Genomic DNA, 53,400 nt, shown 5'->3' with positions numbered 1-53,400 from the left:
GTTTCTAAGAAATTTAATGTTTTTACATAAATAATGAAGAAGAAATGACTTTTCCAAAGTTCCTGTCATTTATGCCATGGATTGGACTCTTCTATGAAAGCAGTTTCATTGATGGATGGGGATAATTAGCTTAACTTCAAGTAAAAGATTAGAGAGCAAATTGTGAACATAACTGTGCTTTTTTACACTCAAATGACATTAATCAGATAGTTTTGGATCTCTAGAAATATATATTAGAACACATAAGTTCTATATTGAAATACCCAAGTTCGGAATCCTTCGGGTGACTTATTTTTCATCAACTAGAAATAATATTAAAATTGCAAAGATTTATTATGATTTATATTATTTGTCCTAATGGCAAAAATGAATTCAAATACATTTATTAAAGTATAATATACACAGGAATCCTATTATTCTACTACTCAGTGATTTATCACAAAGAGGACACCTGCTTGGAGCTACCACACAGTCCAAGAAAATGAAATAAAAATAACAATCTGGAAATCCCTCTCCTGAAGATCTGCTCCCTAACCACTGCCCATCTGTCTTGCCAAAGCAGTCACCTGGTTTTTAGCAGCCCCAATTAGTGTTGTCTGTTTCATAAATGGATGCATGGAGAGCCATTCAGTAGGAATGGTTTTGTGTGTGGCTTCTTTGGCCTAGCATTACATTTGTGACACTCCTTCAGGTGGTTTTATGAAGCAGTTCTTTTTTTTTTTTTTTTTTTTTTTAAGACCAAGTTTCGCTCTGTCGGCCAGGCTGGAGTGCAGTGGTGCGATCTCGGCTCACTGCAAGCTCTGCCTCCCAGGTTCACGCCATTCTCCTGCCTCAGCCTCCCGAGTAGCTGGGACTACAGGCGCCTGCCACCATGCCCAGCTAATTTTTTTGTATTTGTAGCAGAGATGAGGTTTCACTGTGTTAGCCAGAATGGTCTCAATATCCTGACCTAGTGATCCATCCGCCTTGGCCTCCCAAAGTGCTGGCATTACAGGCATGAGCCACCGTGCCTGGCCCAAGCAGTTCATTTCTTTTCCCTGCTCGGTGGTGCTCTGTATGAATATGGCACATCTATCAATTCTACTGTTGATGGACATTGGTTTGTTTTCATTTTGGGACTACTAGCAATAAAGCCACTATGAATATTCTTGTAATTTCTTTTGGTACACATGTATAGATATTTTAGTTAAGCACAGCCCTATAAATAAAATAGCTTGGTCATAGTAACTGCATATGTTCAAATGCAATGCATGTCACTAAAAATTTCAGCTAGGAGGGAAAGCTCAAGACCTCTATTGTACAACACGTTGACTACAGTTAATAACAATGTGGTAATACTTGAAATTGTTGAGACAGCAGATTTTAAATGTTCTCACCACACAAAAAAATATAAGTATCTGAGGTAACTGATATGCTAGGTAGCTTGATTTAGCCATTCTACAATGTATGTCTGTGGCTATACATATACACAGATTTAGCTATTCTACAGTGTGCGTCTGTGTGTGTGTGTGTGTGTGTGTGTATGTGTGTAAAATGTGGTATAGCACAAATACATACAATTTATCAGTTAAATTTAAATTCCAAAGATCTTTTTGACTAATATATAACCCAACCACAAGTTTGAAAGTTCTAATTAGATGTCCTTTCCAACACTTGATTTTGTCAGTCTTCCTTTTATATATTCTGGTTAGTGGATAATGTTATTTTGTTTTTATTTATTTTGGTCATCTGATTATTAAAGGGCCTGATACCACTTTCATAAATGTTTATTGAAAATGTATATAATCAGGCTGGGCACGGTGGCTCATGCTTGTAATCCCAGTACTTTAGGAGTCCGAGGTGGGCGGATCTCTTGAGGTCCAGAGTTCGAGACCAGCCTGGGTAACATGATGAAACCCCGTCTCTACTAAAACCAGCCTGGGTAACATGATGAAACCCCGTCTCTACTAAAAATACAAAAAAATTAGCTTGCCATGGTGGCAGGCGCCTGTAATCCCAGCTACTCGGGAGGCTGAGGCAGGAGAATCGCTTGAACCCGGGAGGCAGAGGTTGCAGTGAGCCGATTGTGCCATTGCACTCCAGCCTGTGCTTCAAGAGCGAAACTCCGTCTCAAAAAAACAACAAAAAAAGAAAATGTATATAATCATATTTTCAGGGGTCTATGCAATTTTTTATACTTTTTCCGATGTGGTATCAATCTTTCTAAATGATCTTCGAGAAGTTTTTAAAAATAAATTCTTGACATAAATTTTTGGGATTTTGTCAGTTAAAGGTGCAAATATCTTCCCTTTAAGAAAGCGCTTGGCTGCGTGCGGTGGCTCACGCCTGTAATCCCAGCATTTTGGGAGGCCGAGGCGGGCTGATCACGAGGTCAGATCGAGACCATCGTGGCTAACACGGTGAAACCCCGTCTCTACTAAAAATACAAAAAAAAATTTAGCCAGGCGTGGTGGCAGGCGCCTGTAGTCCCAGCTACAGGCTGAGACAGGAGACAGGAGAGGAGGCTGAGACAGGAGAATGGCTTCAGGAGAATGACGTGAGCCCGGGAGGCGGAGCGTGCAGTGAGCCGAGATCGCGCCAGGGCACTCCAGCCTGGGTGATAGAGCCAGACTCAGCCTCAAAAAAAAAAAAAAAAAAAAGAAAAGGAAAGGAAAAAAGAACGAGCTTATTAGGCCGGACACGGTGGCTCACGCCTGTAATCCTAGCGCTTTGGGAGGCCAAGGCTGGCGGATCACCAGGGCAGGAGATTGAGACCATCCTGGCTAACATGGTGAAACCCTATCTCTACTAAAAATATAAAAAATCGGCCGGGCGCGGTAGCTCACGCCTGTAATCTCAGCACTTTGGGAGGCAGAGGTGGGCGGATCACGAGGTCAGGAGATCGAGACCATCGTGGCTAACACGGTGAAACCCCGTCTCTACTAAAAATACAAACAATTAGCCGGGCGTGGTGGCGGGCGCCTGTAGTCCCAGCTACTCGGGAGGCTGAGGCAGGAGAATGGCATGAACCCGGGAGGCGGAGCTGGCAGTGAGCGGAGATTGTGCCACTGCACTCCAGCCTGGGCGACAGAGCGAGACTCCGTCTCAAAAAAAAATCAGCCAAGCGTGGTGGTGGGCACCTGTAATCTCAGCTACTAGGGAGGCTGAGGCAGGAGAATCGCTTGAACCCAGGAGTTGGAGGTTGCAGTTAGCCGAGATGGCGCCACTGCACTCCAGCCTGCACTACAGAGTGAGACTCTGTCTCAAAAAATAATAATAATAATAAAACAAAATAAAAAGAGCTTATTAATGGATAATCATTGGAGACGTTAAGTTTTAGGTAAGATAGAAAAAAGGGTCTTTTAACATAGTTGTATTATATATATTTTTGCCTTGTATTTTCATGTTACAGAATGGGTCTAACTTTGGGTCAATATATGTGTTCACTTACTTTTTTTTAAATTTGGAAGTAACCTGAAATTTACACAAAGACTGCAATAGAATTAAAAAGGATAGCCAGGTTCCTCTTAGACTGACACACAGTTAACGTTTAATCCTGCTTGTTTTATCATTTGCTCTTTCTATATACAAATTTTTCTTGAATCATTTCAGAATAAATTCCATACATTACTCTTCTTTACCTCTAAATACTTCAATATGCATTTCTCAATAATGAGGATATTATTTTTACTTTACACAACCATGATATAGTTATCAACTGCAGTAAATTTAACATCAATACATTACTTTTATCTATTCTATTGCTTGTATTCCAGTTTTGAAAAATTGAACCAGTAATGTCTTTAGGAGATTTTCTCTCACACAAGACCTAGTCAAAGATCCTGTATTGTATTTGGTTGTTATGATGCTTTAGTCTCTTTTAATTTGGAACAGTTATTCAGCTTTTCCTTGTCTTGTGTGACATTAATGTTTTTGAAGAATGCAGTCCTTTTAATAGTCCTCATTTTGGAGTTTGTCAAATATTTCCTCATGATTAGATTCCAATTATGCATTCCCAGCCAGAATAGTACACACATTATGTTGTGTCCTTCTCATGGTATCACATCTGAGGCACACAATGTCCATGTGCCGCTTATTCATTATATTAATTTTGATCATGAAATCAAAGTTTTTTCCAGTTCTTCCCCTATATAATTATTTTTTGCCTTGCAATTGCTAATCATAACAAGCAATCTCTGGAAAAGACACTTCAATTCTATGCAAATATCCTGTTCCTCATCAAAATTTCCCCTTAGATTTAGCATCCATTGATTATTCTTGCTTGAATCAGTCTTTACTGTTATGGCTACAAAATGATGGTTTTCCAGCTCCAGCATTCCCTTTGCATTTACCCATTGGCATAGGGTATTCTGCGGTAAGCAAGGGTCCTCTGTTATCATTCATTCATTTACTTATTATCAATGTGAACTCATGGACTACTACTTTTCAATGGTTTACAATTCATCATTTTCTTGTTTTGCTGCTCAAATTGTTCCGGATTTAGTCAGTGAGGACTGCTTCCTGTGTCTTTGTGACCTACCCTCATCATTTTTTTGAGTACTAATTTTTTTTTTCTTCTGGAATAAGATGTTCTAGGATCTTCTTGGAGTTTCCTTCCCTCAGACCTGCAATCAGCCATTTTTCTGAGGAGCCTTAGTTCCTTTTAGCAGAGAACGATATCAGAAACCAAGATCTGGGCTCATTGCAACTGAGGTGTCATTGTTTTTAGCCCGTTTCAGTAGACAGAGCTAGGAAATGTGTGTGCTAAGAAGGTATAAAAGGGATGTGTGGCTGCAGGAGGTCATTTTATGTGTGTTTGTGAGTTTTGCTCATCTGCTAAGTTGCCTGTCTAATGTAGAGAGTTCTGATTATCCACATCCCAGTTAATTTCTTTGGTTAGCAAATTTGTGATTAATATGAGTGGCTGGGAGGCTGTATGAAAACAATAGTGGCAACGAAACTGTGCAGAAAAGTTAACATAGCAAGCCCGAGCCTGCTATCTTTAGAAAGACTTGCCTACAAGGTTGGCCATAGGCGGGCATCTGGGAAGTATAACTTTGGGATCGTTCCCACTAATTCCAGAATTAAAGTGGATCACTGCTCCTAAACTGTCTGTAAAAACAATGCAGCTTATGCTGAACACCTCCTTTCCTTCTGGAAGTCTGGAGTTTTGGTACATGCTAGACAGAGAGTGCTTATGTGACTAGCACCCAGTACAGACCTTGGGATTTGAATCTCTACTGAGCTTCCCTGATAGATCACATTTCACACATCCTGTCACAACTCCTTGCTGGGGGAAATGAGCAAGTCTTGTGTGACTTCACTGGGAGAGGACTCGGGGAAGCTTGTTCCTTGTTTCCTCCAGACCTTGAGGCCCCATGAGCCTTTTCTCTTTACTGGTTTTGCTGTGTGTCCTTTCACTGTAATAAACCACAGCCAAGAAAATGACAACATGCTGAGTCCTGGGAATCCTTCTAGTGAATCATTGGACCTGGGGGTGGTCTTGGGAATCCCTAAACATGTAAAAAGAAAATGTGATGTTTTTGTTTATCAAAAGAAAACAGGACTATTTATGGTGGTGGCTGCCCTATACCATCTCGGTTCCCTAAATCACTACTGATGAGCAAAGACTCCCTGCCAGGCTACAAAGGACAGGTGGCACAAGTTAGCATTAAGAACTGGCACCCTGGTGAGAGGTCCATGCTTTTTGTATACTAGAGCCTGGCATCAAAGAATAGAAAATTATCATCAAAATATAACTCAGCAATCTGCAACAAAGCCCTTTCACATATATAATTTCATGTAACCTTCAAAGAAACTCTATGAAATCAATGTTGGAAATACTTTCTTAGTTTTTTTTTTTTTTTTTTTTTGAGATGGAATCTCACTGTGTCACCCAGGCTGGAGTGCAGTGGCACCATCTCGGCTCACTGCAAGCTCCGCCTCCCAGGTTCACATCATTCTCCTGCCTCAGCCTCCTGAGTAACTGGGACTACAGGCGCCTGCCACCACACCCAGCTAATTTTTTTGTATTTTTAGTAGAGACGAGGTTTCACCGTGTTGCCAGGATGGTCTCAATCTCCTGACCTCGTGATCCGCCCGCCTCGGCCTCCCAAAGTGCTGGGATTACAGGCATGAGCTACAGCACCCAACTTTCTTAGGTTTTAGGCTTCTGTCAATGTTATCACTGTTTGATCTTTGAAAAACTGCTCTTTTGGGGGGAATAGATGGGGAGCAGGAGGCCAGATTGTCTTATTCATGCTGAAGTTAACTTCCAATAGCAGTGTTTGTTTTACCTGCACAGCATCTTTGGATTTATTTTAGGGAAGCACCCCTTTCCCACCCACAGTGCAAATTGCATCAATGGGATGGACTCCACCCTCTCTTCCTCCAGGGTTTTACATAGACTCAAGCCTGGTCGATGAAAGGACCCCATTTCCAGGGTGGTATTATAGAAGGTTCAGTGATCAGCATGACTCAAGCAAAGTGGAAAAGCAGCCTCAGGGATTTTGCTGGAGCTATTTGGAAAGCGGTACTTTCCTTGGAATTGTGAATGCCAAGAACTATAATATAACTTCCAAGTGCCAGTAGGCTATTTGTCGCTGCAAGAGACTAAGGAAAGCACAGCCAACAGAGAGGAAGCCAGAGCAGAGATGGAGGCGGACAGTCCTTCATCTATTAATAGCAAAGCGTGAATCTCTAGTTTGACTACACGGATTGCCCCAGATATGTGAACTTTGCTGACATGATGATTATGTGTTTCATGAATTGGTGGGAGTGGGAGGGAGGTGAAGCATGCACCATGTTTTTGTATAGTCCACTCAATCTAAGGGATTTATAAACAGAGGTTACATCATGAAAAAAATAAAAAACAATTCAGTGAAAACAGCTAATTTTTTGAGGGTATCAGTGGAAACTACACAGTAGGACCAGATGCCACATTATATATATTACTACAGCAGAATAGCCTTCTGCCTTGTCAATAAAACTTATGGAGAGGGACAGCTCACATGGCTGTGGGTCCCAAGACTGCCTAGTTGGGGCCCAGGAAGAATTACACAAGGAAGGGAAGAAAGTAGGCTTCCAACTTGAGTCATCTTCTGATAAACACATTTTATTTTTTTTGAGATGGAGTCTTGGTCTGTTGCCAGGCTGGAGCGCAGTGACTCGATCTCAGCTCACTGCAACCTGCACATCCTGGGTTCAAGCGATTCTCCTGCCTCAGCCTCCCTAGTAGCTGAGACTACAGGTGCACACCACCATGCCCAGCTAATTTTTGTATTTTTAGTAGAGACGGGGTTTCACCATGTTGGCCAGGATGGTCTCGACCTCTTGACCTCATGATCCGCCCACCTCAGCTTCCCAAAGTGCTGTGATTACAGGCGTGAGCCACTGTGCCCAGCCGATAAACACATATTTTTAAAAGTGAGAACACATCTAAGAAAATAAAAACTATGACAGATTTTCAATAGATAATTGATCTAGTTAATTGCCAATCAACTTGAATGTTTAGTATTCTTACATTATCACTTTTATACTTTTGGGTGATATTACATTGTCTTCCCCCAAACCAGATATAATTGAAAACTTACACAAAATCAGATTTTTATGACATTTTACCTAATTTTTTTTTTTTTTTTTTTGAGATGGCGTTTCGCTCTTGTTGCCCAGGCTGGAGTGCAATGGCACTATCTTGGCTCACTGCAACCTCTGCCTCCCGGGTTCAAGTGATTCTCCTGACTCAGCCTCCCGAGTAGCTGGGATTACAAGCATGCGCCACCATGCCTGGCTAATTTTGTATTTTTAGTAGAGATGGGGTTTCTCCATGTTAGTCAGGCTGGTCTCGAGCTCCCGACCTCAGGTGATCTGCCTCCCTCAGCCTCCCAAAGTGCTGGGATTACAGGCTTGAGCCACCACACCTGGCCCATTTTGCCTAATTTTAACTGTGCTTTTTATTCGAAGTTATTCCCTCCCTTTCACCCCAATTAGCCCTATTGAGTAGTGCCTAAACCTGGCCTGGGGACTCAGTACTACTTGTTAGAAACTATCTTCCTCTACTCCTTAACCTTCTTGCAGATACTTGGGCTGCTGAAGGTATCTCCCATCCCATCTGTCCAGAAGCTGTGAAGCCAGATGAACAGCTAGAAATGGGATTGGTTTCCTGAATGATATGGAGATATTTTTTGGTTGGTCCTTCATTACATCTTAAAATACGCTTTAAAAAAGGAAGAATTTAAAAGTAATTTACAAGAGTTTCTGACAATACATATACAAACATCTTTATTGACAAGTGAGCCAATAAGGGCACATTTAGTTTACAGATAACCAAAAACATTTGAAATGCATAACATTAAAATTTCCAAGATTCATGTTGCAGTACAAACATGTGGCAGGTTAAACATCAGGCATAAAAAGGACAAATACTGAAACGCAAAGGGCCAGAGATCCCAAGTCCCTTAGCACTATTTAAAATGCTATTCAACTGCAAACTTCAGCCTCTGGAAACATCCCAGATAGCTACTGGTTAAGTGATACGAACTAGGAAAAAAGAAGGTTCTGGAAGGTCTCAAGGAGGCTGTGCAGAAAACAGCACCAGATGGAAGCAAGAGCAGAAAGAAGTCAAGTCCCATCTTTATGATAAGCCAGAGAACAGGATGGTCACAGTTCTTCATGGGTAAACGAAAGCTGTGGAAGACACAGCCACCCTTAAGTAACTTCTACTGATGGATGCTCCGGCACTTCTCTATGTAGAGGAGAGAAAGAGAGCACCAAGCAGGAGTGGGGGACTCTATATTTATTGTCTGCCAGTTCTTTTATATGCATTGTCTTGTTTAATCCTTATGACAACCTCATGAGAAGCCAATGATTTATTCCCTTTGTTGAAACCTAATACAGATAAAGAAACTGAGACTCAGAGCAGGGAGTTTTTCAAGGTCACATGACTGCTTAGTCGGGGTGGCAGAATTCCAACTCAACTTTGGAAAGCCCATGTTGGTCTTCTTTCCTTAGTCAAATTTTGGTCCTCAAATGAATTTCTTTTCACTCAAGAATTTGGCAAGTTTCAATAACTTGAATTCTCCTGACAATACATAGTAACATCCTAGAGGTAGGAGTATTTTGATGCATCATTTCCCATCTCTTTTATTTTTCTGACCCCAATTATCTCTCAGTAAGTTCAACTTTTCCATTCCACCTAGTTTCTCTGACTGGTTTAAACCCTTTATCCCACTTCCTGATGAATGCTCTAGAACAGGGGCCAAGCAAATATTTTCTGTAAAGAGCCAAATAGTAAATATTTAGGCTTTCAGGGACATACAATCTACTATGGGCTACATCCCCACCAAAGTCATATAATGAAACTTAAGGCTGGGCGTGGTGGCTCACGCTTGTAATCCCAGCACTTTGGGAGGCCGAGGCGGGCGAATCACAAGGTCAGGAGATCGAGGCCACGGTGAAACCCCGTCTCTACTAAAAAAAATACAAAAAATTAGCCGGGCATGGTGGCAGGCGCCTGTAGTCCCAGCTACTCAGAGAGGCTGAGGCAGGAGAATGGCGTGAACCTGGGAGGCGGAGCTTGCAGTGAGCCGAGATTGCACCACTGCACTCCAGCCTGGGCGACAGAGTGAGACTCTGTCTCAAAAAAAAAAAAAAAAAAAAAAAAAAACTTAACTGATGGTATTACGAAATGGGGCCTTTTGGAGGTGATTAGGTCATGAGCTCTCATGAATGGGATTAGTGCCCTTATAAGGGGCTAAAGATACCAGAGCTCTCCCCTTCTACCATGTGAAGACACAGTGAAAGATGCTTTCTATTAACCAAGATGCAGACCTTCCCTAAATCTGTTGACACCTTGATCTTGGACTTCTCAGCCTCCAAAACTGTGAGAAGTAAGTTTCTGTTGTTTATGAGCTGCTCTGTTTGTGATATTAAAGCCCAAAGGCACAACCTCTGCTGCAGCTACTCAGTTCTGACACTGGACACAAAAGCAGTCAAGGACAACATGTAAATGAGTAAATGTGGCTGAGTTCCAACAAAATTTTCCTCTGAGAAGCAGGTGGTGGGCCAGAGTTGGTCCATGAGTCCAGGCCACAGTTTGTCAATTCCTGCTCTAAACCATTAGTACTAAAGACTAAGATGATAAAAGAGGTGAGTTCCTTTTCCTGTGCCTTTTTTTTTTTTTTTTTTTTTGAGAAATGATATGGTTTAGATCTGTATCCCCACCCAAATATCATGTTGAATAGTAATCCCCAATGTTGGATGTGGGGCCTGGTGCAAGGTGACTGGACCATGTGGGTAGTTTCTCATGAATGATTTAGCACCATCCCCCTAGTGCTGTCTCGTGATAGAGTTCTCATGAGATTTGGTTGTATAAAAAGTGTGTAGCACCTCCCCTCTCTCTCTTCCTCCTGCTCCAGCCCTGTGAAGATACCTGCTCTGGCTTTGCCTTTTGCCATGAGTAAAAGCTCCCTGAGACCTCCCCAGTCATACTTCCTGTACAGCCCATAGAACCATGAGCCAATTAAACCTTTTTTCTTTATAAGTTACTCAGTCTCAGGCATTTCTTTATAGCAGTGTGAGATTGAACTAATACAGATGACAACAAAAAGTAGGTAAATATGAAGGCAGAGAAATGGCAACTTCTTCATGAGGGGAAGATGCTTATCCTCAAGCAAGTCAGTTGAGGACTATCCTGTGAGTTATTTTCCGTACCTGTTTTCCACTCATACAGGGAAGTATGCCTTGGTGTCTCACAGTTGTTTCAGTTCTTCTTTACTGGGACCCTAAATATAATAACACACTGAACCACTCAACTTCTCAGACCCTCAATATCCCTGGGGCTTTTTCTCAAATGGACACAGCATAGCTTACAGAAAGCTGAATAATGTAGTCAAAGGAAGTCTCCCTGACTCTTTGATTATAGAAAACCAAGGATTCATTCAGTGCCAAGGATAAGAAAGGAGGGACTTGATCAAAAAGATTTTGACCCATTTACTACTTCATATAAACTCCCAGGGAAATGGAAAATGAAAGAAGGTCTCCGCAGTAGAGGGACACCAATGATATAAATCAATGATGACACCAGGCGCAGTGGCTCATGCCTGTAATCCCAGCACTTTGGGAGGCCGAGGCGGGCAGATCACTTGGTCAGGAGATCAAGACCATCCTGGCTAACATGATGAAACCCCGTCTCTACTAAAAATACAAACAAAATTAGCCAGGCATAGTGGCGGGCGCCTGAAGTCCCAGCTACCCAGAAGGCTGAGGCAGGAGAATGGCATGAACCCAGGAGGCAGAGGTTGCAGTGAGCCAAGATCACGCCACTGCACTCCAGCCAGGGCAACAGAGCAAGACTCCATCTCAAAAAACAAAAAACAAAATCAATGATGAACATAATCCATGTGAACATAACTTAGAATTGTCTGTAAATATTATACATCCTAGTTATGGTCATCAAATTAGACAGCAGCTTGTTGAGGGAGGAAGGGAATTCTAAGGACTTTCAACTCAGCCTTTTTGGTTTTTATGGCTAATATAAAAGAAATGACACTCTACAGGAATTACACCATATGTGTATCTAGATCTTTACTTGGGACTCAAAGAGTAATAAATAACAACATTGTGTCTTCCTGATGATAAGGATGTAAGCCCTCAGCCTAACCTACCTGATAAGAATTTCCTTGCAAAGCGAGAGGCTTACAACAAAGCTCTGACATAACCAAGAAAGGGGAAAACTGGATTTCACAATGTTTGTACTGCTACCCACTCTCGGGGACTTCTTGAATTTCCACAAATAGCTGTTTGGGAGGTTGGAGATTAAAATTTTGAAATCGCTGGCTAGATTTTGTAATTATCAAATTAACGGACATAAGGAACCTGCCTATGGCTCAGAACTATGTATTACACAAATGAAATTAGATGCATACAGAATTGGTCCTCACATGCATATTATGGATGAGCCTTCCACCTAAACACTCAAGTATTTAATATAGTGACAAAACCAACTTACATTTCTTCACATTCAGTAATTTTTCAGGGTTGCTCTTCAGTGTGAATTCTTTGATGTCTGATGAGAGATGAACTGCACTTAAAGCTTTTCCCACACTCATTACATCTAAAGGGTTTCTCTCCGGTATGAGTTCTCTGATGTTGAATAAGAGCTGATGAATGAATGAAGGCTTTTCCACACTCGCTACATTTGTACGGTTTCTTTCCAATATGAATTCTTTGATGTTTAGCAAAATTGGAGCTCCGGCTGAAGGTTTTCCCACATTCATTACACTCATAGGGTTTCTCTCCAGTATGAATTCTCTGATGTTGAACAAGATGTGTGCTCTGACTAAAAGTTTTTCCACATTCACTGCATTCATATGGCTTTTCTCCAGTATGAACTCTCTGATGCTTAGTTAGGGATGAGCAATGGCTAAAGGCTTTCCCACATTCTTGACATTTATAAGGTTTCTCTCCAGTATGAGTTCTTTGATGTTTAATGAGTGCTGATGAATGAATAAAAGCTTTATCACATTCATTACATTCATAAGGCTTCACTCCAGTATGAATCAACTGATGCTGCACAAGATGTGTACTTCGATTAAAACCTTTCCCACATTCATTGCATTCATAAGGTCTCTCTCCAATGTGAATTCTCTGATGTGTTGCAAGGGATGAGCTTTCTGTGAAGGTTTTCTTGCATTCACTGCATTCAAAGAGAATTCTAGTATGAGTTCTCTGGTGTTTAGTTAAATTAGCTCTATGGCTAAAAGATTTCCCACATTCATTGCAGGTATAGGGTTTCTCTCCAGTATGGACTCTCTGGTGTCGAATAAGCACTGAATGGTAGGTGAAGAGTTCACCACAATCATTACATTTATGAGGTTTTTTCTCTTTATAAGTTCTCTGCTTTTTCATTAAGTTTGATTTTTGTTTCAAGCTTTTTTCAAGTGTATGGAAGGCATAAGATCCTTTAGGAACTCTGTCTTCGGTGATAAGGACAGATTTCTGATTGAAGCTTTTCCAGTATACATCATGCTCATGGCCTGTTTCCTCAGAGAGTGGATTCATGTGAGTGAACATTTCTCTCAAATGTCTCTCCTGATTTCCTTGCTGATTCTCTAACCAATTTTCACATTCAAGGGCTGCTTCCAAGTTGGAGTCATAGACACTATTCCGTGTCAGTCTGTCTGTTATTGCAACTTTGCATGATTCTGCTTTGGAAAAATCTTGCACTGAAGTTGAATCCTTGCTCTGTGGTCTAGTCTCCACGTCTGAAAGACATTGGAAATGCAAATTTCCTTCGTTTTCTGTGCTCAACAAAAAGGCAGTTCTGTAATAGGTAAGAGTTAATGAAAGTGAAAAGCATGCCTTCAAGGAGCAAGTGGATTTGACTCTTTCAGATGATTTGCAAAGAGAAACAAATGGAGGGAAACAAATGCTCAGAATATGTGGAGAAAATGAGTACATCCTATCCAGGAGTGTCAGAAAAGGGGAAAGGTGACAAGAAATATAAGAGTAGAGATGCTGATGAAGCAATATATCCACAGATGAGCAGACAATGAGTACACAGATCAGGATGGGAAGAAATAACTTTTTATAGAATACCTACTTGTAATACATTTCTAGGCACACAACCATCTTAGTGTAGAGTACAGTTATGGCTTCTAAATTTTCACTATTCCAATCCTACTCACATCCAAATATGTATTCCATTGCCAGTTTAATCTTCCTAACAATGCTTTTATAACATTTTGCTGATCAAAAACTCCTATGATCTCCCAAAGGCATAATGACAAGTATATGAAATGATATATGCACAAGGCTATTTGTTGAAACACTAACTGAGGTAGCAAAAGACTGATAACATCTCACATATCCTACTATACAGAAATGACTGAACATATAGTGGATACATACAATGGAGTACTATGCAACTCCTTAAAAAATGACAAAGATCTTCACATATTGCTTTAAGGTGCCCACCAAGATATATTAAGTTTAAAAAGCAAAAGCAAGATATAAATAAGCATGCACAGTTTGCTACTTTTTTACAAAGAAAAAAAGGGGTACAAATACATATACTATTTGCTTACATTTTAAAAAACAACAACAAATAAAGGATAAATGGAAAACTAATAAAAATTTGTACCTATAGGGAAAACATCAGAACAAGGGAGAGAAGGCCGAGATGGAAGCTTAATCTCTCTAGATATACCTAATATAAATATAGTAGAATTTTTATATCCAATATAAAGCTAATTTATATAGAGACAAAATATTTTAAGCAGTGTAGTTCAAAGAAATAAACAGAGGAGTAAAATAGAAGAGCAAATACAGAAATAAAGTATATGTAAGAATTAAAGATAATATGAAGGTGGTATTTCAGTCAGTGAACAAAACATAGATTTGTTTTTCCAATGATGCCATGGCAACTGATTAACTATTAGAAGAAAATTAAGTTAGATGAGTCACTCATTTCATACACTCAAATAAATTATATTCATTCATCTATCTATTCATCTTCTAACCATTTTATTCAACAAATATTTATAGAATATCTTCCATGTGCTAGGCTCTGAACTAGTCACTGGGAAAAAACAGTCACTATACATGTAGAGAAAGAAAAAATTTAATCTAACATTCACAAGCAAACTCTGAATTGTAGTTCTGCCACTTACTAGCTGTGTGATACTGGGTTAGTTATTTAAGCTCTTTACTTCGGTTTCCTTAGTAAGAGGGGGCAGTAACAGTACCCATCTGGCAAGGAATGATAGCAATACCTACCATAATAAGCATTAAATGCAAATATCTATGAAGCACTTAAAATTCTGACACAGCATTAAGTGCCACATTAAGTGCTTGTTAAATAAATAAAACATAAATTGATATAAGGCTTGTATAAGTAGGTAGAGGTAAAGATCCTCAAGTATGGTTCATGAACCCCTGGGAAACTGTAAGTTCAAAACTGCTTTCAAAATAACATTTAGATGTTATTTGCCTTTTTCATTGTGTCAACATTTTCAATGATGTTGTAAAAGTAATGGTAAACTGCTTACAACTTCACACAAATCAACATGATACTAAACTTACTAGTAGTCCTTGTATTCTTCCCCATCATGTACTCTTGGTTTAAAAAAAAAAAAAGGCCAGTTTTATTTAAAAATGTCTAAGGAAGCATAAACATTAATTTCATTGAATTTTAACCCCTGAAGTGCCTTTTTAATATTCAGGGTTAATGAAATAGGAAATATTCATAAGACAATTCTGTTTATACCAAACAACAATGGTCGTCTTGAGGAAATACACCATGCAATCATTTGAGAGTTGTGAGCCGAACCAGCCACTTGTTTCACAGACCACCATTTTACCTGAAAGGATGACTGAATGGCAAACTATGTTATCTAACTTGGGTATCTGGCAGACAGTTTCTCAAAAATGAACAAAGTGAACCTGTCGTATCAAGGACAACAATGAGTTGTTTATAAAATCTGAGCTTTCAGGCAGAAATTACAAGTTTTGGAAAACTTCTATTTACCACCAAGGGCTTGATGGCTTCCTAAAACTTAAAGGCTTTTCTGATAAGGTCAGTTGTGATACTAAAAGTTATAATATTAAAAAATGTTGCACAATATAAAGTGCCAACAAAAAAGATTTGCATAACTTAGTGAACCAATATTGTCCAAAAGATTGATAGATTTTCAATATATGAAAAATTCATGGATGTGGTTTCAGATTCTACATTGTACCTAATCTTTCCGAAAGTACCACTTGTTCAGTTATGGAGCTGTTTCAAAGAAGAATAGCCATAATTACCTGAAAAGACTATAAAGTACTCCTTCCTTTTCCAACTTATATCTGTGTGATGCTGGATTTTCTCCATGCAAGGCAACCAAAACAACATGTCATATCAAGTTGCATTCAGAAGCAGTTGTATGAATATAGCTACTTTCTATTATGCCATACATTAAAGAGATTGGCAAAAGTGTAAAACAATGCCATACTTCTTAATAATATTTTTTGATTAAAGAAAATAGATGTTTTTTCATAAAAAAATACACTGTGCTAACACATAACAGGTTTATAATTTTTTATATGTATTTTTCTTTTAAGAGATGGGGTAACAGTTTATTGCTCAGGCTGGTCTCTAACTGCTGGGCTCAATCGACCCACCCACCTTGGCCTCCCAAGGCACTGGGATTACAAGTGTGGACCACCACACCCGGCCAATTATTTTTAAATGAATTAGCTAACAGCTTAAAATTTTTGTTTTAACTTGTAGTATAGTAACTATTGGTAGATATAACCCCCATAAATGAAACATCTTTAGGGTCTTTAATAATTTTTATAGTTATAGTAGGTCCTTTGATGCCAAAGCATTAAGAACTGCTACACTAGAGCACAGAGATGGAAGAAGAGTAGCTGTGAAATGAGGTTGGGATAACGAGTAAAAGCCAGATTTCACAAGATTTTGTAGACCTCCAGGATTTTGTCTGTTACCCTGAAGGCAGTAAGAAGCCATTCAAATGTTTCAAGCAGAGTGATGACAAGATCAGATTTGATTATGAAAATATCAGTCTCACTACAATGTTGAGAATTAAGTATATGGGGGCAAAGGCAGAATCAGAAAGATTATCACAGTAATCTAGGAAAACAAAAAATATATAAAGGAAAATTAACAGTGAAGAAATACTTAGAATATAATTAGGTAAATACAGTGATGAATTGGATAAAGGAGAGAGGGGGAGATGTAAAGACTGTGCATAGATTTCCGCCACGTACAATTTGATGACAATAAGTACCATTAAAACAATTACTGGAAAAGGATGCTGTTGGGGAGATGGGAAATTTAGACTTATTTTAGACATTCAGTTTTAAACATGTTGTATTGAAGTATCGTTGACATAAGCAAACAAAGGAATCAAATAGTTAAGATGTTGAGAACAGCCCTGAGGAGAGCTCTAGGATGGGAATACCAATTTGGGACTCATCTTGATAGAAGGTAACTGGTTGTGGGAATGATGAGACTAATGAAGTAGTAAGTAGAGGCTGCAAACAGTTGATCAGTTGGCCAAATTGGACCTTAGACACATTTTCTTTGGGCCATACTGTTTATACAAACTTTTAAAACTAGTTACACACAGTTAAAAATAGGGAGATTATGGCTGGGCGCAGTGGCTCACGCCTGTAATCCCAGCACTTTGGGAGGCCAAGGCAGGCAGATCACGAGGTCAGGAAATTGAGATCATCCTGGCTAACACGGTGAAACCCCATTTCTACTAAAAATACAAAAAAATTAACCAGGTGTGGTGGCAGGCACCTGTAGTCCCAGCTACTCAGGAGGCTGAGGCAGGAGAATGGTGTGAACCCGGGAGGCAGAGCTTCCAGTGAGCCGAGATGGCACCACTGCGCTCCAGCCTGGGTGGAAGAGCGAGATTCCATCTCAAAAAAAAAAAAAAAAAAAAAAAAGGAGATTACAGATAAATGCAAATTTAGGGTTTCTCTCTTGAAAAAAACTAGAAGCATACTGAACGACAACCACCATTTAGAGCAGGGATTGGCAACTACAGCCTGCTGCCTACTTTGCTAAATAAATTTTTACTGGAACATACCCATTCATGTATGTATTTTCTAGGGCTGCTTTCATACTACTGTGGCAGATTGAATGGCTGCAGAGAGACCATGTCCCACAAAGCCTAATTATTTAGTATCTAGCCATTTACATAAAAAGCTTGCCAGCCCTTGAGCTAGAGCTACTCCTTTCAGTTGAGGCCTGTACTCCTCTGGTTCACCAGTTTCCACCTTGCTTGCTTAACTCAGTGATATTACCTCCTGGCCCATGTAAGTACTCAAGTTTATGACTCCAGGTATACAAAAGGAAGGGAGATTAAAATCAAATTTTGAGCAATTAGAATATTTAATTGTTCAAAAAAGAAGTCTAAGAAGATACACTCAGAGAAGTAAGAAGCAATTCCAAATGGATTAAGAATCTAAAGAAAAAATTAAAGAATATACTAGGAAACAGAGGCAAATATATATATAACCTTGGGTTACTGAAAAACGTTTTAAGCAGCACTGAAAAGGCAGAAAAAAAAAGATTGTAAAAAATTAAACTTGTACATCAAAATGCATAGCAAAACTGAAAGTCAAAAACTAGAAAAAATATCTGTAATATAACAAAAGGTAAAAACCTCATATATAAGGACCTCTTAACAGATCACTATGAAAACTGCAATACCCCAAAAAAGGGAGATGGGTGGTGAATGGGTAAGTCACAGAAACTGATAGCTCTCTGAGGTGAAACAAACATATCCATAATCACAGGGAAAGATTTTAAAACTCTTTCAATATTCAAAAGTATAATTTTTTAAAAAATAAGAATATCCAGGAAGGATTTTCTTTATGAGCTATACATAATACTAAGTATAGTAATTAAAACAGTATGGTATTGGACATAGACAGACAAGTAAACCAGAGAGACAAGAAACAGAACTAAGTATGCAGGGGAACTGGGTTTACCACAGCTAGCATTACAAATCAGTAACATAAGATTATTCCATGAACAATGCTGGACTTACTGGCTTTCAGCATGGAAAAAGACAAAATGAGTTTTCCCATTTCATCATATACAAAAATAAATACCTGTAAGACAAAATTGAACATTTTGGAATAAAATAATCTTTCTGACACTGGGATAAAGTAGATAGACAATTCACAAAAAGCAATACTTAAAAAAAGTCTGTTATTAAAAATGTTTAATTCTATATGCCTAACACACCAGAAAATAAAATAAGCCAAAGATTAGAAGAACCAATTTCTTCTCACTGACTTGCAATGCTACTTCTGTCATAGATTAGTACCTAAAATATATGAAGAACTCCACCAAATCAAGAGAAAAGATATAAACAGCCCAATCTCAAAAAACAGGCAAAGGGTATCAACAGGTAACTCACAAGAAGAAACTTGAATAGCCAACAAACATGAAATGCTCAAACTTGTATTTATCACTCAGAGAAATGAAAATTTTAAAACATCATTTTGCATCCATCAGATTGACAAAAATTAACAAGTCTGATAACTCAACTGTTGGCAGTTCCTAGTAAAGCTAACCATGTGATGATTTAAGACCTACTAATTCTTCTTCCAGTTATCTCCCTAAACCAGCTCTCAAGATGAGCATAAGGAATCAAAAAAAGGGTGATCACTGCAACTGTTACCAATGGCAAAAAAATAAACTGTTCAGTTTATTCATACAGTGGACTTATTACTCCATAGTAGTTAAAATGCATAAACATAATTCATATATATTAACATAGATTAATATCAAAATACAATGTGAACTTTAAAAAATCAGACCACATAACAAAAAGTGTAACAATAAAACACACATATTGTTTTATATACATATGTATATGTCTCTGTGTATACACACACATACACAAACACCGAAATGATTCACACCAATTTCAAGATATAATGGTTACTTCTAGAGGAGAAAGAGAATAAAAGGGTTTCTTTTTTTTGTTTTTTGAGACAGAGTCTCCCTCTGTTGCCCAGGCTGGAGTGCAATGGCACGATCTCGGCTCACTGCAACCTGTGCCTCCTGGGTTCAAGCAATTCTCCTGCCTCAGCCTCCCAAGTAGCTGGGATTACAGGTGCCTGTCACCATGCCCAGCTAATTTTTTTGTATTTTTAGTAGAGACAGGGTTTCACCATGTTGGCCAGGCTCGTCTCAAACTCCTGACCTCAGGTGATCCACCCACCTTGGCCTCCCAAAGTGCTGGGATTACAGGCGTGAGCCACCACACCCGGCTGAGAATAAAAAGGCTTTAACTGAATATATGATATTTTTTATTTCTTAAAAAATAAAAGATATCACACACCTGAAAAGGATGGCTAAAATGAAAACAAGCAATATTAAGTGTTGACAAGCATGTGGAACAACTAGAACGCACATACTCTGCTGCTGGGAATGTAATTGGTACAATGACTCTAGAAACCTCTTTGGCACTATCTACCAAAAGTGACTATGCATCTATCCTATGATAAAACAAGTCTACTTGTATGTATATATCCAGAAGAAATGCATATATTTGTTCACCAAAAGGCATTAAAAAACTGTACATAACGGCATTATTCAGACAGCTAAAAACTGGAAACTATCCAAATACTCATCTTCAGAAGAATAAACTGGTATATTAACAAAATGAAAAACTGTACAACAATGACAATGAATAAATTACAATGATATGCAACAACATAGATGTATCTCACAGCTAATGTTCAGTGAAGGAAGCCAGACACAAGAGTATATACAATACGATTCCATTTATAGAAAATTCAAGAACTGTCAAAACTTGGTGCTGTAAGTTAGGATAAGGTTACCCTTGGGAGGAGGGAGGGGCCTCAAAGAGGGCACAAGGGTGCTTCTAGAGATGCTGGTAAGGCTATTTTCTTGATTTGGGCAATTGTTACATGAATGTGCTAAATTTGTGAAAATTCATCCAACTGTTTAATGATTAGTTTTTTTTTTTATTTTATTTTGTTTTTTGAGACGGAGTCTCGCTCTGTCGCCCAGGCTGGAGTGCAGTGGCGCAATCTTGGCTCACTGCAAGCTCCGCCTCCCAGGTTCACGCCATTCTCCTGCCTCAGCCTCTCCAAGTAGCTGGGACTACAGGCGCCCGCCACCACGCCCAGCTAATTTTTTTGTATTTTTAGTAGAGACGGGGTTTCACCGTGGTCTCGATCTCCTGACCTCGTGATCCGCCCGCCTCAGCCTGCCAAAGTGCTGGGATTACAAGTGTGAGCCACCGCGCCCGGCCAATTATTAGTTTTATATTGTAAGAAAAAGAAAGGAAGAAAGAAAAGAGGCAAACGAAGCAAAATATTGGAACATGTCTAATCTCAGTGATGGATACATGAATGTTATTTTATTTTCTGGACTTCTGTATATATTTTAAATGTTTTAGAATTTTAAAAAAATTAAAAAATAAGGGCACACAGGCACTTTCTTAAGCACTGAAAAGTTCTTCATTGTCCTGCTGGGCTATCATTTCTGAAGACTCCCATGTATCTGGCTCACCTGAATAGCTGCTTTTGGGGGCTTTTCTCTCAAGCTTCAGTGGTTCTTTTCCATGCTCCAAGTTGTGGTTCTCAGGTTTGGAAACTGGAAGCCCTATTCATTTAAAAAAAGAAAAAGACAGAAAGGAGAATGTAATGTGAGTAAGTTATTTGTGGAAGTTTTCTTCCAGCAGGTTGAATTGTTACATATTCCTTAGTGAATTCCAACTTTCTTTCTTATTTTTTTAATTTATAAAAATTTACTTTTTATTTTTTATTTTTAAAGTTAATGGGATCTCACTATATTGCCCAGGCAGGTCTCGAACTCCTGGGCTCAAGCTATCCTCCCACCTCTGCCTCTCTAAGTGCTGGGATTACAGGTGGGAGCCACCACGCCCAACTTTCATGGCCACTGTCCTGCTGGACTTAGTTATTTGTAATGGGTATAAAGATCTAAACCAGAATATGCTCTCAACCTCCTGATCTACAAAGACAAAGTATTACAGGAAGAGCTGAAGTAAGGGAGGGTGGACCTCTAAATGAAGCTTAAAATATCTGCAGCAAGAGTCTGGGCCTGGTAAAGAGTTCAATTGGATTTGTAAATACAAGTATTTTCAACTGTTAGAAAAGAAAGGAATTTCTCTTTATTTCCTCATTGTGTGAGGAAACTTCAGAGAGATGTTGCAAATTAGTCCTTACCTCAGGGAAGGAGGAAAAAGTGGGACCTCAATGGCAGCACCACATAACTGTAATGGTGGTAACTGAAGTTTCATCTTTGAATGTTTTTCCTTTCCTTCTTCAGTTACTAGAAGTCACTTTCTTTTCTTTTTTTTTTTTAGACAGAGTCTCGCTCTTTCGCCCAGGCTGGAGTGCAGTGGCGCAATCTCGGCTCACTGCAAGCTCCACCTCCCAGGTTCACGCCATTCTCCTGCCTCAGCCTCCCGAGTAGCTGGGACTACAGGCACCCGCCACCGCGCCCGGCTAATTTTTTGTATTTTTAGTAGAGACGGGGTTTCACCATGTTAGCCAGGATGGTCTCGATCTCCTGACCTCGTGATCAACCCACCTCGGCCTCCCAAAGTGCTGGGATTACAGGCGTGAGCCACTGCGCCCGGCCTTAGAAGTCACTTTCTTAAGGGATTTTTTTTACATGAGGTTTGGGAGGGGCTAACAGTCCCCTCCACCCCTCATACAATCATATGCATGCATGTGTGTATGTGTGCATGCTAGTAGGCCCAGGATCTAAAACTGGCCACAGAGTACTCAATTTCACTGGCTCTAGAGATTGTTTCACTGATGGGCCTGTGACCTTATTTGCTAAAACTCTCAGGAAAGAAGCATTTTCTTTTTTAGCTTAGCTATCTAACTGGAAGAATAACGTAACCCTGGGACTGCCACTGGCCATCTTTGCCACATGGGGAAATCCTAGGAATAAAGCTAATACAGAGCAAAACCAAGCCAATTGATTAAAAATAAATCAATGAATAAAGGAAATTCTTGATAATATATTTGGATCCCTGAAAAATCAAGATTTTTTTCCCCTATAAGAGTGTGAGTTAAGTTTTTGTCACTTAAACCCAAAGAATCCTGATATAAAACAAGCATAGACATTTCATCAAGAATCTAGAGCAAAAACAGATTTTCTACACAGGCCAAAAAGAATTAACACTTTTTGACTCCTGAATGCAAAGGTGAAGGCTTTGTTAAGCTATTTCACTTTCATTAAAGTAATGATGCTCCCATAAGCAGATTCCAGAATCACAATCCATTCTTACAAAGTGAGACCAGGTTCCTATAGTTCTCCAGCATCACATCCCTTTGTGCAGGATCCAGCTTCCCCCACTCCTCTGGTGTAAAGTCCATGGCCACATCCTTGAATGTCACCGTTTCCTAAGACATAAAACATTTTTTTCAATATCTTTCCCTTGACAACTTCTCTTTCATCCCCCAGTTTCTGCCGGCCCTGAAGCAAAAGCCTGAGATGCACTTAACAGGGAAACGGACTATGATAAATGCCAAGTATTCTAATGGTCGTCAGATTCGGAGTATTTTATGTAAAGGGTAACTATCAATTATGTGCCAGGCACACTATGCTAGATTCAATATGAGAACCAAAAGATGACTCTGGTTTCTCCATTGAGAGGCTACAATTTTTCTGGGGAACAAAGTATTAAAATATGAACCAATGAGTCAACAATGTAGTTTGATTAAAGTAAAATATAAGCAGAGGGAAAAAAAGTCACGTCTACATAATGCTTCTCTGAGTCCTCAATAAAAAATTGAAGAGTCAATCTAGCCAATCACAAGATGAACTGCAATACAGAACTTGTAAATAGAGAAGTCATGGAAAGAAAAGACAGCAAAAACCAATCCAGTTAAACATGAATTAATTCAAAGCAAAGAGCATTAAATTGGAAAATAGCTCCAATTTATGACATACAATTCATAAATACTTATGTATAAAATATCATAAGATTATACTTCTATAAGACAAAAAATACAAAAACCATAAGGAGATAGATACATATCTGCATTGAACATGCACCTTTAAGTAAACCCATAGACAACAGGAATATTTCAAGGTTACTGAAATAAATATGAATCAAATGCTCTAACTGGATAGAAAACACCTTCTGTTTAAACATTCATGTAGCATTTGCAAAAAGTAACAAAGTAAATTTCCGTACATTCCAAAAATAGAACAGAATAATTTATAATAACTGAGAAAATATATCAAAATATGAAAATAATCAAATAAAATAGGAAAAAAAAATGCCAAATGGCTAAAACTATACTCAGAGGAAATTTTGTAGCTTTAAACACTTTCATTTCATTTTTTAAAAATGTAAATAAATGACCAGAGCACACAAATCAAGTTAGAACAAAAAACAAAGGAAAAGAGAAATATTTACAATATAAAAGCAGAAATTTTAAAAAGAGAAAAATAAGGCAGCTGGAAAATCTGAATAAGGTCAGTAGGTTATAGTATTATGCCAATGTGAATGTCCTGATTTTGAAAAAATAATAACAAAGCAAAGTAAAATATAAATTTTTGCAAAATCTGGGTGAAGCATATACAAGTTCTTTGTGCTATTTGCAACACTTCGTATGTCTAAAATTATCTCAAAGTAAAGCTACTATGTGGAAAATAATCTAAGATTTAAGAAATAAGAGAATTATTCCCTTAAGATAAAATAATATGTAAAAATCACTAAGTGGCCCCTAAGTAGAAAAGACATTATGAGGAAAAATGACCTTTAGCCTAGAATCTGCATATACATAACTAAATCAACATTCAGTGGGGATTAAGTGCCCAACAATTAGAAGAAAAAGCCAGAACAACAAAAAATGCAAACCATTGCACAAACCGCAGGAAAACTACAAAAGAGGAAACAATAAAGCATAGGAAACAGAATTATAAAAATCACATGGCAAGAAAAGTTTGAAACACATGTATTATACGTGAATGAGCAAATTTCCTCATAAAAAGTTTTTTTTAAAAAGCCACATCCTGTATACAGAATAGGCCATCCAAACAAAATATTATTGCTAGGTTGGGTACTGGTGGGTAAATGGGAGGAAATATAGTATACCGTATGTATGAATACAGTAGTGCCAGCACAACAAAAAATGTGAAAAAATATACATAGTAGAGAGAGGCAGGGACTGAATTTGAGGGGGAAGTAGCATTACCTTTACATTTCTGTATGTCTGTGTTGTTCACTTTGTTACACTGAAGAAGAACTAAAACTTTTAATATTTTTAAAAATCTAATAAATCAAAGGTAAAAAATAGCCCAGGCAAATTCTAATAAGATAAAAAGCTCCAATATTGCATTTTAAAAATCTAATAAAATGCACAAAGAACAAAGACAGTTTTTAAAATTTTCCATAATAGGTTCAATCACCTTGATGCTGTTAACAGTGTTGAAGCTGATATCAAAGTATTGAAATATATATTCACGCTTCTGGTACCTGTGCCCTAATTTTCCCCTAGCTACTATGCCTGGCCACTTTGAATCTGTGTAGTTCAGGTAGTATTGACGCCATCTTTGACTCTTGGGTGGGATGTATGCGTGTACACGTGTGTGTGTATGTGTGTGTAGGTATATTCTATAGAGAATTACACTTAGATTTGGCCAATATCTCATCCAGGAATGGGCCTAATACTCCATTAGAGTCAATCCCAGCACTTCTGGAAGAATGACTAGAAGAGAATCTGCCCTTTTTCTCTCTCCTTTAACACAGGAAGATGAAAGCCTAAACTCGTTAGAGGCTAACACTAGGAGAAAAACCTGTTTGGCCATAAAACCCATGGAGAGAAAAGAAAAGGTCAGTAAAATGAAGAAGTAGGTTTTAACATTCTTGTTTGAGCCCTATATGTAGCCAGACCTAGATTTTTCAGTTTGTTAGTCAATAGTTACTTCTTTTCACTTAGACCCATTTGAATTGATTTTATCAGCTGCAACTTAAAGCTTCTTGACATTATAATAAAGTCTTCATGACTAATGTAAGACAGTTGGGAAGCCAATGGAGACAGGCAAGTACATAAAGGACCCTGAAAAGTCACTTTTACAAACACTATGAACGTGTAGTATCTATTTTCTACACCTTGGATTACAGAAGCAAAGAGAAAGGCTGACGGAGGAATCTCTGGGTTGTGGTATGCCACACACATCATGGAAAGCTCCTTTTTGCCTACTCAACTTCTTTTTTTTTTTTTTTTGGAGACAGTTTCACTCTCACCCAGGCTGGAGTGCAGTAGCCCTATCTGGGCTCACTGCAACCTCTGCCTCCTGGGTTCAAGTGATTCTCATGTCTTCGGAGTAGCTGGGATTATAAGCGTGCGCCACCATGCCCAGCTAATTTTTGTATTTTAAGTAGAGACGAGGTTTCACCATGTTGGTCAGGCTGGTCTTGAACTCCTGACCTCAGGTGATCTGCCCGCCTTGGCCTCCCAAAGTGCTGGGATTACAGGCATGAGCCACCATGCCCAGCCCTAACTTATTTTAATAAAAGTTTCAAACATACAAAAGTTGAAAGATGAATGCAATAATCACTGATATAGTACAATCACCACCTAAATTCAAATTTTTTTGTTGTTGTTGTTGAGACAGAGTTTCCCTCATTGCCCAGGCTGGAGTACAGTGGTGCGATCTTGGCTTACTGCAACCTCCACCTTCCACGTTCAAGTGATTCTCCTGCCTCAGCCTCCGGACTAGCGGGGACTACAGATGTGTGCCACCAGGCCTGGCTAATTTTTTGTCTTTTTAGTAGAGACGGGGTTTCACTGTGTTAGCCAGGATGGTCTCAATCTCCTGATCTAGTGATCCACCTGCCTCGGCCTCCCAAAGTGCTGGAATTACAGGCATGAGCCACCACGCCCAGCCAAACATTCATAATATTTGTCATATTTACCTTTTGGGAGAGAGGGGCCGATAATATAAAAGTAAGTTGCTGCAGACGTGATCATACTTTAGCTTTCATCATCTCAGAGGGCTGGATTCTAACTGTAACTCTTTAAATTATGCCTTCATAGGCTTTCTTTTTCCAGTATTTCTTTGAACTATGTGAGGACTTATTATTTTTACAATGACTTCAGCATTTAAGCGCTTTCTGAAATTGCTACTTAAAGTCACATACATGCTGTTTCCTCTAGAGAAACAAGTTTTAAGAGGTATGTACCACATTATATTTAAAATAGTTTCTCACATTACCAAGCACAGAAATGAGCACAGTAGGCTAAGAAAGGGAAATGCTGCTTACTTGTCTGTTGAGGGACAATAAACACTAAATAGGGAAGAAATCCATCCAGTGTTATAAGTAGAAAACATTTTCTTCTGAGTCCATTAGTCTCCTGACTAGTCTCTCAGATTTAGAACTCAGCTCTGTAGATGGGCTTTAGTGGATAAAGAAACTCCATATCACAAAGAAGGGAGTGCATCTGTACTCTAAGAAACAAGGTGTAATTCCAATAATCAGCAGACTCACTTACCTGGGATCTGGCCGTGAGGTGCAGAGCAGCCACTTCTCCCTCTTCTGTGATCTTCTCTTGGAAATGGGGAGAATCCTGGGAAGACAGAGCTAACGACAAGAAAGCAGCAATGATGAGACCTAGGCTTAACTTGCCACTCAGATTTAAAGTCTAAAAACCGCTTCAACATACTATACGTGCTGCCTACAAACACAGAGACTGAAGGTACCCCAAAACAACCGACCTCCTCCCAGGACCCTCGTCCCAAGATGTGCGGGAATATTGCTACTACTCTGGGCTGGAATTCAGTTGCTATAATCATAACACATTCTGTAAGATGGCATCCTCTGATCTAGAAATTAGAATATGTCAGTAAATTTCCCAGCTTAATCTATACTCATTGGTTCTAACTCTGAAAGCTTATTTGTAATGTAGATTGCTGGACCCCCACCTCAAAGTAATAAGCATTAGTTGAGCCTGGGGTACAATCCAGAAATCTAACAACCACCCCAGGGGGAATTCTGGTGTAGGAGGTCACAGCACAACCTTCATGAAACTGGTCAGGTAGAACGGAAGTCAGTCATTAACTACTATGCCTGTTTTCTCCTATGTAAAACAAAACATTTTTGACAACCAAAGAGGTGGATTCTTGCCATAGAAGTTAACATTTCACTCACATTTTGGGGGTAGCTTTGAAGGGTCCACTGTGTGCCCAGCTGCCATGGAAAGGGCGGTGCTCCCATACCAAGCCGTTCAGTCTCACTTAAAAAGCCCATCCATCCCCGAGACAATGGAGACAGCCAGCCAAGAGCCACCTCCCCTGAGCCGACCGTTTTCCCTTCAGGAGCAGGAATTTCGTCCTTCCACGCCACAAGTTCAACACGTCCGCAATTCTCACCTCTTTTCTCAGGCATTTCAGCCAAATCTGTCTCCATGATCACCACCTCCTCCTTGTTCTGGAGATTCTGCTCTTCACCCCAATTCAGATCTCCCTGGCCAGACGAATCAGAAGCCTCCCGGGCCTCGTGGTCCCACTTCCTGCCTTTCCTCCTGGGCTCTGATGAAAGGCCTGGGTTAGATCGGGTCTCTTTCTCACCGTGGAGTCTGCCTCAGTCCTACGGCGCTGGAGCCTGGAAGCCCGGGGACAGCATCCCTGAGGCTGGGTCCTCAGATGTCTGTCCCTACCGCTTGAAGCTGTCCCTGGGGAAACTGGGCGCCTGGAAGAGGTGACGCTGGGGCATCAGGAGTTTGGACAAATTCTGCCGCGCTCGGGGCACTGGCCCAGGACCCCGCGACCGCCCCGCCCGTCGCACAACCGCGTCCCCCCGAAGAGACGATCAGGCCAGAGTGAGAAGGGACAGGGCTCATGGTCTGCCCTCGAGGCCCCTTTAACAAACGCGCACTCTAGCCCCGACTCGGCACAGAACGACCCGGGGAACCACCGCCGAGGCGGAGCGGAGACGAGCGACATCACCACAACCAACTCACCTCCCATCCCGGGCCTCACAAAGGGTACGAACTTCTTTGGCCAGCTCGGAGTCGCGCATGCGTAAGAAGGAGCGGAGCCAGGCGTGCCGCCCTCATCCCGCCCGGAACTACAATTCCCAGAAGACCCTTGGCATCGCCAGACTCCGGTTCTCCGCAGGTGGGAACACCCGTGGTGTGGCTGGGAGAATCGGAGGATCGAAGAGCTCCGTCCGTCTCGGGAGAGTACGAGGCAGCATCTCCTGTGTCTAATCCTCGGGGCAAGGGAGGCAGGGAGCAGCGGAGACGCGGACCGGAGTCAGGGTCCGTCCGCGCTCTTTGTCTGCACAAGTTCCTGCGGCACAGTGCTTAGGGCTGCTAAGTTCAACCCAAATTACTCCGGTGTAAAATACGTTAAAATAAATAGCTTTTATCCGTATTTTGTGCTCCCAGAATTCATCCTTTTGCTTTCAAAACATACGAAGGATGTTTTTAAGAAGAGCGGGTCCCTCTTTGTACACTCAGTCGGATGTTCCGGTATCCACAGACTACTTGTAATCCTAAAAATTCATGTATTTAAAATGAGTTGAAAAGATTGAACCTGTTTTAACAAATTTAAGCAACGGGTTCTTTGCAGACATAAACATTAGTTTAAATGTATCATAAAAGGTGGTTCTTTCAAGGGAGCGTTATTCAGTCTCCCCAATTCTGTTAGGGGACTAACCCATCCACCTCCAGCTTCGTGTCTAGACTGCCCTCCTTTTCTCAGTGAATGACATTACTGCCCACTCACTCATTTGCACAAACCAGAGCCTGAATATTCTTAACTCTTTAATCTCACCATCTATTTATAACCAAGTCCTATTCATTATATCTTAACTCCATTGTTTCCATCTTTCTCTATTCCCAGTAGCATTACCTTAGTTGGGGCCACCACCATTTCACTAGGATTGCCATTGCAGCCTGATAGCTGGATTCCCTAACTAAGGTTTTCTCTACCACCAATCTGTTCTCGACACTTTCTGGCTAGTGCTCATTCTAAAACAAGAATATGCTATTACTTTACTGCTTCAAACCGTTCAGTGGCTTTTAGAAACTTCAAGGAAAGATGATTTCCAGCTCCCAGAAGGGATCTGTAACTCCCGTTATCTCAGCCACCTGGTAGTTACAGCTTTGTGCAATCCCCTCTCGTGTATGGACTGGGACTTGCTTATAACCAATACAGTACAATAAAGGTGACATAAAAGTCTAACGTGTGTCTTGCTAGGAGACTCCTCTCTTGCTGGCTTTGATGAAGCAGTGGTGATGTTGGGGAGGCCCATATGACAAGGAACTGAGGATGGCCTCCAGCCAATAGCCTGCAAGAACCGAAGGCCCTTGGTCCCACAACCTGCAAGGAGCTGAACCCTTTGGACAGCTCTGTGTGCTTGGAAGTGAATCATTCTTTGTAGAGTCTTCCCATGAGAACCCTGTCTTGCCTGACATCTTGATAGCTGGCTGCAAAGGACGCACTTAAGCTGTGCTCAGACTCTCACCTATAGAAACTATAAGATCATAAATGTGTGCTATTTTGGACCACTAAGTATGTGGTCATATTGTTACGCAGGAAAATTTAATTCCACTTTCTAACATAAAAGAGGATCTTCTTTGTCAAAATCCAATCTGGGGATTGTCTGGAAGAGGGAAAATTGTTGGATTGAGCAACTATTGAAAAGTTGATTTGAAACCCACAGGAAGACAAATGGCACAGTGGGTCCTAGGAGGTGTGTGGCCTGTACATGTACTTTTAAAAAGCTATCCTAAGAATGATAAAGGAGGATACAGGAAATATCAAGCAAGAACTTGTCATAAAAATAAAAACAACAAAACTGTGTCAAAATATGATGGTTAATACTATATTGGATAGCAGAATGTGTAAAATTGAAAAGTGAATATCTAGAATATTCTAGTGAGGCTACAATATCAGGCTAGGGAACACTACACTTCCAGAAGATATCAGGAAGGGAGAAACAGTTGAAAAATATGAAAGAAATGTTAAGCAGTACGGAGGCTGACTAGATTTTATGAGAATCCAGAAGGAAAGAAAAACAGAGAGGAGGAACTATTTTAAGAAATAATCAAGAATTATGGAAAAATAAAAAAATTAAAGACTTCATATCAAAAGTATTCATAGAGAGTCAAACAAAATTATGAAAAGACACCACATATTACAGTGAAATCTAATGGAGAAATTCTAAAGCCTTCCAGAAACAAAATATAGATCACCTACAAAAGAAAACAATCACAATTTTAAAAAAAATCCTCAGTGTTAAAAACAGTGCCTGGAATAGTACCAGGTAGTGTCAGATCTCCATCAGCCCAGACAGTGGGAACTAACTGGTGCATTCCCCACACTTACCTTCCGGTGGGTTGCTGATGAGAGAACCTGAAAAAACCTATACCTTGGCCGGGCGCAGTGGCTCACGCCTGTAATTCCAGCACTTTGGGAGGCCGAGGCGGGCAGATCACAAGGTCAGGAGAACGAGACCATCCTAGCTAACATGGTGAAACCCCGTCTCTACTAAAAATACAAAAAATTAGCCGGGCATGGTGGTGGGCGCCTGTAGTCCCAGCTACTCCGGAGGCTGAGGCAGGAGAATGGCGTGAACCCGGGAGGCAGAGCTTGCAGTGAGCTACGATCGCGCCACTGCACTCCAGCCTGGGGACAGAGTGAGACCCTATCTCAAAAAAAAAAAAAAAAAAAAAAAAAAAACCTACACCTCTACAGCAGGTCAAATTCATGACCTGAAGCTGAATACTTCCAGCATATTCGTTCAGGGTGTAGATGGGAATAAAGTATCTTTGCAGTGCTCTGTTTCCTCTGTCTCCCCAAACATCTGACACCCTAAAAGCCATCCACAGCTATGGAGCCTGAGCAACACCTTGGTTTGTGTTGTCACCTGACCAAGCCTAAGCGTTTGGTCAGTCCCCAACCTTCATCCCACCCCCCAGATGATAAAATTCAGACCTCTCTCCTGAAAGGCAGAAGTTAAACATTCAGGACAGTTTCTGGCCAAGGACTTCTTCCAATGAAAACCCCCACCATGGGCTGTCTCCCCTCATTTCATTTTTCTAAAGGGGCAGAGGCCTCTTTTAGAAAATAATAAAATTCAATGTGTGTGATTTACTTTTCTGATCTCTTTGAGAAATACAGAAATATAAAAGTGTGTTCTTAATTCCAGAACCACTCTTTTTGCATAAATACCTCATTGGGCAGCTTTCTAAGTGTGATTTCTCCTGAGTCTCCCTTCGTTGGATCTGCCGGAAGACTTGTCAGGGAACCTTTAGTGAGGGTACTTCTTCCTATTTTTCTTCTGTTTTTGGAGGCATACACATTATGCATAACCAAAACAATGGCTCGATTGTGTTTAACTTTGTATTTTGATTGTTGAGAAGAAAAAAAAAGTATCAATGTGAAAAAAAACAGTGCCTGGCATTTTGTGGCTTTTCAACAAATAATAATTAAATAAATAAATCTGATTTGTCAATAGCAGGACTGATTACAAGAAGAAAATGTAATATTGATAAATAATGTTTGTACATATTTATGGGGTACATGTGATATTTTGATACATGCATAATACATGTAATAATCAAGTCAGGGCATTTGGGATATCCATCACCTTCAACATTTATCATTTCTTTGTGTTGGGGAAATTTGAAATGTTCTTTTCTAGTGATTTTGAAATGTACAATATATTGTTGTTAACTGTGTTATTAAAGATTCTAACTTATTCCTTCCATCTAACTGTGTGTTTGTACCTGTTAACCAACCCCTTTTCATCACCCTCCACATCCTTCCCAGCCTCTGGCAATCATCACTCTATTCTCTACCTCCATAAGATGAACTTTATTGGCTACCACATACGGCTGAGAACATGTAGTACTTGTCTTTTTATGCCTGGTTTATTTCACTTAAGATGATGATCTTCAGTTACATCCATCTTGCTGCAAATGATAGTATTTCATTTTTTATTATGGCCAAATATTGTTGCATTATGTATATATACCACATTTTCTTTATCCATTCATCCATTGATGGACACTTAAGTTGCAATTGTGAATATGGCTGCAATAAACATGGAAGTGCATGTATCCCTGTGATATACCAATTTCCTTTCCTTTGGATAAACGCTCAGTCATGGGATTGCTGAATCATATGGTAGTTCTATTTTTAGTTTTTAGGCTGGGTGTGGTGGCTCACACCTATAATCCCAGCATTTTGGGAGGTTAAGGTGGGTGGATCACTTGAGGTCACGAGTTCAAGACCAGCCTGGCCAATACGGTGAAACCCCATCTCTACTAAAAATACAAAGCAAACAAACAAATAAACAAACAAAACCAAAAAACATTGGCCAGGTGCAGTGGCTCACATAATCCCAGCACTTTGGGAGGCTGAGGTGGGTGGATCACCTAAGGTCAGGAGTTTAAGACCAGCCTGACCAACATGGCAAAACCCTGTCTCTACTAAAAATACAAAAATTAGCCAGGCATGGTGGCACATGCCTGTAATCCCAGCTACTCGGGAGGCTGAGGCAGGAGAATTGCTTGAGCCCGGGAGGCAGAGGTTGCAGTGAGCCGAGATCATGCCACTGCACTCCAGCCTGGGCAACAGAGTGAGACTCTGTCTCAAAAAAAAAAAGAAAGAAAGAAAAATAGTTTTGCTGTATATAGTATCCTGGGCTGATCAGCTTAAAAGAATACACATTCACAACCATAAAAAATAGATGGGAGGTTGGGAAGAAACATAGGTGTGGGTTTTAATAAGTTAGGTACAAGCACCAGGAGAATAAAAATATGATGTATAATATTCAAAGCATAAGAAAAGAAGTGACTGGCCGGGTGCAGTGGCTCACGCCTGTAATCCCAGCACTTTGGGAGGCCAAGGCGGGTGTATCACCTGAGGTTGGGAGTTTGAGACTAGCCTGATCAACATGCAGAAACTCCGTCTCTACTAAAAATACAAAACTAGCCAGGCATGGTGGTGCATGCCTGTAATCCCGGCTACTTGGAAGGCTGAGACAGGAAAATCACTTGAACCTGGGAGGCAGAGGTCGCAGTGAGCCGAGATTGCGCCGTTGCACTCCGGCCTGGGCAACAAGAGCAAAACTCCATCTCAAAAAAAAAAAAAAAGAAAAAAAGAAAAAAGAAAAAAAGTGATTATTCCATGGAAACTGAGAGAAGAGGAATAAAAGAAACAGAAAGTATGGAAAAGAGAAAACACAACCCTGTCTCAAAAAAAGAAAAGAAAACACAATATAAGACCTATTATATAATTTATCACAATAAATGTAAATATGTCAAACTTATCTATCAAAAGGCTGAAAATCTCCATTTGGATTAAAAACTAGTAAGTAGGGCCAGACACAGTGGCTCACGCCTGTAATCCCAGCACTTCGGGAGGCCGAGGAGGGTGGATCACAAGATCAAGAGATCAAGACCATCCTGGCCAACATGGTGAAACCCTGTCTCTACTAAAAATACAAAAATTAGCCAGGCATGGTGGTGGGCGCCTGTAGTCCCAGCTACTCAGGAGGCTGAGGCAGGAGAATCACTTGAACCCGGGAGGTGGAGGTTGCAGTGAGGTGAGATGGTGCCACTGCACTCCAGCCTGGTGACAGAGCGAGACTCTGTCTCAAAAAAAGACAAAAAAACTAATAAGTAAAAATAAACAAAATGCAGCAATATGTTTTTTTACAAAACATACATTGGAATTCAAGCAAAACAAAAAATATTAAAATCCAAGTTATTACAAAACATAAACCAGGCTAATATGAACAAAAAATAGCCAGATAACAATGTTATTATTAATAAAATTAAATTTGGCCGGGTGCAGTGGCTCACACCTGTAATCCCAGCACTTTGAGAGGCTGAGATGGGAGGATCACAAGGTCAGGAGTTTGAGATCAGCCTGGCCAACATAGTGAAACCCCCGTCTCTACTAAAAATACAAAAATTAGCTGGGCGTGGTGGTGGGTGCCTGTAGTCCCCACTACTTGGGAGGCTGAGGCAGGAGAATTGCTTGAACCTGGGAGGCGGAGGTTGCAGTGAGCTGAGATTGTACCACTGCACTCCAGCCTAGGCAACAGAGCGAGACTCCATCTCAAAAAAAATAAAAATTAAACTCAAGATTAAAAAAACATTATAATGGACAAAAAATGGACATTATTTTGTAAAATTCAAGAAGAGGTATGACCTATTGTATTTGACCATATTTTTACTTTTTCTATTGTTCCTTCCTTGCTTCCCGATACTCCATGACACTTTCATTTATTATATTCTTTTTGTTTAGAGAATTTCCTTTAGCCATTCCTTAAGGCTAAATCTGATAGCAACAAATTCTTGTAGTTTACATACACTTGAGAATGATTGGATTTCCTCTTCATTCCTGAAGGATAATTTCACTGGATTCAATTCACAGTTTGCAGCCCCTTTTCTTTTTTTCTTCAAGTTGACAGCACTTGAAGAATGTGTTATTTGTTTCTGGCCTTCATGATTTCAAACATGAAACCTGGTGTCATCAAATTGGTGTTCCTCTGGATGTAATGGAAACATTTCTGTCTGCTGCTGTTAATAATTTTTTTTATCTTTAGTTTGTAGCATTTTAATTATGATGTATCTTGGTAGGAATTTATTTGACTTTATTTGGGGTTCGTTCAGCTTCTTGAATCTGTAAGTATATGTCTTTCATAATTTGGAACATAAACCAGATTTGGGAAATTATTTTCTGCTATTTCTTTAAATATTCTCAGTCCTACTCTTTTTTTCTCTCCTGGGACTCTGATGTTAAGATTGCTGGATCTTTTGTCATTGTTCCAAAGAAAGGTCCAGAGGCTGTGTTCGTTTATTTTTAGTCCACTTTCTTTTTGTTGTTCAGATTGGGTAAATTATAGTGATCTCTCCTCAAGTTCCCTGGTTCTATTATTTGTCATCTCCACTCTACTATCAAGCCCATCCAGTGAGTTTTAAATATTTTAGTAATTGTATATTTTTAATTTCACAATTTTATTTTGGTTCTTTTTTATAACATATTTATTTGCTAAGATTTTTTATTTTTTCATCTGTTTTAAGAAAATTTGTAATTTCTTTTTTTTTTTTTTTGAGACAGAGTCTCGCTCTGTCGCCCAGGCTGGAGTGCAGTGGCGCAATCTTGGCTCACTGCAAGCTCCGCCTCCTGGGTTCACGCCATTCTCCTGCCTCAGCCTCTCCGAGTAGCTGGGACTACAGGGGCCCGCCACCACGCCCGGCTAATTTTTTTTTTGTATTTTTAGTAGAGACGGGGTTTCACCATGGTTTCGATCTCCTGACCTCGTGATCCACCCGCTTCGGCCTCCCAAAGTGCTGGGATTACAAGCGTGAGCCACCGCGCCCGGCAAGAAAATTTGTAATTTCTTATTGAAACTGTTTTTTATGATGGCTGCTTTAAATCCTAATAAGATGATTCCAGAATCTGATTCTTCTCAGTATAAGCATTAGTTGATTGTCTTTTGTTTTTCAAGCTGTGATCTTCCTATTTCTTGGGATGATGGGTACTTTTGGATTGATTTCTGGATAGTAAGAGACTTTGGGTTCTATTTAAATCTTTCATTTTTTAGAAGATTTATTTAGGTTTAGTATATAGTATACAGGCCTTGGTCTACTTTTTGTGGTGGGCTGTGCTTCCAGTGACTATTTAGTGTTCAGAGCCTTTGTGGCACTACTTTGGTCTGCTCTGGGTTATCTACTGATCCCTGCTGATGTTGCCTGAATGAGTGGAAAGAGGTTGCCCAGTCTGGGCCAAGGTGAGGAAAGGGATTCTCCAGTCCACATGGAAGTAGAGTGCTTCCTGTGTGGAGTCTTCTATCTCTATATGGTGGGATTTCCACCTGCCTGTACTAACCAACCACCTGGTGTCTCTAGGGGTGTGTGTGTGTGTGTGTGTGTGTTTGGGGTGGGAGAATGGGAATTCCCAGGTCTAATTGGGCTTGTGATTGCTGTGGCAGGTCCCCTGTGATGGTACTGCCCTTCCACCTATTGCTCTAGATGGGAGAGGAGAGTCTCAGGCCTGATGGAATCCCCTCTAGCTGCTTATGGTTAGTGGGGTTTCCAGTCAATCCCTCCAGGCTTACCTGGTGTTGTTAGTGGGGCCCTTGTTCCACAAGGGGAGGAATAAGTCTACGTGGGCCATCTTCTATTGCGAGGCTTGGGGTTATGAGATGCCCCACTAACATGATGTGCCTCCAGTCCTGGGGTCCCTGTCTACCCAGTCCAATTTCCTTTATCTACCTGTCAGAGTTCTTGTTTGTTATTTCTAGTGTTCATAGTAATCAGCAGGAAGGAACAAGGAAAAATAAATCTACAACACCTTGTCTGGACACATTATAAACTTATAAAAGGAATGTGACATCAAGAAGGTATAATGACTGAAAGAAAAATCAATAACTGTAGTAGGAAAATTTTACATAATCCTCTGAAAAACCAATATATCAAGAAGACAAAAGGAAGGAGAGCTTTAGGAGTTTCAATAACAGGATTATGAATCTCAGGATAATAGGTCTACATACAACTTTACATGCAACAAACAGAGAATATACATTCTTTTCTAGCACACATGCATTATTCAGGAAAGTTGACCATATGCTAAAATACAGATGATTCTTCAGTGAGATTTAAAATAATTCATATACATCAATACCACTACATATAGAGAGAAATATAATGTAAGCCACATATGTAATTTTAATTTTTAGTCGCTCTATTTTTTTTTTTTTTTGAGATGGAGTCTCGCTCTGTCGCCCAGGCTGGAGTGCAGTGGCGCAATCTCGGCTCACTGCAAGCTCCCTCTCCCGGGTTCATGCCATTCTCCTGCATCAGCCTCCCAAGTAGCTGGGACTACAGGCACCCATCACCACGCCCAGCTAATTTTTTCTATTTTTTAGTAGAGACGAGGTTTCACCGTGTTAGCCAGGATGGTCTCAATCTCCTGACCTTGTGATCTGCCTGCCTTGGCCTCCTAAAGTGCTAGGATTACAGGCGTAAGCCACCGCGCCTGGCCTAGTCGCTCTACTTTAAAAACTTTTTAAAAGAGGTGAAATTAATTACATAAACATATTTGTTTAACCCAACATATCCAATATATTTTATTTTAGCTTGTAATCAATATCAAACTTATCAATGAGATACTTTATATTGTTTGCACTGTCTTCATAATTTGGAGGTATTTTACACTTACAACGCTTCTCAATTCAGACTAGGCACACTTCAAGTGCTTGGTACACACATATGGCTATACTGGCTGCCATTTTGGACAGCACAGATCTATTGCTCTTTGAAGATATGCAATAAAATTGGAAATAAAAAAGACGAGAGAGCTAAACATTTTTTCTGAATGTTAAAAACAAAAATAAAGAAAATCCCACAATACTAAGTAAATTTGGGGTTAAAGAGAAAATAGTGTAAGAAGTTACTAAACCTGAATTGCAAGTTATTCAAAAATGTTAGAGTACGTCTAGAAGAGTATTTAGAAAAATTTATAATTTAAACACATTTAAGAAAAATTGGAAAGAAGTGAGCTAAGACGTTTATTCAAGGAGCAGGTTAAGCCAAAGGAATACGAAATACAGAAATAATAAATGCTCAAAAATCAAGGAAGTCGTGTACACAAAAACCAATAAAAAGATTATTGAAACGAAAAGCTGGGCTGGGTGTGGTGTCTCACACCTGTAATCCGAGCACTTTGGGAGGCCGAGGCGGGTGGATCACCTCAGGTCAGGAGTTCAAGACCAGCCTGATCAACATGGTGAAACCCCATCTCTACTAAAAATACAAAAATTAGCCAGGTAGGCATGGTGGCACATGCCTGTAATGCCAGCTACACGGAAGGCTGAGGCAGGAGAATCGCCTGGGAGGCAGAGGTTGCAGTGAGCTGAGATCACACCACTGCACTCAAGCCTGGATGACAGAGCAAGACTCCGTCTTCAGAGCGAGACTCCATCTTCAAACAAACAAACAAAGACAAAAGCTGGTTTAATGAATATATTAATAAGATACATAAACTTCAAATGAGAATGATGAATTTAAGAGAGCAGACGAAGTTATACAACTGCAGACTGAATAAACAGAAAGAGAGGCACAATGGACATTATTAACCACCAATACATTTGAAAGCATAGATGAAGTCGATAAATTTAGGAAAATATGAAATAAATAAAAAGGTACAAAGTGAAATTGGAAACTTCAATAGCTCAATTACCATAAAAGAAATTAAAATGTGGGGCCACACTCCAAATTCTACCAAACTTTCAATGAACCAATCTTCTCTATCTTATATAAAAGGTGTTCTAAAACAACTCAGAGGAATAAAAAGAGATAAAGCGGCCAGATTTATTTTAGTAATTTAATATAAACTTAGTTCTTAAAATGGATAAGGATAATACAAGGAATAAAAATGAAAATTATAAGCCAATTTTACTTATGGACATAAGTACAAAACCTAAATAAAATATCAGCCAACTGACAACTGATTTTCTCTTTTTTTTGAGACGGAATCTCTCGGCTCACTGCAGACTCCACTCCCGGGGTTCATGCCATTCTCCTGCCTCAGCCTCCCGAGTAGCTGGGACTACAGGCACCCATCACCACGCCCAGCTAATTTTTTCTATTTTTTAGTAGAGACGGGGTTTCACCGTGTTAGCCAGGATGGTCTCAATCTCCTGACTTCGTGATCCGCCTGCCTTGGCCTCCCAAAGTGCTGGGATTACAGGCGTGAGCCACCGCGCCCGGCCTCTTTTTTTTTTTTTTGAAATGGAGTCTCATACTGTCGCCCAGGCTGGAGTGCAGTGCCGCGATCTCCACTCACTGCAAGCTCCGCCTCCCAGGTTCATGCCATTCTCCTGCCTCAGCCTCCAGAGTAGCTGAGACTACAGGCTCCTGCCACCATGCCCAGCTAATTTTATGTATGTATGTATGTATGTATGTATGTATGTATTATTTTTAGTAGAGACGGGGTTTCACTGTGTTAGCCAGGATGGTCTTGATCTCCTGATTTTGTGATCCGCCTGCCTTGGCCTCCCAAAGTGCTGGGATTACATGTGTGAGCCACTGCGCCCGGCCAGCCAACTGAATTTTTTTTTTTTCTTTTTCTTTTTTTGAGACGGAGTCTCACTCTGTCACCCAGGCTGGAGTGCAATGGCATGATCTCGACTCACTGCAACCTCTGCTTCCCGGAATCAAGCAATTCTCCTGCCTCAGCCTTCCGAGTAGCTGGTATTACAGGCGCCGGCCACTATTCCCAGCTAATTTTTGTATTTTTAGTAGAGACGGGGTTTTACCACGTTAGTCAGGCTGGTCTTGAACTCCTGACCTCAGGTGATCCACCTGCCTCGGCCTCCCAAAGTGCTGGGATTATAGGCGTGGGCCACTGCACCCGGTCAGCCAATTGAATTTAACCTATATCATGATCAAGTTGATTTTAACATCAGAAAATCTAGATATGAAATTTGCTACGTTAATGGATTCTAAAGGAAAAGTAAACCCAAATAACTAATTCAATAGAAATCATTGATAACGTTCAATATCTGTTCATAATTAGGTTAAAAGTTAGTTTTTTAATTTAGATTAAGAAAAGTTTATAACAGGAGCTGGAGGAGGCGGCGGGCGCGAGACTGGGAATGCGCAGGGCCCCCGCCTCGCCGCCCCCAGCCCGGGCCGCGGCCCCCGCCTTCCCCGCACTCGGTGCTCGCCCCCCGAGGCCGGCGGCTGCTCCCACCCGGGGCCGTTGCTGCTTGTGCCGTGAGCGCCGCCCAGCCATTGTCCCCGTCGCTCAGTCGCCCGCGCCGGGCCGCGCACCAGGAGGCGAGGGCGCGCATGGGGAGCCTCTGTTGATGCCGCCGCCGCGCCGCCCTCCGAGGCTGCGTCCCAGGAAGCCCGGCTCCCCGAGCGCCCCGGCCTGGCCCGGTGCCCCGTACCTGAGTGCGTCCCCATGGAGGCGCCCGGGTTGGCCCAGGCGGCCGCGGCGGAGAGCGACTCCCGCAAGGTGGCGGAGGAGACCCCCGACGGGGTGCCCGCGCTCTGCCCCAGCCCCGAGGCGCGGTCGCCGGAGCCGCCTGCGTACAGCCTGCAGGACTTTGACACGCTGGCCACCGTGGGCACTGGGACGTTCGGGCGGGTGCGCGTGGTGAAGGAGAAGACAGCCAAGCATTTCTTCGCCCTCAAGGTGATGAGCATTCCTGATGTCATCTGCCTGAAGCAGGAGCAGCACGTGCACAATGAGAAGTCTGTCCTGAAGGAAGTCAGCCACCCGTTCCTCATCAGGCTGTTCTGGACGTGGCATGCCTAGCGCTTCCTCTACATGCTCATGGAGTACGTGCCGGGCGGCGAGCTCTTCAGCTACCTGCGCAACCGGGGGCGCTTCTCCAGCACCACGGGGCTCTTCTACTCTGCAGAGATCATCTGTGCCATCGAGTACCTGCACTACAAAGAGATTGTCTACAGGGACTTGAAGCCAGAGAACATCCTGCTGGATAGGGATGGCCACATCAAGCTCACGGACTTTGGGTTCGCCAAGAAGCTGGTAGACAGGACTTGGACCGTCTGCGGAACACCTGAGTACCTGGCCCCCGAAGTCATTCAGAGCAAGGGCCACGGAAGGGCCGTGGACTGGTGGGCCCTCGGCATCCTGATATTCGAGATGCTCTCAGGATTTCCCCCGTTTTTTGATGATAACCCGTTTGGCATTTATCAGATTCTTGCAGGCAAAATAGATTTCCCCAGACATTTGGATTTCCATGTAAAAGACCTCATTAAGAAACTGCTCGTGGTTGACAGAACAAGGCGATTAGGAAACATGAAGAACGGGGCGAATGATGTGAAACGTCATCGGTGGTTCTGCTCCGTGGACTGGGAAGCTGTTCCGCAGAGAAAACTGAAGCCTCCCATTGTGCTCAAGATAGCTGGCGACGGCGACACTTCCAACTTCGAAACTTACCCTGAGAATGACTGGGACACAGCCGCGCCCGTGCCGCAGAAGGATTTAGAAATCTTCAAGAATTTCTGAGGACAGGAGCTCACATCTGGAAGCTCTAAAAATTGTTTGTGGACCTGGGAATTAAAAAGAAAAGAAAAGTGGCGCCAAGCAGAAGAAAACCCTGCTGAGAGAGAGAGAGAGAGAAAGCAATCCCAACGTTATGAGAATCGGCTGCACGACCATCCCATGCCTTTCAGGAAAACCAACACAAACGCCTCGGTGGAGACATTTTTAACCATTGTAAAATTTTGTAGAAATCTCAGGCATGACTGGTTGTCTTGTGGCTGGTGAATCATATTATACGTGGTGCTGATGCATCTTGCAAAACGCTTAAAAGATAAGTGGACCGCATAGATTTGAACATTACGAATTGGAACATTTAAAAAAATTCCGTGGTTGCTTAATTCTTGGAAACAGAAACAATTTACTTTATAGTCATTTGAACTGTAAACCTAGCTAGTTGTTTGTATACAGAATGTTTGCGGGTATTGCTGACTGTGGCTTTGTGGATTATGAAACAGCTATAATAACTCGACAAGAAACCTTGAAAAAAAAAGTTTATAACAAAGAGAGAGCTGGAAATAGAGCAAAATGGCTGACTAGAAATGTATGGATCTTGCCCCGGCTCCTCCTATCCAGGAAGGACCAAGGCGATGAATAAACAGGTAAAACAGCTTAAACTTTACTGAAATGTTGAAGGGAAAGCACTGGAGTGCAGTGGGGGAGTGGAGAGGCAGCTGAGGTGATTGGAAATCCAGGAGAGCAGTGCAGTTACCCAGCCTCTGCAGCCCCACTCCCCGACCCAGCTTCAGTCAGCCTGGAGACAGGAGGGACTTCCCCTTACAGGAAAAAGGTAAGCAGAATAACTCCACCAGCCCCCACTGCCTGACCCACAGTCCTTACTACAGGAGAATGCCACAGTCCTTGAAAGCCCTGAACCTAGTTTAGAGACCTGTTGAAATTCTTGCTACTGCACTGCTCTGGATTAGGAACAGAAAGTATGTGCTCCCAACCTCCACTCACCCATTGTGAGCCAAGCTGTGGCATCAGCAGCACTGTGCCATCTTGAGACTACAGCCACCTCTGGAGTGCACCGTCCTATGGGGTCAGTAGCCACTGCACCTCTGCAGCATCAGGGCCCCATCTTCTTTCTACAAATCTCACAAGGGTGGCTAAACTCCATAATCCCACTGTGCATAGATTGGGCTTAGGATCAACTGTGATTCTGGTCCTGCACAACAGAGAAGACGACCCCAACCATCTGTACTTTGAGACAGAGGAACCGTGTGGCAATCCCACCCAGGGCAAATATGCTCTTGAGCCGGCCAAACTGCTGACCACCACCCACAAAGCAGAAGAGGGCCCTGAGCCACCAAGCAGCTGACATGCTGCCCTGTCAGCAGAATGGCTATACTTCTGTGCCCACAGCCTGAGAAACAACGCTGTGGTACCCACTCCCATTGTTGACATGCCCCTGTCCTGCCCAAAGGCCCCACACCCGTGATCAGGGCCTATGATGCAGCATTGTGGCTCGCTTCCTGCAGACATGCCCTTTAGTCTGGCTGACCAGCTGTCCAACCACATCCCAGGCCTGAGAAACAATCCCACAGGGTGCCCCTGGAAGGCACACCCTAAGGGTGATCCAGTAGCTGTACCCCCACATTCCCAGCCTGAAAAAGCCTTTCAGGCCACCCCTGGCCAACCAAGAAGCTATGAGCCCACATCCTGAACCTGAGAAAAACCCTGTGGGCCATGCTTAGCAGACACGCACTGAGGCCCGCTCAGAAGCCATGTGTCCATGTTCAGGGCCTGAGAAACAGCTTCACAGGCTGTCCCAGGCAGATACCCCCCCAGGTCAGCTGAGCAGTGTGCCTACATCCCAGGCCTGAGAAACAATCTCATAGGCCACTCCAGGACACACATCTCCCGGCCAGCCAAGCAGCTTTGTGCCTTTGTTGCAAGCCTAAGTAACAGCCCCACAGGCTTCGCCTAGAAGACATGCTCCGAGGACAGCCAAGCAGCTGTGCTCCTGTGTCCAGGGTCTGAGAAACAGTGCCACAGGCCACCACTGGCAGGCACCCTCTAGGCTGGCCAAGCAATGACGCATTCGTGTCCCCACCCAGAGTTAACAGTCCCATAGCCCCAACCCCAGTGAGCCAGACTCCAAGTTGGCTGACCCACCATGGGCACACATGAGCCCCTGACTTGAGAAACAGCCATGTGCAAAAGCCACATGACCGCCATCACCACCTCTTAGCCTAGGCCACTGAGACATTCACAAATGTCACTAGCATTTTTTTTTTTTTTGAGACTGAGTCTTTCTCTGTCACCCAGGCTAGAGTGCAGTAGCATGACACTGCAACCTCCAACCTCCACCTCCTGGGTTCCAGCGATTCTCCTGCCTCAGCCTCCCGAGTAGCTGGGATTACAGGTGCCTGCCATTGCTCCTGGCTAATTTTTGTATTTTTATAGAGATGGGGTTTCACCACCTTGGCCAGGCTGCTCTCGAACTTCTGACCTCATGATCCACCTGCCTCAGCCTCCCAAAGGATTGGGATTACAGGAGTGAGCCACCACACCCGGCCCGTCACTAGCATGTATTACAGCTGAAGAAACTTACATAGAAAATACACTACTGCATCCACCTAGAACAAAAGCCAACACACTCCATTGAAGCAACACCCCAAGACCCATATGAATAAATCTTTCCCTACAGAACCTCCTCCATGAAATTGGAAGAGGTGATTGTTTCATCACATGTGTGCAAATCAATGTAGAGCTGGGTGCGGTGGCTCATGCCTGTAATCCCAGCACTTTGGGAGGCTGAGATGGGCAGATAGCTTGAGTTCATTCAGGAGTTCCAGACCAGCCTGGCCAAAATGGTGAAACCCTGTCTCTACTAAAAATACAAAAATTAGCCTGGCATGGCAGCACATGCCTGTAATCTCAGCTATTCCGGAGGCTGTGACAGGAGAATCCCTTGAACGCGGGAGGCAGAGGTTGCCATGAGCCAAGATCTCACCACTGCACTCCAGCCGACAGAGCAAGACTCTGTCAAAAAAAAAAAAGGAAAGAAAAGAAAGAAAAAGAAAGAAAGAAAGAAAGAAAGAAAAATGTAGAAACACATGAAACATGAAAAAGCAAGGAGCATAACACCTCCAAAAGAACACAATAATTTCCAGTAAGAGATGCCAATCATAAGAAAATATACAAAGTTCCAGCTGGGCGCAGTGGCTCACGCCTGTAATCCCAGCACTTTGGGAGGCTGAGGTGGGCGGATCATGAGGCCAGGAGATCAAGACCATCCTGGCTAACACGGTGGAACTGTGTCTCTACTAAAAATACAAAAAAAAAAAAAAAAAAATTAGCTGGGCGTGGTGGTGTGCGCCTATAGTCCCAGCTACTCAGGAGGCTGAGGCAGGAGAATGGCATGAATCCAGGAGGCAGAGCTTGCAGTGAGCCGAGGTGATTGCGCCACTGCACTCCAGCCTGGGCGACAGAACAAGACTCTGTCTCAAAAAAAAAAAAAAAGAAAAAGAAAAAAAGGAAATATACAAAGTTCCAGAAAAAGAATTTAAAATAATAATCTTAAGGAAACAGTGGAATTCAAGAGCATACAGTTACACAATTCAATGAAATCAAGAAAATTCATAATTTGAATGAGAAATTTAACAGAGATATAAAAAAGAACCACACAGAAAACTTAGAACTGAAGAATACAATGAATTAAATGAAAAATACAATCAAGACTCTAACAACAGACTAGATCAAACATAAGAAACAATTTTTGGGCCAGGCGTGGTGGCTGATGCCTGTAATCCCAGCACTTTGGGAGGCCAAGGTGAGTGGATCACCTGAGGTCAGGAGTTCGAGGTCAGCCTAGCCAATACGGTGAAACCCTGGTCTCTACTAAAATTATAAAAAAAATTAGTTGGGCATGGTGGCGGGTGCCTGTAATCTCAGCTACTCGGGAGTCTGAGGAGGAGAATCGCTTGAACCCGGGAGGCGGAGGTTGCAGTGAGCCGAGATCGCGCCACTGCACTCCTGTCTGACGACAGAGCGAGACTCCGTCTCAAAGAAAAAAAAATTCTGCTCTATAACTTCACTTTTAACATTGTTTAGTTTTTTTGTTTTGTTTTTGTTTTGAGAGAGAATCTCGCTCTGTCGCCCGGGCCGCTCCGGACTACGTTTCCCAGGAGCCTCGGCGCGCACTTCCGCTTCCGGCCCCTTTCTCTGGAGGAGCTCTGCGCATGGCGAGTCTGTGTCCTCCCTGTCACCCCGAGCAGAGACCCTCCCTGTGTCTGGACCGGGGAGGAGCAGACGCTGGACAGGGTATGGGTATGTGTGTTCAGCAGTGGATTGTCAGACTTGGGGTCCCGGCTGCTCCATTTTGGGCCTCTCCCCGGGCCCGCTGATCTGACTGTAATTCCTTCTGCTGGAGCTAGGGTTCGGCCACCTTGACGCACCCCCTCTGCCCCTGGAGCGTGTCTTTGGGTTTTGTGTGTGTGGGAGTGGGGTGTATGTGTGTTTCTTATCAGAGACACTTCCGGGTCGTTTGCTCGGAAACCGGCTGAGGGGCCGCATAGCCTGGAGCATTTGGTTGGAAAGTGAGGCAGGTAGCTCCCAAGGCTCCTGTACCAGGGCCAGGTTAGGCACCAACGCTTCCCTTATGTCTCTGCAGCCTGCAGTGTGGTGGAACCGTTTTATAGACTGACAGTGTGAACGTGGGAGGGGATGGATATCAGAGATCCGTTTATCCACATTTTCAGAGAGTGGTATTGCTCTGATGGTGAGTGTAGGCAGGTTACTCTCTGTGTCTCGTGTTCTTTACCTGTAATTTGAGGTTTGTTGTACCTACTTTTAAGTGGTGGTTGTGAGGATTAAATGGAATTTTGACATGCAACAGTTGACACAGGGCCAGACACCAAGTAAGGGATCAATCGCTTGTCGCTTTTATTAATAGTAGGCATCCATCTCCCCATTTGTGCGTAGGAAGGAAACACCCAAAAATGAAAAGTAACTTGTAGGTCACCCAGCCAGCTAGCACATAGTGGAAATTAGAATCCAGGCACTCCCAGCAGGGCACTTTACACCACCCTGCACGTTTGTATTCATCAGGCACAGTATCTTTACTGTTGTCTGTAACTAACTGTCTATGTTCCCAGTGTCTGACTCTGCAGGGCCCTGGTGGTATAAAGGTACTGAGACTTGCCAGTGTTTAGGGCTTCCTGAAGATTAAGTGGCTGCTGAAGTTCTTGAGTTTAGCTTTAGCTCGAAAGATACTGCGTCAGACTGCGTTCTGAGTACAGTCTCAGAGAATGAAAAAAGAAATACAATGAAAAAGGGGAAAACTTCAATCCAGAACCTCTTGCCACAGTTTCTGGGAGAATGCTGGCAATTCCCAGGAAGATACGTGGAGAACGGAAAGGTTGCTACACCCAAATAGTGACGCAAAGGCTGTGATTATGGAGGATTGGACCTGCAAACTCCAGAACAGAGGTAAGAAATAGAAATAAAGGGTCCTGCCATTAGCCGAGAATCTACAGTGTGCACACACAACCTCGTTTTAGTTTTTCTGTACAGCAACCTTGTAAAATGTGTGTGGGCAGCACAGAGACCTTGGGCGAGTTAACAGTTTCCTCATCTATAAATAGTGATTTATGGAAAGCACCTGGTGCGTGGTGAGTGTGTGAAGAATGGTAGTGATTTTACTAATATCATTCCCTTTTAATTTGAAACTCTGAAAAAACAAGATACCTTACTTCCGTACTGTTTCCATTATACCACCTGCCTTTCTGAAGGATGAGGGGGGATAAGTCAGACTCCTTGGAAGAGGAGAAAGAAATAGGTATGGAGAGGCTGATGATTTGATTTGGCATTATAGCACATGGGAGAGCCCTAGTCCCTTGAACCTTCTATGAGCTCAGGGCTGGAGCTGGGGCCTGCGTCCCCAGGGTCCATGGCCCTGCTGCTCATTTCTGGCGGAATTAGAGACTGCTCCTTGGCTCTCTTTCAGTTTTCTCTTAAAAAGTGCTTTCTCTTAAGGAGACACAAAGGGATGCCCCAGATTAGAAGGGACTTCCATAGTCTATCTCTAGTCTGTTTGACTTTCCTATAATATCCTGCCCTCAGGCCCTCTGATTTCTGGAAGTCCTGGAACTTAGGAGTTCCTAACTCTAAGGAACTCTACCTTAGCCCCCACTGATTGTCAGTGTCCAGTACAGGGAGGGGACAGGCATCTTGTGGGGAAGCTGGGATTTGGGAGTATGACCAAACGTATTGATCATACCTTTTTTTCCTCGTAAAACAAAGTATAGAAAGAAAGTGCCATAAAGTCTTTGTTAATGTTCATATGCAGAAAATATTGAGAATAATAATTAACTGATGATTAAATGACCTTTCTTGAGCGCTTATTCTGTACCAGGTACTGGTTTGGGCCGTTTATGTGCATTAACGCACATTGTAGCAACGTAGGTACCATTATATTCTCTTTTTTAAAATTAGGAAACTGAAGCCCAGAAGAAACTTGGCTATGGTTATACAGTGCCAGAATGTAAAGGCAGCAGGCAGGCAGACTGCAGAGCCAGAGTTCCAATGACAAAGGATTACAGGAGGAATGAATTCTACAAAATTGTGAAACCCTGTACTTGATAAGTGAGGCCTAAAAGAACTACTTCTTCCCCCAAACAAATCCACAAGGAGGTTTAAGTACTGCTTTTTGGAGATGGGTGGAGAGAGGATTGAGGAAATAATAAACTGTAAAATATCAGGAAAATATAGAATGATATGTAGAATACGATAAATAGCATGTAACTCTACTACCTGGAGACAAGCACAAAGAGATGCTCAAAGGTAATAGGATCAGCAGTTCTCTCCCTACAGGCAAAAAAATCAAAATGGAGAAGTAAATTATGAGCAGAAGGTTGCTTGTTGGGCATAGAATCAGATCAAGGGAATTTGGGGCTCATTCATTAATTCATTCACAATACTTAGGGACTGCTGTCTGCCAAGTACACTGTGCTTGGTGCTTAGGATGCAGTGGTGAATGATACGACACATGCAATTTAGTGGAGCATGTGTGGTGTAACAGGCCTGAGATGGCCACAGACTCACCGTGGGCCTGGAATACTCATGATGGGGTGGCTAAAGGTGTCTATGACCATGACTGCTGGGGTGGGCACTGCTGTCTTTTGCTGCTGTGACTCCCTTTTTCTTGTTCTATAAAATTGGTCACTTTCTCCATTTGCGAATAAAGGAGTTGAGCCTGGAGGTCTTTAAGCACCTCTCCAACTGTAACATTGCACCTCGTGTTTTGTTTTAGGGTTTTTTGGTCCCAGGGAACCTTGTTTTTCAGAGCAGTGGCCCATGCAGATCCTGAGCCCAGTTAATGGTCATACCTTTCCCTGACTAAGTTTATGTTCATTCTATCCTCTGAGATTATCTTTGAAGTCTCATTACATAGATGTCTGTAAAATCCTTCAAGCTATGGACAGCCAAGGTCACAGGCACATTTTGTCATAAGTGGCTGTTTCTAAATTCATAGGTTTGAGATACATAAAGATAAACCAGGTTCCTTTATGTCGATTTCCTTCCAATTCTGCCCTCTGAGGACCCTGCCCTTTCCCAAAAGGAGTATCTTGAGAAGGAAAATATGGCTGCTCTTTGCCAGACAGCAGAGTCCCAGGTGAGTTGGGGATTTCCCTCTCTTCTCAGAAATTTTATTTTAATTGAGTTGGGGATTTTCCTGTCTTCTCGGAAATCTTATTTTAATTCCTGAAGCAAATTTCTTTCTTTTAGCATGAAGCTTGTCAGCCACATTAGCCACAGCAGTTTGAAAGGAAAGGATCAAGCGGGTGGGATGGACTGCCGACGAGATGGTGTTTGAGTGTTCTCAGTTGTATGGCAGTAGGAGTGAAAGTCAGGAGGCTTGGTAGCCTCGCCCATCAGTTGGCAGTGTAGAGAAAGGATGGTGGGGGCGGGGTGGGAATGAGGCCTCTTTAGCAGATAATTGAGGAGCATGACTCCTAGAACATGGTTGGGTGAGAATCGAGCTTCTTTTCATTCACTTGAGACATTTGGCGTAGATATGCAAAGGCACTTGAAGCATTTCTTGCTTCCATCTGCTTAGAATATTTTGGGGAGAAAAGATGTACACAAATCTATGTGGCACAAACCAGCAGATTTATTATTATTAAGGGCCTACTCAATAATAAAATGTTTTAGGGAAAATGCTGTATGGACTTGGAGGAGCAGGAGCAAATGTGTCTGGCTGAGAGAGATTTAGGAAGGTTTTATTCATTCAACTAGCATTTTAAAGTTCTTTTAAGCAGCTCCTAGGCTAATGAAAGTCGTGAGATTTGATATGGGCCCTGAAGGCTGAGATTCTTGAAAGATTTATAGAAAGTTAGTGACATAAATGACTTAGAATCAAAGCAAGATACTGATTCCTCTGGCACAGGAAAGAAGTCAGTACATTGAGATCACGGAGGTGTTGTTCCACAAAAACTTAAAGGCTTCTTATACTCAAAGTTCTTTCCTAGATGTAATTCTCAAGCTTGGCTTCTTGCTTTTTTTTTTTTTTTTTTTTGATGCAGAGTCTCGCTCTGTCGCCCAGGCTGGAGTGCAGTGGCGCGATCTCGGCTCACTGCAAGCTCCGCCTCCCAGGGTCACGCCATTCTCCTGCCTCAGCCTCCCGAGCAGCTGGGACTACAGGCGCCCGCCACTGCGCCTGGCTAATTGTTTGTATTTTTAGTAGAGACAGGGTTTCACCGTGTTAGCCAGGATGGTCTCGATCTCCTGACCTTGTGATCTGCCCGCCTCGGCCTCCCAAAGTGCTGGGATTACAGGCGTGAGCCACCGCACCCGGCCAGCTTGGCCTATTTCTTAGTTTCTTACTTACCATGTGTCTCTCTCAACTTAACTGAAGATAACCTCAAGGCCAGCTGAACAAATACAAAAAAAAGTAGCTGGGCATGGTGGCTCACGCCTGTAGTCCCAGCTACTCATGAGGCTGAGGCAGGAGAATCACTTAAACATGGGAGGTGGAGGTTGCAGTGAGCCAAGATCATCGCGGCCATTGCACTCCAGCAGAGTGAGACTCCGTCTCAAAAAAAAAAAAAAAAAAAGAGAGTCTGGATTTTTCCAGTCTTAAATATTCTTTTCTTTGAAGCGTGCTACCTGACTGTCAATCCAATGCCACCTGTGTATTTGAACTTTTTATTATGATACCTCCCACTTGAAGGTGCCAATTTCCGAATTAGTTTGGGTTGGCTTACTAATAACTGTTGTAACCAATAGACCCAAAATATATATGGCCTTAATACAATATAAGTGTATTGTTTGCTGTCATAGCCATGTGACTGGGTATATAGATTGATAGGATGGCCATTCAGGGACCTGAGCTATCTGAAGCTCTAGCCTCTTTACCACATGGCTTCCAAACTCACTCTGGGGCTCATGGCCCTACCAGCCAGTCAGAAGGGGAAAACAACATGGAGGAATATACGTGAGTCAGGCCTGGAAAGGGCGCACATCACTTCTGCTTGCATTCCATTGGTTAGGATCTCATGGCCAGGTCTAACTACAGAGGAGGCTAAGAAATGTTTGTATACCTGGAAAGGAGAGGAGGAGGTATATTTTCACGGACAGTTAGCAGCTCCTAGCACTGTTCTCAAACATTTAGGTTATTTAGAACGATTTTGCTATTGTAAGGTATAAATAGATGTGATTCTTTGTTTATAACTCTCCATATTTCTGATAGTTTTCTTTTTTTTTTTTTTTTTTGAGACAGAGTCTCGCTCTGTTGCCCAGGCTGGAGTGCAGTGGCGTGATCTCGGCTCACTGCAAGCTCCGCCTCCTGGGTTCACACCATTCTCCTGCTTCAGCCTCCCGAGTAGCTGGGACTATAGGCGCCCGCCACCACGCCCGGCTAATTTTTTTGTATTTTTAGTAGAGACGGGGTTTCACCGTGGTCTCGATCTCCTGACCTCGTGATCCGCCCGCCTCGGCCTCCCAAAGTGCTGGGATTACAAGCGTGAGCCACCGCGCCTGGCCTTATAATTGAGTTCTATATATAAAATTGCTGTAAAACAAAACTATCAAATTATGTCAAAGGGGTATACGCATTTTAAGATTTTAAGATTCTTTAATATACGAGTCAATAAAATCTTGTCTTTGACACTGTGAACATAGTTTAATCTGTTTCCTCTCCATCCCATCAGTTTCCCCTAATTATGCCTCATTTAACTTTTTCTTCAGAACCCCATGCAGGTGTTTCAGGGCTTTGTGTCATTCAAGGATGTGGCTGTGAACTTCGCTGAGGAAGAATGGAGAGAACTGGACCCTGCTCAGGGAGTCTTGTATAGGGATGTAATGCTGGAGAACTATAGGAACCTGGTCTCCTTGGGTAAGCTTGGGTCCTTCCACCCCAGATTGACCTTTCAGGATACCTTTGCCTTCTAAAGATTCCCTTGCTTCTATTAGGGGATGATAACAAATGAGGCTTTGGTTATTTTCCCCCATAGAATCCAGATCAGATCCTTAAACTGTTTCTCACTCTACTTGGGTAGAAATTATTTAATTGCTTTTGACAATTAGTTATTTCGTTTTCTCCTCTCTAAAATGCAACAGAGTGGGACTGAGAATAGAGTGGTCCTTTCTCTTTTGAACTTAAAATTACATTCTGTTTGTATCTTTTGAATAGGATTTCCATTTTCCAAACCTGGTATCATCTCCCAGTTGGAAGAAGTGTTAAACCCACGAATGCAAATGCAGGAGGGAGAGGTGCCAAGAAGCAGCTGTACACGTAAGTGAGAACAAGGTGGATTGCATCTTTAGAAATAAGAGTTAGGGGTTCTTCCCAAATCCTCCGGGCCTGTAGAAAATGTCGAATCCCCCTGCAGTCTCATCTTCACTTGACCACATCAGAATCCTAAGAGCTTACCCCTCTATTTCTTCCCAGACTCAAGGAAGAGATACTTCCTCCTTAAAGTTATAAGCCCAACACATGATCCAGAGATCAGCTTTGTGCCTCATCCTGAGGCATTTTATGAGGCTATTCCGGTTTCCTCTTTAGTAGCTGGAATCACTTCTTCATTTATTCTGTCCTCATCCTACCTAGTTTTCTGCTATATAAGAAATATGAAGAGAAGGAAAGAATTTGAATAATTTTAAGGATATAAAATTGACATAATTTGTTGTGTAGATTTGAGAGGGGAGGGAGTAACAAAGAAAATTCTCAGGTTTCGGCCAGGTGCAGTGGCTCACGCCTGTAGTCCCAGCACTTTGGGAGGCCGAGGCGGGTGGATCACGAGGTCAGGAGATCGAGACCATCCTGGCTAACACGGTGAAACCCCGTCTGTACTAAAAATACAAAAAATTAGCCAGGTGTGGTGGTGGGCGCCTGTAGTCCCAGCTACTCGGGAGGTTGAGGCAGGAGAATGGCGTGAACCCAGGAAGTGGAGCTTGCAGCGAGCCGAGATCACGCCACTGCACTCCAGCCTGGGCGACAGAGCGAGACTCCATCTCAAAAAAAAAAAAAAGAAAAAATTCTCAGGTTTCTGGTTTGGATGTGTAGGTGAATGGAAGTTCTCTTCCCTGAGATGGAAAACACAGGAGAAGTAGCAAATTTAGGGGGTGGAAGATGAGTTCAGTTTATCTTAAGTTGTTTGAAGTGTCTATAATAAGTCTAAACAAGTGGTTCTTAACCAGGGGCAAGTTTGCCCCCCAGGGGACATTTGGCGATGTCCAAAGTGTGCTATGGGCATCTCGTGAGTAGAGTCCAGGGATGCTGCTAAACATCCTACAATGCACAGGACAGGGCCCCACACAAAGACTTGTCTGTCTAAAACGTCAATAGTGCTGCAGTTGAGAAAACCTGTTCTAAGTGGTGATGT

General features: G+C 42.0%; 2 protein-coding genes and 1 pseudogene across 5 annotated transcripts; 2 read left to right on the top strand and 1 right to left on the bottom strand.

The window, feature by feature from the left end:
- Positions 1 to 11,320: 11,320 nt before the first annotated feature.
- Positions 11,321 to 28,553, bottom strand: ZNF286A (zinc finger protein 286A). Of its 4 annotated transcripts, none has more exons than XM_003262600.4 (6): positions 28,489 to 28,553; positions 27,899 to 28,130; positions 27,022 to 27,110; positions 22,803 to 22,917; positions 21,050 to 21,142; positions 11,321 to 13,241 (listed from the first exon to the last, which is right to left on the bottom strand). In XM_003262600.4, the coding sequence occupies exons 2-6, from the start codon at positions 27,933 to 27,935 to the stop codon at positions 12,010 to 12,012; spliced, it is 1,566 nt and encodes a 521-aa protein (XP_003262648.1). In that variant the 5' UTR covers positions 27,936 to 28,130; positions 28,489 to 28,553; the 3' UTR covers positions 11,321 to 12,009. The 4 variants fall into 4 exon arrangements, with proteins under 4 accessions (XP_003262648.1, XP_030656024.1, XP_003262650.1 ...); XM_030800164.1 differs by having other exon boundaries at positions 27,899 to 28,217; positions 28,489 to 28,547; XM_003262602.4 differs by having other exon boundaries at positions 27,899 to 28,057; positions 28,489 to 28,524.
- A 2,814-nt stretch (positions 28,554 to 31,367) lies between these two features.
- LOC100592070 lies at positions 31,368 to 41,536 on the top strand (annotated as a pseudogene).
- A 4,201-nt stretch (positions 41,537 to 45,737) lies between these two features.
- Positions 45,738 to 52,567, top strand: LOC115831578 (zinc finger protein 74-like). The gene is made up of 5 exons (XM_030800738.1): positions 45,738 to 45,838; positions 46,884 to 47,005; positions 49,102 to 49,190; positions 51,764 to 51,911; positions 52,209 to 52,567. Exons 2-5 carry the CDS (start codon positions 46,972 to 46,974, stop codon positions 52,316 to 52,318), a joined length of 381 nt encoding a protein of 126 aa, XP_030656598.1. The 5' UTR covers positions 45,738 to 45,838; positions 46,884 to 46,971; the 3' UTR covers positions 52,319 to 52,567.
- The last annotated feature ends 833 nt before the right edge of the window (positions 52,568 to 53,400 follow it).

The sequence above is a fragment of the Nomascus leucogenys genome, chromosome 19 (assembly GCF_006542625.1).
Source record: "Nomascus leucogenys isolate Asia chromosome 19, Asia_NLE_v1, whole genome shotgun sequence".
NCBI lineage: Eukaryota > Metazoa > Chordata > Mammalia > Primates > Hylobatidae > Nomascus > Nomascus leucogenys.
This window is presented reverse-complemented; position numbering and strand designations above follow the sequence as displayed.

Excerpts from the sequence above, each read along its gene's own strand:
- ZNF286A (XM_003262602.4), bottom strand. Across the intron at positions 27,111-27,898 it reads TGAAATGCCTGAGAAAAGAG|CTCTGTCTTCCCAGGATTCT; the intron begins GTGAGAATTGCG and ends TCTTGTCGTTAG. Across the intron at positions 22,918-27,021 it reads ACCTCACGGCCAGATCCCAG|GAAACGGTGACATTCAAGGA; the intron begins GTAAGTGAGTCT and ends TTTATGTCTTAG.
- LOC115831578 (XM_030800738.1), top strand. The coding sequence starts at position 46,972 with ATGGAGGATTGGACCTGCAAACTCCAGAACAGAG. Across the intron at positions 49,191-51,763 it reads GCCAGACAGCAGAGTCCCAG|AACCCCATGCAGGTGTTTCA; the intron begins GTGAGTTGGGGA and ends CTTTTTCTTCAG. Across the intron at positions 51,912-52,208 it reads TAGGAACCTGGTCTCCTTGG|GATTTCCATTTTCCAAACCT; the intron begins GTAAGCTTGGGT and ends TCTTTTGAATAG.